This window comes from Alligator mississippiensis, chromosome 1, assembly GCF_030867095.1.
Source record: "Alligator mississippiensis isolate rAllMis1 chromosome 1, rAllMis1, whole genome shotgun sequence".
Classification (NCBI taxonomy): Eukaryota; Metazoa; Chordata; order Crocodylia; family Alligatoridae; genus Alligator; species Alligator mississippiensis.
In genome coordinates, this window is record NC_081824.1 from 257,786,439 (window position 1) to 257,858,527 (window position 72,089).

The 72,089-nt window shown below is 42.0% G+C and overlaps 1 long non-coding RNA gene across 1 annotated transcript; it reads left to right on the forward strand.

Moving 5' to 3' along the window:
• Window positions 1-29,911: 29,911 nt before the first annotated feature.
• LOC109280361 (uncharacterized) lies at window positions 29,912-56,670 on the forward strand. The gene is made up of 3 exons (XR_002086654.2): window positions 29,912-30,212; window positions 51,021-51,132; window positions 56,240-56,670. It is a non-coding gene; the product is annotated as an uncharacterized LOC109280361 (long non-coding RNA).
• The last annotated feature ends 15,419 nt before the right edge of the window (window positions 56,671-72,089 follow it).

Genomic DNA, 72,089 nt, shown 5'->3' on the forward strand with positions numbered 1-72,089 from the left:
CAGGTAGATAAAAAGAGTGAAATTTGCCTTAATGGTTCATAGCATGTCAATCAGTGTTCAGATGTTCAAACCATTTCGGAAATCTTAAATTGTAGTTGGATTAGTATCAGTTCCAACTTGCAGGTGGATCATGGAAAGTCAAGTGAGAAGCCCAAGGTATCTCAACTACTTAGTGGTAGGACTTGGTTTAAAATTCAGGAATTCCTTAGTCAAGGAACTGCATGGCATTTCAGACAATATGTATTTGTTCATTGAATTCTCTACCATAGAATGGTCATCCTAAAGTATTTTCAGTCTCGCTTCTTCCAGGTGATTTCTAAAATATTGAAGAACCTTCAACACACATACCCCACCACCCCACCCACCAAATTTTTGCAATAATGAAGTATCTTATAAGTGTCATACCCAGTACGTGTGGGTGCTGTCAGAGTTGGGTGTTAAAATGTGCAGGATAACCTGGGATGGAGCAGAACCTAGAGGTGTCTGTAAACTCTACATGAAAGTCCTGTTGTTTGCATTATTACAGAAAGTTAACTCTCCCCTACTAGCAAACTAATGTGACAATGCTGAATATGTTAATGGGATGCCAATCTTTATAGAACGTTGATGCATAACTTTTCATAGTTAAAAAGATATATGCCAGACCAAGGTCTATTAAACAACACTTCAACATGTGAAATTTGATAAATTTGTTAATTAACTTCATATAGTAGATATAGGAATTATTCTTTATTAGTCAGTGGAGCTGAGTGCCAAAAGAGGGGTCTTTTAATTTGGATCAATATAGGGGACTGAGGTTTAAAGGCTAGAAACTATTAAATGTTTTATATGGCAAGGCTCGTAAGCATTTGGTAGTACATTCTATAGCTTAACAAGTAAATGGAGATAATTTATACCACTGTCAGCAAAATATGATGTTATATTTTACCATTTCATTTTTAAAGGGTTTATAAAGCCTTTAATAGCATGATTAATGGTCATGTTACCTGAATTTACATTGTTACCTGCATTTCTTTGAGCCCTAAAGGTTTTGCTTTACTACCTTTTTAATGTACCTGTTATAAATATTTCAAAGTTTCATGTCATAACGTTAGATTACTAATCCTGCTCCCATTCAAGGCAGCCAAATTCAGCACTTGTGGCTTTTTAAATATGTGTTCTTTTTAATTGGCAATTATGATTCAAAGAGGGGATCAAAGACTAAAGCTGTAATTCTGTTTAGTGAGCCAAGATTCCTGCTATTTATGACTAAGATTTTTTTTTCCCTAATAACCGAAGCCTTCTGCCACGTGTTTGTGCATAGAAAAGCTGTAAATTCTTGTATTATCTGCTGTTCCAGTTTGCGTGTTGGTGTCTCTTGTCATACTGTGATTGCTGAGATTCCTTCAAGAGAACTGTGGTGCTGGCATTTATCAAGAGAAAACAAGAGCCCAGCTTTGCATAAATAATGGCAATGGGCCAGGTACAGGCAAGGTACCTACTGGCACAATGCCCTTGAAGTCAAAGAAATTAGCTTAAATTGTGTAAGACCTTTGCATAAGAATTTAATTATCATCTGTTTAGCTCATTACTACTTGGTTGTCACTTCTGGAGCAGAGACATTCCACATAAAGACCCTGAATCTGTGCTTCTTGAAGTGATTATTTTTTTGTCAGTGGACCCATTCTGCTCTCACTTGAACAGGGGTGAGTGCAGAATATCCCCCCATAATCTCATATTAATGGTATTACTTCAGTGGGGTCCTGTGGGCCCAATGGGTGCGGGATTATGTTTGACATTTAGTGTTAGAGCACTGGTGATATGCTTGATACATCCCGTTTGAAATACCGAGACAGAGGTTATTGCCTGTGAGACATAGCTTTCCCTAGTGCATTGTTTGCTTTATGCAAGCTTTCTTTAGTTAGTAGAGTCATTGGAAAACTGCTAACAGTATTGATTTAAACGATGGCTGTTTTGATTGCTCTTTGTGTGTGTAGTGATCAGTCAGTCTCCTAAACAAGGCACATGTAAAGAAGCAAATTGCATCTTGCAAGGACAGAAGAAAAACCCACTGCTAAGCATTTTAATGGCATGGCAGTTCAATCAGATTGTAATAGGATCTAACTGGCACTCTAAAAACCTTACAGGATTTTTCACTCACAGCCAAGTGAAATTCAGAAGTAAAACAGCTTTTCAGATGACAAGGAATTACTTGCCTGATCCAGATTATGAGCCCCAACTGCTCAGTGTGAATGTGAAAACATTTTAGCTTTGACAAAAGGTCTTAACCATTAGGAAAAAAATAGACTTTTAGGGAAGCATGGTTCAAGTCCACCTCTAAGCAGCAGTTGTTGATGCTTGTGATTCTTTGACTCTCAGTATTTGCTGTCATTTTTAAACCCTCAGTGCTGGGAGTCATATCAATAAGTGGGAATATTGGTTTATATCTTTTAAAAAGGAAAGTTGTGTTCCTCATGAGCATGCTGTCCACAGTGCTTCTTCAAGCTCAAAAACTCCTATTTTTGAGACCATTTGGTGAGGGTCTTTTTTTGCATGGGGAAGAGGGGAGATTTGTGTGTATTTGTGTGGGTGGGTGAGTGCGCACGTGCGCATGTGTGTAAAGCAAGCTTTCATCTATATAGCTCAAGCATTGAGTTATTTTGTATTTATAAAAGTGTTGAGTTTCATGACAATCTAAGTAAATGAAAGAAAATGCCATGCTCAATTCAGCTGATTCCTTATTCAATCAAACTTTTTAAATAGCTTCATCATATTCATCCAGAAATGAAACCTATATGCCCGCCTACATGAGGACGCAAGTGTTTCAATCAGCTATCAGATTTTCACTAGGTATCATGCAATTCTGTTTTATTTCTTGTTTTAATAATCCTGTGTCATTTTTAAAAAGGGCCTCTGTTTTATCCCATGTATCTGATTTTCCAGTCAAAGCAAAACTCTGCTGAACTGTACATATACAAATTTGAAGTAGGATGTGATGAAATATGAAATAACCGTTGTACTTGAATTTAGTTCACAATCAATGCCTCAAATATAGAAGGCAATTTTATTCTTAGAGAGGAGAATGTATTTCCCATAAAGTAATGGACAGAAGTGATTAAGTAGGGGCATGCACTCTTTGAAGGTTACACTACATTTTCTCAAATCTAAGGCAACTTCAAATTTAAGACTTTAGACTTATACATGGAAAATGATAAATTTATTATAATGTTACATACATAGAATTGGATTATTAAAGGTGTATCTTAAATGTATCCTCTCCTCACCCTGGTAACATGGAAAACAGGGAGGTAAACTGGGGGGAAAGCAGCAATGGTGGGGCAGGCAGTGGGGAGGCAAGAAAGGGTTAGGGAGGCAGGCAGCTTGACCTCTGACCCCCTTGCCACCCCCCACCACCCTGTGGCCACCACTTTCTGTGTGCAGCAGTTCTGGATCTGATCATGGCTTTAGCTTGGCCCATGGAGCACATGTTGACCCCAATCCCAGTCCCAGCCCCTGTCCAGAGCAAGCAGTAGCTCTGACCGCAGGCCCAAGTCAGGGTTGGATCTAGAGCCTGCCATATGCTGGTACTCAAATCCCAGATAGGGGTTGGGGGTCCCCCCACATGTTGAATGGGGGGAAAAACTCAATGTGGATTTGAGTAAATGTGGTATATAAGTAATTAGTTAAGGAGAAAATCCATGGGGAATCCTCCACCCTGTGTGTTCTCAACTCCATGGTTCATATATCTCTCGCATCTTGGCCTTACATGTTTAAAAAAGCTAGCAATTTGGTATCCTTTCAGATCTGAATATTCCACTCCTTCAAAACCTGTAGACTAATATTCATAGGACCCATGTGAAGCCATGTTTTACAGTAGTGGTGCCTGTGTGGAGACCTTGAATTTTGCCCACTGTACTACCATCTCCACAAGTTACCATGTCTATAGGGATGGAGATAATATTTCACTCAAGGAAGAAAGCTACATCCCATCACTACAAATGAAAACACAAAACCCCACAGTGTCTACTAATCTGACCACAGGATAGAATTCCTTCCTGACCCCAAATGTGGAAATCAGTCTGCGCATGAGTGGAGGAAGGGGTAAAACCCTCTAGCCAGGAAGCTCTGGGTTTAAGTCAGGAGCCTTGGCACACCATAGTCAAAATCCCCAGCCTTGGCTGTGGCTAATACGTAGGGGAAAGAAGGGGGGAGAAAAAAACCCAACCAAACCCTGACACACACAGCAGCAGGCAGGCAAAAGAATTCCTTCCCGGCCCCATGCACAGGAATTTATTTTCCAAGAGCCACGTGACATGAGGCAGGCAGCATCCTGAACATTTTGTGTCACCAGCCTTAAGAAACTTTGGAGTCCACTATGAATAGTGTGGATTATCAGTCACTGATAGTCAACCACTTAAACTGCATCAACCAATACCTTGCTGAAAATAATTAGAGATGGAGTTTGATTTGCTAAGAGAACTGCAGCATGAGCCACAAATACTCTTCTCATTATGTCCTTATCAAAGTTTTTGGGTGATAGAAATGTCCCCCTCCCCTCAGAAACCGTAGCAGCCATTGTAAACTAAGTGGTCAAATTATAACATAAAAGTAAACCAATACAACTTGTCTCTGATGCAAAATATAATAGGTGAGATTGCCAGATCATAAGACAGATTCTACCAAAAAACAGGTCATCTTTTTTAAATAAAGCTGGAATCTACATGCAAGTAAATTAAATCTACATGCACATTTCACAGCATGGAATTCAGTTTGTCTCGTGCCAAGCAATTGTTCAGGGTGCAGCCATATGCAATTGCTCTGGTTTCTGCCAAAATTGCCTCTGTCAGGCCTCACTCCAACACGTAGCCAACAAGAAAAACTGTTACTTGCAAATGTATTCCAGCACTGTCAGTGTCATTCCTGAATGACTAAATTAAGAGCACTTCTTCTTTGCCTTGTAATGTGCACATTCCATATTGCATATTTACAGGGAACATAGGCCATTGTCTTGGCAAAATGAATGCTTGGACAAGCTGCATAAGCCAATACTTTGCCTTCCTTTTGCCCCCCTTCCCCACCCACTACAATATACACCACATTCATGTCAAATGATTTGTTAAGGCAGCTCCTTTGAAATATTTCAGGGCAAGTTGGAAGGAAGATGCATTGCTTTCTTAGAGTTCCTTCCCTCTCTCTTTGTCAGTGCCTGCACCTGCCTGTTTGCCTTAGCCATCTCCTGGGACATTCAAGTATTACATTTGCAAATAGAATTGCCAACTCTTATAGGGATTTAAATGCAGTGATGTGCATTCCAATTCTCCTGTTACCCCTGGCTTTAAGCTGGATAATATTTAACTTTGCTTAGCTCAGTTCACAGGGAAAATCCATGCAGTGAGCAACACTAGATGTGGTCGCTATGAGTAATGAAATACTTTACTATGTTCAGTAGTCCATTACTAGATTTAAGATTCTTCTAAGTTACTTCGAAGGTTAAAACATACAATAGTAATGTGGCATATGTCAATATAATCAGATCTGTACTATAAATGCAAAACCTATGTTAAAGTGTTAGAGGCTGGAGCTTTAAACACAAAATCAGTATAAAAGAGAAGGCTTTTGCGACACTGTGAACTGTAAAATTGCAAATGTATACACAGCATATATTTAGCTGCACGAAATAATGTAAAGCATTACAGTCATGGTGTTCACGTCTGTGTTTCTAAGATTAGGTTCCTAGATAAAACCAGGAGCCATCTGTGTTTTTAAAAAAATGTGACAATGTATTAGTTTCCTCAAAAAAAATCTTTTTTTTTTTCATTTTCTCCCAAGTCTCATCCTGCATATATAGTGTCCAATGGTACTTCTTGATGGGAGAAAACTTAATATTTGCTTTTCCTTCTATTTGTAATTTTTAAATTTTCATCCTTGGTATAGAATCATAGAATTTATGGATTCTTCCTAATATGTAGCCTAAACAAATGTTTTCTGAGAGGAAGAATTGCCTTGTTTCTTCTTTCTTTTGGAGAGCAATTCCATTATGCCAGATTTAGGGCAATAGTTGTTTCTTTGGTGGTGGTGATAGCAAGTGAGTTCTGATCTACTGGTATTCCCTTTCAGAAGCCCAAGTATCCATCCATATGGCCATTGTGTACATTTTCTCAGTGTTTTCTTGATCCTGCCATGGCTTTCTGAGACTGGCTTTGTAAACTTTGAAGAAGGAAGTGGTTGCATTGTTAAAATTGCCATGTTGCAACTGGCTGCCACTTTAAGTATCTTCCTCCCAATTCCCTTTATGATTTTATTTTGCTTTTGCTATCTTATGCCTGAGGTGATGGCACTTCTGAAGATTAGACCATATATTGCTTTGCACTGATTAGTTTTTATTATGACTGGATGCCAGAATTCTGAATCTGAACAGCCTTATGTTTTGAGATGTTTAAAACTGAAGTTAGCTATAGCCAGCAAACTGACCATGCCTGGCAGTTGTGTCCTCAGACATTCAGTTTTGATCCTCGTATGCTACTTTCTTCCTGAATGGAAGCAGTGTAGTCACTGAGTGATGATCCTGATTAGCCTGAATAGCCTGCAGCTTGGCAGACTTGGCTATTCTGCTTTAAATCAGGACCCTGGATATCACATGCAGAGCAGTGCTGTATGTATGAGGGCAATGCTGCTGGCCAGGATAGGTTAGTAGCTTGAGGTATGGTTTCATGATCAGGAGTCCAATATTCCGACCCTGAATACAAAATAGTTTTGCTGTGTGAGACAGGCAACAATCTACTATAATTTTTTTTGTAAATGGAACTAGTAGAGACTAGAGAAGAAGTTAGAGAAAACACCCATAATTTGACTTTAACACCCCAAATGTAGCCCTATATTTTATAATTCATCCATTGAAGTTGCTTCATAATCATTTACCACTCTATATATATATACACACATAACTTGGTTCTCTCTCTCGCTATAGATATGTAGTTATAGATATATATCTATATCTATATTGTGAACATATATATGAGTAATATATATAAATAATCAGCATGTTCACGATATATCTACATCTATATCATGAACATGCTGATTAGCTTTTCTTCTTTTCTCTTCCAAAGTAGAGATCAACTCTGATGTTTATGGAAGGCATATGTACACATGTATATGAAAAATAGCAGCATTAATATGGGTACTTGGCATTACATTTTTCTCAGTAAATAATAATGAATAAAAAATGTCTAAATTTATCTTTTTTACTAGCATAACAAATGCATAACCAACAAGAAATGAAAACTTTATAAAGAAACATTAAAGGTTGCAATATATATAGATTATATCTGAGAGCTGTTCTGAGTGCAGATCAAATCCACCTCCTCTAGAGACTTGGGATGAATCCAGTATGCTGGTGTTATATTTCTTCTTCCTGGCAGGTGCTCAGAGCAGGATGCATGTCCCTCTGTGGCTGAGAGAGGTGTCATCAACATTCTCCTCAACCTCCTGCAGTCCCTGGGACACTGGACAGATTTGTTGCCCCTCTCCCAGCCAGGAGCCAAAATCCACCCAGCCCTGATCAGTCAGTATTTTCAATAGGACTGTCCATTTCTGTTAATCAGACTCTGCTCTTGTTCACAGAGTCCTCACAGAGCACTCCTTTCTAGGCACCAATTGCCACACTCACTTCAATTTGCTTGGTAGCATAATATTTTACTCCCTTGACATCAGTGACCACTATTTCTCCACTGAGAATGCTCAGAAGGGTCTTCCAGACCTTCCCCAGATGGATGTATTTTGAAAAGTTTCCTCCTGCAGTAAAAGGAGGGTTACATGAACAGAGATTAATCTTTTCCTCAATGAATGAGGCAATGACTTCCTAGGATGTTTGGTATATAGATATAAAGGAAAAGTGTCTAGGTTTCCTCTAATGTATATGTCCCAGGGACAACGGGGCTAGAGGGAAACCCTGGCCCAGAACCAGAGGAAACGCTCACTTATGCTTCGCAGGAGGTGAGAGCTGTAGCAGCATGCAGGCCGGGAACAACCCGCGCGGCTCGTTCGTCGCGCTTTCATACAGCTGGAGCGGAGTGACATCAGAGAGAGGTGCCGCTCGGCGGAAATAAAACGCGGCCCCGAAGGCAGAGGGGGCGCACTGCGGGAGGACGCGAGGCCCGGAGGGAATCCGGAGACCGGAACCGGGCACCCGCACGGGGTCTTTGCTGTGGACCGAATAGGCTGCAGCAGCGCCGGGAGTGGCGGAGGCTGGGAGAGCCACGGCGCGGAGGAAGAGCGGCGAAATTGACGAGAGAGTTGGTAGAGGCGCCGAGGAGGAACCTGGAGAGAGGGCCAGCTGGAACCACCGGTGAGATAACCGGGGAAGAGCCAGCAGGAACTCCGGTGAGGGAACCGGGATAGAGCTGGCAGGAACCACCGGTGAGGGAACCAGGGAAGAGCCAGCAGGAATTCCAGCGAGGGAACCGGGGAAGAGCCGGCAGGAACCACCGGTGAGGGAACCGGGGAAGTGCCGGCAGAGACGCTGGTGAGGGTATTGGGAAAGAAGCCCACAAGGGCAAGAGGGCCCAGGACGCGCCGTCCTCGGGCCAGGGACGAGCAGCAGAAGTTCCGCGACCAAAGGTGGCATTGGCCGGGGTGTAGGGGAGGTCAGAGCCCCGTGAGAACCCGCCCAGGGGCGTTTTGGCACTGGAGGCCGCAGAGAGGGGGACCCGCCCCCCCCCCCCCCCCCGCTGTGAGCCCAGCCGAGACCTCGGTCGGCGAGTTCTGGGGATCTGCCACAGGCTCCCAGGGCACCCTCCGGGGACCTTCCAGTGAGACCGGGGCAGATCCGGTTAGCCGCCCGCGCAAGACTTGCCCAAGAGCGCCTTCTGGAGCAGAGACGGGCACAGCATAATCTCAGTTTTTCATATTTTAAGCTGAGGGAAATGTTTCCACAAGCAAAATAGATCAAGTCCACCTTAATTTCATAAGGACTCTAATTTAGTCTGTGCTGTGGATATATTGGCAAAAAGACTCAAAAGGGGAGAAGAAAAGATATCAAGAGCTCAGATATCTAGCTTAACATGTACAGAAGGTGGAAACCATCTTTGTGCCAGTTCTATTCTCTTGACAATTGCAGCCTTCTGTGAACATCAGAGCTGCTCTGCACCTTGGAAGAGGAAAGGAAAAAAAACTAATCTGCATATTAATAGTGGTCCAAGAATTTTTGTTATTATGTTAGGAATAAGGCTCCTTGAGAATTACTGAGTTGATTAGAGAACACAAGGATAGAAACCAGCAAGATGTTTCTTGCTATTTGTCAGAGACAATGAAATCAGCCAGGCCACCAAAAACCTAATCTGAGACCTATGGAGGTCCTAAGATCTTGCCCACACTGGGAATGTAGTAGCTAACCCCATGCTGAAACACAGCTGTTGCTGGCAAAGTTTACCAGCTGTTCTGTTCAGCCTGCAGAGAGATTTTGTTGAAAAGCTGGTTTAGAATCCCATAATAAAAGGAGGGTGTTAATTTTAGCTTCATTATTGAGGTTCTTGTAAATCAAGAAAAACTTCTAAAAAACTAGCTTCCCATGTTGATGGCTAGAAAATGCTATTTAGAGGTTTGCTTTTAGAAATTTGCTTGTAAGTAAAGTAGATACTGTATTAGAATCATGAATAACACATGCCCCCAGAGGCTGGGGGGGCACAGTGACCACCTGCAGGCAGCAGTGGCAGAGGTGTGGCGGCAGCAAGCGGGGACCGCCCACAGGCTGCTGCAGCAGTGTCAGAGGTGAGAAGGGGGCCATGCAGCGGCAATCAGTGACTACCCGCAGACACCGCCAGTGGTGTCAGCAGTGGGGGGGCAAGCAGTGACCGCCCACAGATGCCGTTGACAGCATCGGTGGTGCTTCTCTCAGGGGCTGCACATGCACTCATGTGCACCCCCTATGCATTGCCAATGTTTAGAATTATGATCCAGGACAACAGCTAGGTTTACTTGATTTTAAAAGCCTGTTTCTCAAAGTTTACTCAAGGCTTACTGTGTCTGACAGGCAAGCAGACACACAGGCTGGGAAATTAAAGCCATGAACCACACTGTTCCATAACTTGAGATAAGGTAGCACCAGGTCACAGTGCCCAACTGCAGGGCCCTTGGGATTTCCAGTTTTGGTACACAAACCAAATTAAGAGAAGACCCAGAAACAACCAAATTAAGATGTGTGCATATGATGTCTTGTGAAACAAAGGGATATGCTATCAGGAAAGAATGTGGACAGTATGACAACCACAAGAGACACCAATCAGTGATGCCTAAGATGAAAAGTCATCAGAAGGAGAAAAAGGATACAAAAGGAGGGATTTTAGAGCAGCAAATAATCCCCAAGAGGGGAACCAGAGGCCATCATGGACAGAGGGCATACCACCAGTCCAGCCCATCGCATCCACCCCACAGGGGGGAGAGGCGGGGGGGAGCCTCAGCCTCTGACCCCCAGGCTGCTGACATCTCATATTCAAGAGACAACCTCAGAGTAAAGGTTGCATACTGGCCAGACGTACTTTCCCTCTGGTGACAGCTCTAGGACTGGTAGATACAGAATTGTTTGCATTATTCTTATCTGCTATCACTGTGTATCAATACAATTTACCTATTATTGAATGGAGAGGTCAAGGTCAGTCTGAGGGTTTGGGTCCTCCCAGAACAAGGTATCTGGGCCATAAATCCCGTGCCAATAGTGTCATCAAACGTTTTACTTTAGCTTTTTTCTATGTCTTATTTTTTTCTTTTGTGAACTATATAAGACTGGTTTACGGTTCTTCAAATACTAGAGTCTTGAGGCTGTGAAAAGTAGTACCCTGCTTCTGTGGTTTAACATGTTATCAGTGTATGTTACCAGACATGTAACTAGCAGTTTCAGTGCTTTGGTCCAAGTGCTGGAGAGCTGCAAGGGACATTTGCTGAGTGCCAGAAAGCAAGGGTATGGATTATGTAGAATGTTGCAGCTATCCCGTCTAAATCAGTGCCTGGTACTGATGCCCCACTCACCTTGCCCTAGTTATGCTAATGGATTTACACTTCCACATGTACATATGCCTGGATGCAAGTAAAAGTTCAACCCTCTATGTCTTTATGATGACATTTGACACCAGAAGTTAAAACCTGTGGCATAGCTTTTACTGAGACATTGTTTCTTAGTCATTTTGATACAGTATAAGCCCCCATATAACCTTCCTGTCCATTCTCAACCAACTGTTCCTCCCACGTGCCTGATTAAACCTACTGTGGCTAATGTTGCTGTTTGTCATTTGCAAAGTGCCCCTGCTGTTCTTCACGTGTAGTTTGGCTTAGCAGTGGATTCTCATTGCTAGCCTCATCAGCTTGAGGACTTCAAAGCCTGCTACTAAGGAAGGATATTCTAGGTTTACAGTGCACACTAATTAGTATGGGTATGCTGGCACTATCAGATTTTTCCTCTTTCATCCACCCTTTGCCCTCATATTCTGCTGGCCATCTGGGAGAAAAAGTGCCTGTGTGAGACAACATAATGAAGAGAATGCCCAGCTAGTCAAAATCTATTGTAAAAATATACTAGTCGGTTTCTTAGTTTTTAAATACATTTTTTTTCTGTCAGAAGCCTTAGGTTTTCCTAATGTAGCAGCTTGTTGCTCACAATGGGAAATCTGCTGGCTGCTCATTGAACTCCTTAAATATAAGGCAGAGGCAGCATTTTCATATATCCCAAAATAAAAGAAGCATGTGTTGGTATCATTTGTCTTCTGAATATAGCTTGCATAGTTGTGGAGCATTCTGTCAAATACACAAAAATACATTTTATCCCATTACACGAGAGCACTTGAAAGTACCTTACAGTTCAGAGTATCTTCTTACCTCTGTCTCACATGATAGATGCCATACCCATTTTATGAATGTGGATACTGAGGCATTTCCATTGTTAATTGCCTAATCAGAATTCAGGAATTTCCACAATGGAACTTTATTCTGTTTTCTTCTGAGGTTTTGACCTCTTTAGGTTATGATTCACTAACCTAGTAATTAGCATAAGACCATATGTATGCATGTGGACAGGCTGGAGGCAATGTGGTGAGCCCCGCTTATATGAATATTTTCCCTCATGCATGTTGAAAACTTATAGCTCTCTTTAGTTTCATCTTTCTGCCACCCCAATGGCAATATAGATAGATGTGAACAGAAGAGTGATTCACTGCTTTCTCATGAGCCATGTTTGTTCCACCATCCAGGTTTTTTGCTTAATACACTCAATCAAAATATTTTGTATCTGTTGCTTTTCTTTATCCGTCAACTTCGTATGTCTTTGGAGGAGGAAGTAATTAAAATAGTCTCTCTCAATTGCAGTATAAATTCCTCCTTATTTTTACGCAAGGCTCCTCCTTCTGTTCATCCTCTGTTTTTCATGACTATTCAGTTGTCATTCCCAAGGAACCTGCCCCTATATTATGCCCAATAAGTTGGCATTCCATTTGACTTCTCCATATTGTAGCTCTACCTGTCTTCTGCTACCAAACCCAAAGTGGTACTAGACAGCCCAACAGGCTATACAAGAAGACATTTAGTTTAATTAACATGTGCAAAAGGACAAATCAAAACCAGAAATTTGAAGCGATAGTTTTTTAGAACAAAGTGAGTCTCTGGTTGACACTTCCACATGGAACAGACTTCCCAGAGTTTTCAACCTACAAATCAGGAAAATTGCTCCTTTCTGACCACCTTAGCCAGGATGGTGGAGGCTGTGACAAATCCTTATAGCCAGTCTATGTCAGCCTTGCAACCAGGTTTAAGAAAAGGCATGAATGAAATACTTTAGCATGATTTCTGGTACAAGATTTATAGATGCAGTAGTTACAGGCTTGGCTTCCATATTCCAAAAGCTGGCAAGAAAGTAAGAAATCCGTGTGGGCATGGAATCAAGGAATTACATTTTTCACTTTCACCAACAAAGTTTTAAAATCATTGTAGAATGCTGTAAGCAAGAGCAGAGTGCCTTCTCTTATACCTTTTGTCACTGGCTTTGTGGAGTCTTTCTGAGGTTGATGCTTGGTGCAAGCAGTATAGAGGCTGAAGTTGGAACTAGAAAAGGAGCTAGAGCTTTTTTGAAGAGCTGCCTTCCACAGTAGGCAGAAATGGCAGCTGAGAGAATGTCCTAACTGAGAGTTGCTCATTTAATTCTTGGTCTTATATGGCAGCAATATCTGACTTCCTTACATATGATAATAAATTGAACTTTACACAAGCCCTGTGATATAGGGAAGTAGCAATAGGCTCTATGGTGGATGGGGCAAAACCACTCTTAAGCCATTCAAGTGGAACCTTGGCAGGATTTAGGCATGTAAGTTCCAAATAACTACCCTCAAAAGTCACTTCTGCTTATCCTCAAAGATTTCAACAAGTGTGTAAATGTCTGCTTTTGGGCAAGGGTATCTCAGTCTGAACACTGCTGAGCAACTCAACATCTGGTCCATACACAAATGCTGTTGGCATCCACAAAATTAGCATTTTTCTGCCTCTTCTTCTAAAGACTTTGATCCAAAAGGCATTCTCAGAGCACCTCCTCTAGATCAAGTTTGTCACAAAAGGTAACAATTGCTTTCTTTCAAATGACCTGGGCATACTACCCTCCGGCCACTTTTTCTGCAGTACTTTAGTAGCTCATTCACTTGGTCAAGGTGGCATCCACTTTGTTCAGGACTCCATTCCCTTCTCTATCTGAGGGCACTTGAAGCCACATCTCCCTCTCCCCCAGAGCACATTCTGCCATCAGGTCTTCCGCTATTCTGGGGGACAAGGATACACTGGTTGAAGCTGTCTTCCCTGAGGGTCTGTGCTTTAATCTTTGTCCAAAATTAAACAAGTAACTTGTTGCAGATAGGAGGTCTTAAAAAGCAACTTAACTTCAACATAAAACTGGGGAAGCAGATCTCTGAGAAAACCACCCACTTGTCAGAGGGCTGGGTTTATAGCATGAGCTATTTTTCCTTGTAAAACCAATCTTTTGACTGCTTTGCTGGTAGAAGAGTGGCAATATGGTAACTGTGATAGAAGAGAAAGGAAAGGGACAGCTGTCCCTCAAACATAACCTCTCAAGAACCTCAAGTAACTTTAAAGCAATGGTGGTACTTTTAATGTTAAATAAATCAATAGCATATATGTAATAGCTTTGGGAGATGAAATTGCTTGGAAAATGGTATTTTACTCTGAGATGGCAGAGGAATAAATCTGGCAGTAAAGTTATGAATATAGTAGAGAGTTAAATTGTTTGTGTGTGCGTGTGTGTGAATACAAACAAAATAAAAGGACCTAATGTTCCTCTTCCCCCATTTTTAAGTCAGAATCAGTAGGAGTTTTGCCAAACTTGGATAAATTCAAAACCTGTAAAAGGGGATTAATTAGGAAGCAATTCTTCACAAAAATCCTGGACTTCCACAATAATTAGTGTTCCTGTAGAGTTGAAGGCTCTCAGCTCCTTGCAATATTCCTAATGTCTTAAGGCTACATGGCTTTTCTCAGATCCCCAACAGGAAATCTTATCTGTTTTGCTTTATGCATTCCCAGGGCTCCCTGTGATGTCAACAACAGACGTTTTATCATATAGAGGGATAGAGCAACCACCTAGATGAAATTCACCCTATGTGTCTAAGAGGAAAAATTAGCTCTGCAAATTATCATGAGTCATCAGTTCAGAAGGGAGCAGCATTTTGACAGCAGCACTGAGTAGAAATATTTTCTCTTTTTCTTTTGCAATTCAAAATGGAGTGAAACCAAAAAAAAAAAAAAATGTGTGAATGAGGAGAATATAAGATGGGACATGAAAGAAAACAGGTTAGGGAGGCATATGAGGACACAAAAGAAGCACTGAGCATCTTCTGCAGACAAAATGCATGCATTTGTCCTAATAACGAGTATGCTAGAAGAGCCTTAAAAATAAAACAAAATAAACAAAAAGCGTATCAATCACAGTGTCTCACTGTGAGTGTCTGAGAGAAGGAGCATGTGCAATATAAAGCATGACATGATCTACAGGAGGCCCAAGGACTGGAAAAGTTGCTGTACATTCTTCATGCTTCTTTTCTGGTTTTTTTTTTCTGTTAGTGTTATGCTCTCAGAATTCAACTGCTTTCTGCTCCCTGTCCTCTTACCATCTGTTTGGTTAGGGCAGGGGTGTCAAAACCAGCTGGCCCCACAGCCACATAGCAGCAGAACAGCACACAGCTTCTCCAGGGCTGTGCTGCACGTGGTGGCCACTCTGGGATGTGAGCTGGAGCAGGCACTGTGGGCAGCACATGGGGACATCTGGTGTGCCCTGCTTGCTGCCTGTGGGTCAACTCCAACAGTCAGGGGCAGCACAGTGAGCTGGGGCTGGCCTCTAAAGGTCATATCCAGCCTGCAGGCCCTATCTTTTACAGCACTTCCTTAGGCAAATACTTCATTTTCTGATTCCAGTTCTCTTTAGTACAGCCCCAGTATCACTATACTGGTGGTGTCATCCATAGCTTTACGAATGCTACTTGATTTTTTTTGCAAAGGAGTGGCACTTGAGGCATGCATGAAGTGCTGTTGGTCTATGGTCAAACAGTGGGAATGTAGGAATTCCTGCGCTTTGTTTCCCGTTGTGGCCCTACCATCATTATGCATTGTGTGCTTAAGAGAATCATTGACCTTCTCTGTGGCTCATTTTCTCCAAATACGTCCCTCCAAGTTATGCTTTTTGTTTTGTTTGTTTGTTTTAGGGCAAAAGCATTTCAAATTCTTCAGGTATTGAGCACAAAGCAGTAAAACATGTATAGCAACTGAAAAGCGTGGACTGAAAAATTCCTTTTAACATTCTTTTGAAGTATCTGTTAATGCTTTTGCTGCTCCTACTAATTCTGGTATGTCCTAACAGTGCAGGTGTGTGTGTGTGCGCACGTGTGTATATGTGTGTATGCACGTGTGTATGTGTTATGTGCATTTCCCAGCAGCGGGTCCTGTCAGCTTATATAATGAGTTGGGTGCTGATTTATCTCCTGGAACACGCTTCATCATTTCACACTGAAGAAATGGGCCAGGTACTGCAAGGTGTATGTCGGGTGAATCGCATGAGTAACGTGAGGAAAATTTATCCCACGGTATTTCCAGGTAGTTTAGATGAGGTGCAAGACTCAGGATTAGGACACTTCTTTTCTTCCTTGGTTTTGGCAATGATTTTCACCAGGAAGCTAAGGTAGGGTTGATTGAAATCTGCTGAAAATACCTCTGGAAAAATTTCAAAAGATAGGGAGCATCAATGGAGGAGAGGGGAGTGCACTTCTGTACCCAGCCCAGCCTCTGGGAGCAGGAAGGGGGAACCGCCCCACAGCCCATCGCTAGTGCTGCCACTGTGACTGATCCAACCTAGTGCTGCCCAGTTAGATCAGTCAGGAGAAGCATTAAAGCTTCCCCCACACCTGGGGCAATGGGAAAAGCAGCAGCAGGCAGGAAAAGGAGGGAAAAGGTAGGGGGGAGGGGTTGTGCCTTTGAGCAGGGAGGGGAAGAGCGGAGATTCTTAGGTCTTCTGGGGACTTGAAAGAAGTCCTGAAAAGGTCCTGCAGCAAGGTCTGCTTGCACCAGTGGATGGGGGTGTAGAGGAGGAGGTGAAGGATGGGTTGGTTGTGCAGCCACCCCTATAGTGTGGGTGGCTGCTGTCACATCCACATCCTTGCCAAATCATGTATCCACCCCTGGGATTCCCCATTAACTATGAACAATTGCCCTGTGAGGCAACTGAACTTTCCACCTCTCATTGAGAGACATTGTTGTTTAATACCTAGTGTCGCAATAATGACTTAAAGAAAAAACAGATTGGAAAAGACTCAGCACCTGGTACCTGTAGTAGGTAACGATGAATAGAAAAGTGGAGGAACATTAGAAGTTTCATTTTGCTTCAAAATGTGTTGCCATTTAGAAATGCAAATGTAAACACTGCCTCTGTTTGTTTTACTTCAGTCCATTCCTGTTTCTCTGTTCCTCGTCTGCATTGGTTTGCCCCTGTCTTTTGTGTCCTACCACTGATATCTTCATTTGGCTACCCCTTTCCCATTCATCTTCGAACTGTTTTTGGTGATGCCCTTTCAGCTTGAAACACTCTTCTTGACCTACTAAACCCAGTGACCTTCTGGTTTTCATTACCATATTTGACTTGTGCCTCAAGACATACCAGAAATGAATTACCATACTTAAAAAAACCCCCAACTTTTGTTTCTGGTTTCCACTAGCCTTTCTGCCACTTTTGGATTTCATTGCTGTGTCCAGTGTCTCCTGGCTGTCCATTCATTCCCCACTTCATAGTGTCATCTCTCTCATTGGATTGTAGTTATTTCTGGCCATGAGCTACAGGTTTCCCTCAATTTATGCTGTATATGTGTTCCCAGAGAACAGCACATAAATCGAATTTGCATAAAGCGAACCCACTTCACAATATAACAAATATAGATAGCTTCCCATGGCAGTGAGGGAGGGAGTGAGGCTGGGACTAGGGAAGAGGCGGAGGGAGGGGTGCTACTCCCATGGCTGCACAAGGCAGCAAAGCAAAAGGAACAAAGCGGCATTCACCCCGGCCCCAGCTGCAGTGGCCCTGGGAGTGGCTGGCACCAGCTGCCTGTAGCTGCTGGGGTACACTGTGCTCTGCCTGTACCCACTCACCTCTGCTCCTGGGCTACGCCGTGCCCTGGTGCAGGCAGCTGGTGTTGGCTGCTCCTGGGGCTGCTGCAGCTGGGCCTGGGGTAAGTGGGGCCACAGCCCTTTCCCCTCCCCTCACAGACTTACCTGCTTGGACAGGGGGGCATCTATGCTGTTGGCATAAGAGCAAATTTATCTCCCATATAACAAATTATGGGTCTAAATATGCTCATCATATGAGTGAATTTGCATATAAAGAACCCACATAAACTGAGGAAAACCTGTATATCTTTCTGTATACTGTATGCTAAAGCTTTTGGCTTCTGTAAATAAAAGTGAGAGTAAGCATGCTGGTATATAGGTCAATGTTATGCAGTTTATACTTACTTTATTCATCTGTCTGAGATAAAATGGCAAAGTAAAATGACTGAAGCAGGGGGAAAAAGAGATTAGAACACAAGTAAGACACGAGAGGTGAAGGAAGCCGGGTGAAACCCACCAATTTGCACAGCACTAGGGACATAGGTCTGAAAGGGGCCTTCAGGGCCATTGAATCCAGTGCCCTGAATTCAGAGTTTATCATTAACCAAAGGAATAATCAGAACTATCACTTTGAACCCTCTCTCACAATAACAAAGAAATAGATCTGAAATGCCAAGAATGCCCTATAACAGGGAAAAGGACAGAAGGCAAGGCAACACCAGTGCTGTGCCAAAATACATGGAAGTAGATAGTTAACGTAAGCTCAGGAGATCCTGAGACAAGAGAAATGTCCCACACTTCAGAGGGCCTCCCCTTATTCCCATAGTCCATGGCATTCCAACCTCAGGAAAAATGACCTATGATCCACTTAAACCACCAAGAAAGGTGACTTATTGGAGAAGCACCAGTACAAGCAATACTTTATCCTGCAAAATGCTAACTGCCTTCTGCAGGGTGCTGCAGCTGTTTAATTCCTGTTGAGTTCAGTGAGCACAGAAGGCTTTATGCTGCACACTGCTGTGTTTCCCTCACAATGCTGTGGGCCTGAAGTGTGTCATAGCAAATGCTTGCAATAGCTAGTATTTTAACAGAACAGAGCTCAAAAATCCATATGAACATCTTAGCAAAAGAGTCTGTATAGACATCCTGTGGTGACCCCTGCTGAGTTAGTGAGACTCAGAGATGGTGTCATTTTTCATTTTAAACTAGCATTAGATTTCTTCCTACAATCATGTTTTGTCCTGCTGGGTAAACTGAGGCATACAATCAGGAAAACCTCTTACACAAGAGGCCATTTTCTCTCTTCTGGAAGAGATTAGCTGTAAATATGTCATGTCCTTCCAGCTTGTACAGCTGAGATGTGATATGCCTCCCATGAAGGTGCATACAAATATATTGTTAGACTGAAGTTACCAGAATGCTTGGCTTAGGGAAAGAAAAGAGGAACTAGCAAACCTGTTGTTTTAGCTATTGCACTGTGACTTGTTGGAAAGAGTTGCATAAAATAAATGCACACTGTGTGAGTTACTGGGTTAATGGCAATATCCTTAGTGCCTACCATGTGCTTGGGCTTTCTGCAGTACAGGAAAGCACAATCTATACCTGAAGTGTTTACATATGAAGATGCCAAAGTTGTTTGAATGTGCAGCTGAATATCCACGTGATGTTTTCTGTGGGGGAATAAAGGAATTCTGTGGTTTTCCCCTAGTTTCTGCTTTCAGACACCAGAATCCCCATTAAAATGAAGATTCACGCCACTGTTTCTGGGTGACTAGTGCCATGATATCGGGCCTATGTTTTACAAAGCAAGTTGAGATTTTGGGGTGCCTAACTAGAGATTTTCTTAAATGGGCTCAAGTTTTAGAGGGAAAGTACTTGGTACTTCTAAAAAATCAGACCTTTCCATTAAGACATTTCCATCCAGCCAAGCAAGATCACACTGTAGATATAGAATCATAGAAAAATAGGGTTGGAAGAGACATTCAGAGGTCATCCAGTCCAACCCTCCTGCCAGATGCAGGATCATCCCTGTCCAAACCATCCTATAAAAATCCATTATTTAACCTATCTATGAAACTACACAGTCATTCCTGACACAGCCACAAGATATAACACCCTAACCTGCCACAGATAAGACAGGGCAACCATGGCTGCCAATGCCCTGCTACTCTGAGCGTTTTGTTCAAATAAGCTTCAGAGATCCAAGCAAGAAGGCCACACCCATTGCTACAGAGCAAAGCAAAATCCCCCACAGTCTGTACCAGTCTGACCGTGGAATATAATTCCTTCCTGACTCCAGATGTGGTGATCAGTCTTATCCTGAGTGGAGGGGCAAGACCCTCTAGCCGGGAACCTCTGGGTTTAAGTCAGGACCATTGGCACATCCCAGGCAAAATCCCCAGCCTTGGCACACTGCTTTCTACTACCCGCCATATGTGTAGCAATATGATAAGTGTTTGGAAAGATCTGCCAAGGACAATGCAAAATATCCTTTCCAACTTGGGCTGAAATATGATTCTCTCACCATTTGTCCCTTCTCATCCTCCATCATCAGAAAGATCAAGCTTGTTTTCTGACTTAGTTTCTTGCATTGTAAGCTGCAACACTGCCATTTGCATCTGGGTCATCAGCCTGATAAATATTCTTTCACCAGCCTATATTTTATTGTGTATCCTGTACAGAATTCTTTTTATGTAGTTGGACCCCACTTGCAGAACAGGACGTGACTCTCAGATGTGGTAGAGGCCAAGTACAGACAGTGTTATACTTTTACCAGTATAAGTGATAAGAAACCGGTCTATGACCATAACAGAAGAGAAGTTCGGCACACGTAGACTGGTTTAAAAATGGTGGAAACTGGCCTAAGATTTCCCTGCCCCACCACCAAAGGGTGAATATGTGCTCTGTTCGCTACCTATCTACACTGCATTGCTTACAGAAAACCGCATAAATCAGATAGATTCTGCTTCAGGCTTTCTGTCTCTTACAGAACTAATGCTTAGCATGTAAAAAAATTAAAACCTAAGATTAAAAAAAAAAATTACTGGGACAACAGAAATAAATAGGTTGTGTCAGCAGTGAGAATGCATCCTGTCAATCACCTGAAGATAATGCCATTGCCACAAACACTAATGCTTCTATTTTCACTGTCCTTTTCTGCCTTCCATTAGTGACTGCTGTTTGTTCTGCAAATGAAATGTTCTCTGTAGTGCTTTATTTCTGTAATGAATACAGGAAATGTGCATGGCTAACGAGGACCGTAATATGGGTTTTTTGTGCTAATCCAATAACATATAGGAGTTTAGTTCAAGGCCATTCACTTTGGCCCTGAGTGGGTGTTTTGTAGATCTGGACTTGTGAAGCATGCAGACACCCACACACAGTCAAAAGCATGTGTCCCAGACACAGCTGACCCTTAACAAGAAACAAAAGGGTAAAAACAGGTATGCTTTATTAACTTAGGTTGTATCATTGAAACTGCAATGTTGATGTCTCCGTCTTAAAGAGTCTGGTGGCTCAAATATAACTGTACTTGCTTCATTTGTCCTATTAATTTTATTTCACACTGGGAGGTATTGAAATGATTACAGGGCTATGAGGCTATAAACAAGCATCATAAAAATTAAATGAAAAAATATTATTCTTTTCTTCTTTTTAATTGCTCTTTGCTAGCAAATGCCAACTAATATACTAGTCTGTGTGTCCATCTGTAATATAGTAGATGCTATTTTATGTAAATAGGGTGAGATTTTCAAAACACTTGGCATTAGTTTGACTATTGTCTTTAGTGAGGAGTACAATTAGGCCACTGCTCACTGCATAGGGAAAGAGTCACTTATCCCTTGGAAAGAAAATGCAATAACTATACCCATATGCCTTAGTATGTGCAAACTGTCTCTAAATGATTAATGCTTAGCACCTTTTCCATCCTCTCTCACCAGTGAGTTGGCCAATTCTGAGAAGTATACAGCTGGTTTACATGGTGAGCTCTCTGATTAGAATTGCCTTGAAACCACCAGTCTATTTTGTAGAGACTGAAAAAAAAGATATTTTGTCTAGCTCAGACAATTTTTGTCCATCACCCTTTTAGTGCAGGCTCTGAGTGCCTCCTGTACATTTCCTAGACCATCACAGCTTTAAAACTCTAACCTCACAGTACTTAATGCATCAACATCCAAAAAGACTATACACTGAAAAGCTTATACTGTAATCCATTGCATGGATGAAGTAAGTAGAAACAACAAAACAAGTGGTTATATGTTGTGTGCATTCAGGGGAGGGAGGGAGAGGGAGGGTGGAAGGTGAGAATACAAAATATGGCTAAGTGGTTCTTACAAGCACTGTCCCCAGGTTAAGAAGGAAGACTTATCAAGCAAATGTGTGAGGCAAGGGTACACTTCTGAGGAAAGCTTTCCATGCTGTACTGGGTCTACAGATATTTAGAGACTTCCTACAAGAGTTTAGAGGGAAATGCTTTTTCCCTCGTAGCAAAAGTTTTCAAGAGGTTTCAAGAGTTCAATAATTGTTTCATTCCTGAACAGCTTCCTGAACATTCCTGAACATCAGTCAAAATCTTGAAAATATTCGTGGACTGAAAGCTTGAAAAACAATGGTTTGAGTCAATCAAAACATTTTAATAGTACTAAATGTCTTCTTTCATTTTCAGTCATTTTAAATTTCTTTTTACACTTAATGACTTACATTTTTAATGAATTTAGAGTGGGTTGTTTTTAAAAAAGGTCTAAATAATACTTCAAGAAAACTTTGTGTTTTTTTTCAAATGTGTGCATTGACCCTTTCCATTCAAAAATTTTCAGTTTTGACAAAACGGTATTTTTCAGTTAAAATTTTTAATTGAAAAATTTTCAAGCAGCTCTGTTGCTACCGACAGTACATCTGGCACATCAAACTGATGCCAAACTCCTTTCTAAGACAGATGATGTGACATATTTTACGTAAACCATCCAACCAACCAAGGGGCAGGAGCCAGGAAATGGAATTTAAAAGTGGATGTATTTGCTCAGAGGTGACATCTGGCTCCGTGTGTGTGTGTGTGTGTGTGTGTGTGTGTGTGTGTGTGTGTGTGTGTGTGTGTGTGTTGATTTTTGGGGGTGGGGTTGTTTTGCTAACAGGAGTTCTTGTGAACGTGGATTTTTTTTTTGTTTTTGCCTAAACTTAGAAAAGTACCTACCCAAGTTCCAACCACTGTGCAAGCTCTAAAAATGCTGCCAGAATAGACAGCCTGAATGTACAGCACAAAAGAACAAAACCTGTGAGCCAAACCACAGTACTAAATTGCCCACATTTTGGTTGGAGTCCAGCCTTCCTCTCTTCCACCATAGACAACAGCAGTAGCCCCGGCAGGAGCCTTCACTTGACTGAAAATCTATCACATTATATAGAATCACTATTATATAATATGGCCATATTAAAAAAAGTCATTAAAATATTTTACTAGAGTGTTAATTTGTTTTCAAGACAGTAACAAGCATTACTAGTACTTAGATAAATACACTGGCTTTGGGCCTTTGGAAACAGAAAACATTTCAAGTATCTGTGACTTCTGAAACCCAAAATCAACTATGTTCCAATGGGCCCAAGAAAGTTTGTGTATGGTGGACTAAAGATGCCTGAGCTTTATGGGCTAAGAATAGGAATGTGAGCAAAACTTAAGTTTCTTGTGTCTTTGCCCTTGGAAAATAACCTCTGCTTTGAGTCCACTGTAAAGGGCGATCAAGGGGATGATGAAAAATGGTAAGCCTTAAAAAGCTGTATTCACTCAAAGTACAAGGCAGATGGGCTTCACTTATCAAAACACAGGGCAGGTTCCTGTCAGATGATGGCAGTGGGAGGGAGTCAGGTGTGAATCACAATTGCAAGGGGGTCTTGGCTTTTGAACAGATAAGGCAGCTTAGCCTTAATATGAACTGGCATTGTTGCAGGAGGATTTAGCTGCTGGAGCAGTAATCCATTTGTGGACATCTTTCATTGGGAGAAATGGAGAACAGCATGCAAGTAGTTCAGGTTTGCAGGGGTCTGTCATTATATGGGGTTGGCAGAAGCTGGCAAATGACATAAGGGCATTTCTTCTGTAAGGAACTTTGCCTTGAGTGTTCATCTTGATCCTGAAAGTTACACAACAGAGACAGCACACCAACTATTCATGCTGGGATTATGTACTCTGTTTAACTCTCCCTCCCCCCACCACTGCCCTTCCTCCCCCAAGAAATAGTGTTGCACCTTTTGGATTTGTGGGTTTACTACTTCTTTAGTTGATTATGTTAATGGAATTATCTTTAAATTAAACAGATGCTCCTACATCAGCAAATTCCCTTTTGGAATTCCCAGGGCTCGGTACTATTTGTGTTTCATGTGATACGCTGGTTTTTGACTTAAGATTTTAATTCCAGTAGTGAAAGTGTTTTTCTTACCTCATTCTATTTCCCCAGGTATGCTGTTTAAGCTTTACTTCAATTATTCAGGCTACCTTATTTATGAATTGAGCTGTTCCTCCATTTATATTCTCTTCCAAACATTTGGAGCTGACTTGTTCTCCCTTTCAGTAGATTAGACCAGAACCATTTTGTGTTATTGTGAATTATTGTATGACCCATCTGGAGGTGAATGACCAGGGAAGTGTCCAGAGAATTAATGCAATAGATGTCATTCTTCTTCCTAAAACCTGTTTGACATTAATGTTTTCACAGTTATTGTCTGCCATGGTGGAAGAATTTCAGGGAGCATTCAGTTGACCGGCAGTTTTGTGGCATGCATCTATGCCCATCTCTTTCTCTTAAAAAAAACATTATCACCATTGTATTGGTGATGGTATTAGTAGGATCATCATGTACATGAATGCTTTTGCCAGTCCTTGGACCAGGGCTGCGTTCAAACCATAGTAAAAATTTTGGTATTGGTTAAAAAAAAAAATTATTGGGTTGGTAATCCTGCTTGAGTGCAGCAATAATTTTACACAGTGCTGCCTCCACCCCAGGGGTCTCCCAACCTAATACCCCTGGCTGCACAGCACACCATCCTGCCCCCTTCATCCTACTCCACAGCCTTACCCATACCCAGCTACAGTCCCCCCATCTTGGTATGGTTCCCCAAGGAAGGACTAGTGCCTGCCTACCTGCCAGGTAGATGGGAGGCAGCACCAACACCAGCACATAGCTGATGAGAAGAGCTGAGAAGAGCTCCCTTTGGGGTGCTGCACTCTGTCTCAGATACCAAGTGGTGTTGCTGTGCTCTGTCTGCTCCTCAACAGTGTGTGTCCAGCTTGCTTTTTGACCATGGAGCTTCAATCAGCTCCATGCTCTTATGGAATTGATATTGTAGAGCTGTTTTAGTTGTGTGATTTATGGATGACACCATTTTCTTACGGAATTTACAGACAGGCATTTTTAACCTGGTTATTTATGGAGTGTCTGTAAATTTATGGACAGTTGGCAACCCTGAGAGTGACCAGGCTAGAAGGCTTCTCTTGGAGCTGGATAATGTGTCATCAGATTACCAGTGTATGCGACTGCCTGTAGCCACTGGTACTCTGTCAGAAGGTAAGGAAAAGCCATTTAGTATAATAGTAGTAATATAATAGCTGCATTACTACTATTAGCTATATTGATGATAGGGAAACATCTAATGTTCTAAAAGCCTCCAAAGAATTGAAAGAGAAATGGGTTTAATTCTTCCTGAGTCACATTGATCTTTCTGTCCTTATCCAGTATTGATTGATCTGTTTTGAATTACACTTTGGCACTGAAGTGTCAGAGAGAGCTACAATACATAAAGGACTGATAAACAGTCCTTTATAAACAGACTGATGGAATCTCAGTAACCTTTTTTATGGTGCTTATGTTTGTATATAATCTGTGGCTAGGATGGACCAGTGTGGTACATAAGAGCCCACTGGATAAGGAGAAAGTTCCACTGGAAGGCCTTTGCAGGGCAATAGGACATGCTCATGATTACTGCCCCAAATGCCACCAACCCCCTGTATACAATAAAGATTATTTGCCAGCTCATGAAAGATCATTTTCATACAAATGAATGGGTAATTACTGCATTTTCCCTTTTTTCCTTTAATAAATAAATAAAACCTAGAGTCCCTTACAGTTTTAATCTAAAATCCAACAGCAATGGGGCAATTTGGTCTTCTGCAGTAGAATAGTATAGTTTCATTTGACAGGTGTCCGTTTGACATCTGGATTAGCAGTTACTGCCAAACTGCTTAATCTAGCCAGCTATGTTGGCTCCCTGGATATAACTACATGGACTATTGGCATGAAGCATTTCTGCAAGTAAACAAGCATTTGTCTTTTAGTGCAAGGGCCAGCCTTGCCCCTCCCTTTTCCCCATCTACTTTTTATATTACATTTCTTTCAATGCTTGGATAAGCAGAGGTGATTGTTATTTTCTCTCTGAATTTTCAGATGTGTAATCAAATCTCCCTTTTGTGTGACACTATTTGCTGAGAGAAACTGCAGTCTTCACCTGAGCCACCTGAGAATAACTATCTTGGTATGCTAGACACTTTGGCTTGAAATGAGCCTCAAGTGAGAGGGACGGTGCACAGAAACAGCAATCCAGGAAGAGATGCTTAAAGTCATTATGCCATGTAACACAGGCAGGAATAGAAAGGCCACTTCTCAATTTTAGCATGTTGTCCAGCCCCTTATACCTGTACCCAGTAAGTGTAAGGTCCTGCAGGAATCAAGTCTCAGTCTCACTAGGACTACTACGAATGTGCACTGGGGGATATACTTGCAGTTAGCCCTTGCTATACCATCACAATAGACCCTGTGTTTTGTTAGAACCATGGGTGAATGCCCATCCAGTCCACATGGGCACAGGTGTCAGTAGACACAACAGGATGCCATACAGAGCAGCTGTTACATGTGTGTAGAGCAAGTTCTGTTTTTCTATTCTATAAGTATGCTGGGGCTGCCTGCAAAGACAAATAGTCATCATTCATTTGAAAGGTATGGCTTTTGACTGTAGTATAAGTTGAGGTTAGTGCCTAGTTCAGGTTACCATTTTGTTACCTTCATAAAATTCTTACATATACAAGATATTTCTGCCATAAAAAGAATGACACTAGGAGCTGGCATTTTTCTGAAACAGCAGCCCTTCAGGAAGTATTACTGAGCTATCTTGGGAAATAAGAGTACCGTGGCAAGCATATTGAGATACGCATGTTCTATCCTTTTTGGAAATATTGCCATCACCCATCAGACTCTACTGGTTATATTTAATCATTTGGCTTTGCAGTTATTTTCCCCAGAAAGTATTGCCAAAGTGGGATTAATGTGGTAAACTGATGAAGATTTAGGGGAACAGATTTCATTTCAGAGGCTGTCAAGATCCCACAGTCTCTTTTCTTTGCCAAGGCCATAGATAAGGTTCCTAGGTTGTTTTTTATTATTATTATCAGTGCTGCAGCTGTTGAAAATCAAAAGAGGGGTTAAGAAAAAATGACCCTGAAAGGGGATGAGGGACTAGTTCTCCAATATATACATCTTTGTCTTAGTACTGTACTCTGCTTGTCAAAACAATAGAATTTATTTATAAAACCAAACTTTTTTAAAGGAAAACCCTTCCCAGGAATAGCAATGTTGATTTCATGTCTATTTATTGAGATATATTATTTTCATTTAGCTTCTAGAGATGGAAAAACCTTCAGAACCTGAGTCAATATCTTTCTGCAGATCATAATGATAATGTAAGAAGGCAATGGTGTAAGTGCTCCCTCTAGTGAGCTATATGTGGGTGCACATATTTTGTTTTTAACCACTTGCCTTAGGTAGCTCACATTGCTGCACACACAGCTTATTCCCCTTGAAGTAAAAAATGCATCCTTCCAATATTGTTCATTCTATCATGTTTTGGACACAATATTCTTCTGTAATAATCCAGGAACATTTTTCAGAGGTAACCGAGCTGTTAGAGCAGGGGATTGAGAGTCAAATTGGACCATCTTCTCAATTCTGCCATTGGTTTGCTGGTGAGCCTCGGGCAAGTCCATAATGGCCTGATTTCCAGACTCATGCTCAGCACTTCTGAAGATTGGGCCATTGATGTTTCTGTGTGTTCCAGGTTGCCTATATTTAAAAGGGGAGTAACAAATATGTACTGACCTCCTGGGGTGGCTGGCTTGCTGTAAGATGCTTTGAAATCCCCAGTTCATGAAAAGGATACATACAGTACAAAGCATTTCTTCTTACTGAATTAAAATATATGGCTCAACACCCAACCACATATTTCTATGTTAGTGATCCAGCTGGGAGCAGCTCACTGATATTTTTGTCTGTAAGCTGCTCTGTTCAGCCACATTGGCTGTTTCCTCAGACCTCACTTCAAACCAGTACAATTCATTTAAAATGTTGATGTACTTGGGAAATGTGAAGTAGATAGTAAAGTAGTTTGGGCATAAGTTTGTGTTTGGGGGTTGGGGGAGGGACTTAGTGCAACTATGTATGCTATGTATAAATTCAAGCAAAAAATAATATAGCACTTGCATGTGATGTTCTTTCCTCATGTCAAGTAAAAACCATGGAGCAGGGAATGCCTGTTAGTATTATCCCAATCTATCATTAACCTCAAAAATGTTCAGAGTAAATACAGCAAGTCACGTCATTTAAAACGGTTGTATACAAATGTTCCTAGAAGACCGGGCAATGACATGCTATGGGAAGGCAGGGATTCTAAATATGCATTCCTATTTATTTCTTGCAAAAGCATTTCTTTACTTAGCTCAGGCAACAACCTGAAAAAAGAAGTTAGCTCCTAGAAGTCCTCATAACGTGTCTGTTTGCAATAGAATAATGTGAGAAATGTGGGCATTAAAAGCACAGGGAAAGAGATGTTTGTTAGAATGTCTTGCGAGAGCCTTTGGGAAATTGGGATTTGGCTAATCAAATTAAGAGATGAGTCAGGGAAGCAGAACATGACTTTCAGAACATTTCAGTGACAAGGAAGTTCTGTCACACACACAAATCATTCTAATTTCATATTAAATCTCCCCCTGAGCCTTGAGCTGGAAGAAAAACCAATAGGCAATAGTAGTTTCCCTTTAGACTTGTGGAAAGGGCCAAAAAACCATGTAACCTGTGAGGAAAGCAATAGTCATGGCAGTTCTGTATGAGCATATGGAGCTTTTATTCCAACTGCAATGAATGATTGACATTCTGTTTTTTGGGCACAAATTTACTGTTGTTCATGAGGTAACAGAAATATCTAAAAATAAAGATATGTGAATTTACAGCACTCAGTAACTTAATAGAAAACCAGATGCAATTTAGTAGACAGGGATATTTTTTATTAGAGGTGTTTTAAGGCAAGTTATAGAATTGCTTAACAAGAGTATAATTGTCAAAAGTACTATATATGTAACATTATTAAATTACATAGAATATTATCGCAAGAATAGGCAAAGTTTCCAATGCCCTTGCTAGAGACCAGATGGAACTATTCCTGGATATTAGATTACATGAAATTAGCATTTTTCCAAGATCTGTTAAAGCAAAACTGTTTGCCAGGTTCCATTCCCAGACTAACTGACAACTATTGGTTTACTACAGAAACTCGATCGTTCTGTCATATGGTTTTGCATGGTAACAGTAGCAATTACAAGCCAAATCTTCAAGTCTTGTGCACCAGCTTTTCTCAAGCAAAAGTCCTGTGGATTTCAACAGGAATTTTGCTCAAGTAAAATGAGAGAATTTGACCCTCCCTGGAGGAGGACTTCAGGATTTGGGCGGCTGACAGGTTTGTGGTAGTACAGACCCGACCATCCATGGAAACCAAATATTCTCCAGAAGAACTTTTTTCTTCTTTTGTCTCTACAAGGGCTAATTGTGGTGTCAGCTGCTGCTGGTATGCATGGCATGCCTCTGGTGTATCAAAAGAATAGTAACTGCTGTCGGCAGCATTCTGCACGAACCAGCCACAAATGATGGCAGTTATTTACACAATCTTTATTATGTTTATAGTTACACAGAAACAGTGTAACTTTTCCTTACAAGAAAATCTTTCATTTCAAAACTAAATTGGTGTTCACATATGGAATGAACTTCTATCTACCTGTTACATTTTGTAGGAACCACAAAGCATTGCATTAAAAATGAACTTACACCCTTTTTATCAGTTTAAGAAGGACTCTGTTTTGAATGGGGTGTAAAACTAATGTCCTGGCCTTCTAGAATTAAAGAAACTGTAAGCAGTGGTATTTGAAGTATGCATAATCTTTCTGCTGTTCCTCCTGAATTATTGTCTATGCAATTGTAGTTAATCAAAATTCCTTCATTGATTTCACCTGGACTCTGGTATCAGGACTTGCATTCAGCTCTGAAGAAGTTCCATATCTGGAAGCCTATCAAAAGCATGAGAATTCATTCCTGCAGAGGAAAACAGTAGAGCTAGATATAGTTTTTCCTCTAGATTTGTTGCTCTTTTTAGAGTTCCTGATAAATAAAATAGAGAGCTTTCTGTTTTTGAATGCAGAGCTCCTGCTATCTGCCTCTTTTATTTCTCCCAGCATGGTGACTGAGCTTGAGTGGGATGGAAATAGGAGCCCTGCAGGAGACCAAGTGAGCCAGAGCAAAAGAGTGAGTAGCCATTATTCTGTACAGCTCATTCTGATATGCTATTGTTGTTGTTGTTTTTAATAAAACTCATAACTCTGTTCTTTTATAAGGCTCATGGAGCTATGATTTGGTGCTGACTGCTGTTCTGCCTGGCTTTATGCAAATGACTAAACCTTAAGGATCTTGTAAGAAATGTAACTGCCTAACATTAGTCAAAAAGAGTGAAAAAACTATTCATTATAGTACCTAGAAGAAACATTTGTAAAAATGCCAAATCCTAGTAACTGTATTCAAATGAGCATTCCTTAGAGAGTGAACAGGAAAACTTTCTGCCTAAAAAGACTAGGCCATGTCCTACAGTTATATATAATCAAATGTTGTCTTAATCTTTGGTGGTCCTTGTCTTGGCAGGGAGCTAGTATAAACCTGAGCAAAGTGGTAAAGGCTTCTGGGCTCTTTTTTTCTGCTAATGACTTACTTTGTGCCTTTGTTGCCAAAATGTGCATTATAATACTCATCATGCAGGTGGAATTTGAGGATTAATACTTGTGAAGCACTGATATCCTTTCACGTGAAAGTTGTAAAAATGTGAATTGTTAGAATTTTTCAACAGCCTCTCTAATTCCATCAAGCATGCTTTTTTGAATGTAGGTCTTGGGTTTCTCACAAGAATATTTAAGAATAGACTGTACTACTTTAGTTAAGCCAGAGCAATTTGTGTTATGCCACCTTGGTTTTAGTAGTTATTCTGGATCCACATTAGTGTAATTGAGGCTAGAGTCTTTCCTTTTCCTTAAAATCAGACAGCAAGTTGCTATCTGAGCTGAAGACACATTTTTTATAAAAACACTTACACAGAACCAGCTGCCTAACAATAATAAAAGCAGAAAACATGCTGCAGTAAAAAACTTCTGGTAAGATTGTTGCTTAGATGACAGGTCCAGGTTACTTTTCTGGAAATCAAGAAATGTAAGTTGAGAAATGCATGTTTTGTGGCTATATTTGTTTGATATAGTGTTTTCTCTGTGAGTTACTACCTAACACAATTTAAAATGATTTATCTTGGAACATGATATTAATTTAACAAGAAGATATATCAGAAGATTATAATTTTAGTCACAGAACTTTAAAAGGGATCATCGATAGGAGATAATTAGAGAGGCCAAAACTAAGCTAAGTTTAATTGGATCAAAAATATTTTGCCTTCACTAACAATACTTCATTGTGATACAGATTTAAGGAACAGTCTTCAATATGTACACATTTTAGTCCAAAAAAGTGTGTTGAAGGTTTTAATCCTATTTTTTATCAAAAATGTTTTAGTCGTTGTTGTGTTAAATATTTGATCCAGGCTTAGCAATACAAAGGGCTTTTCATTTATCTCATTCAAGCTATGTTGCTTCAAAAAGGAGAATGGTGAAAGTTTTTTCTTAATTACCATATTTACTTGATTAAAAAATGAGGTTTTCCCCCCATTTAACGTGGGAGGAAAGCCCTTCTTCTTACAATCAAGCACAAGGGCAGGCAGCTAGGAGCAGAGGGCAGGCAGTGGGTGTGACTCTGGTCCCAGCCCAGGTTTGGAGCTAGGGCTGGGGCTGGAGCTGGAGCCAGAGCCAGAGCTGCTACCTTCCCTCCATAATCCCTGCACACCCAGTCACTTCTCCCCCGCAGCTCCCAATCATCCCCCCACCTCCCCACCTCCACTTCCCCAGCAGTGCCAGCTCTCTATAGCTGTGGGGTCAGGGTGGAACAGCAGTGCCTGCTACACACCACTGCTAATGGACTGGGCTGGAGCCATGCTCCATGCCCCAAGTTTCAGCGGAGATGGAGCCTGTCAGCATAGAGTGAAAGTGGGGAGTGTGGGGGAGAGACTTCAGGGGTGGGAGAGATGGAAGGAAGTGGGGTGGGGACCTGAGGCTGCAAGGGGCAGAAGTGACTTGGAGAGGGGAGGAGGGGGCAACAGGCAAAGGGGGAATCAGGGTAACCTGAGGCTATGGAGAGGCAGGCACAGTGGGGGGGGCGGGGGGCAGGCAGCAGGGAGTAAGATGCCTGCCTCTCTCACTGACAGCCCTACCACTTCCACACTGCCTGCCCCATTACTCCTCCCCTGCCTGCTCTGCTCCTTGTCTCCTACTGCCTCCCCAGCTATCTGTCCCCTACTGCCTGTCCCATTACCATCTTCCTCATCACCTGCAGTAGTGTGTGGAGAGTGGGGGGTGAATTTAAGATGATCTTTCAATAATTAGATTCCATCCATGGAAAATTATAATACATTTATAATTTTTCTGTGTGTGGAATGTGATTATTGGTGGGTCATCTTGCATTCAGGGTTGTCTTGTATTTGAGTTAAAAAGAGGTTATCCTGTGGTTTTTGTACATCAGAAAATCCTAAAATGTTAGTTTGAATTAATTTTTTTAAAGTACTCATTAATTTAAAAAAGAACTGGCAACTGAATTTGCGTGTCTGGTTGCATGGATTTTTCATAGATCTTGAGTTGAGAGTGACATGACATAATGGAGAAGAGCAAAAATAATCCTAACATTTAAGAAGGGTAAGAAGTGATTTGGTCAACTACAGGTGCATTGGTTGTCTTTAGTCCTAAGCCAGGTTGCAGAATACATTTTGACAAAGAATGATTAGACATGGGAGTAGATGGAAAATAGGATAAGATGGTACAGGGGTTTACCAAAGGCAGATTGTGCTAAACTAACTAACCTGATAGCTTTCTTTGATAAGAGAACTGATTTTTCTAGGCAAAGGAAGCACAATAGGAAGCATGATAGATACCACCTATCTGAATTTTACTAAAACAAGTGATATGGTACTTCACTCTCATGCCCCAGTGAGCCCCTCCAGCATCTACATGTATGCTGCTGCAAAGTTTTTTACTTAATAGTGCTTAAATAGTGCTTAAATTTTACAAGTACAGTCCTGCTGCAGAGTAGATTAATTTACTCCAGCCTAAAAGGGGTGTACATGTAGGTGCCGGGCATGTCTACACATTCATTAATGCACCATAATTACAGTACATTAAGTTTAGTACATGTAATTACGGGTAATACCTTAATGCACCATAATCAGGGCTACTGTGCATTAGGTCCAGCACATGTTTTTTTCAGTTATGCTAATGCACATTAGCACAGGTTTTGCCCGCCACACTAATGCACAGTAGAATTAGTCTACTGTGCTCGAACCATCTCGTGTAGATGCATCTGCTGAGACATTTACTGTACAATTAATTAGTCAATTGTGCAGTAAATGTCTTATGTAGACATGCCCAAAGAGTACTTGCCTATTACATTACTGTCACAACATCTACCTCTTGAGTACATCAGGGCATTATCACAAAGTTAGAGAAAGTTTCTCAGATAATATGATCTGCAGCCATGTAGCAAGTCCTATGGCAGGTAGCCTTTTACTTTAAAGGCTCAGCCAAGGAATCAGATTCAAAAGGCCTTAACTTCTACTGACTTAGGTTTGTTGAACATTATTCCTTAATTCTGTAGTGTAAATTACTGTTTGAATCTGCAAGATGATATAAATATTTTTTTCAAAAAACCCCAAACCACATTATTTGCTGCTGCAGTTTCTAACTTCTCAGGTATGATTATTAGGAATTGTGACCGGACATGAAGTGATCAATGATATCTGAGACAATCATTTATGTTTGTTTATTTAAATGACTTCTGAATTTGTTTAGCTGTGGAATGTCTTTGACTACAAAATATTGTCCTATTATGTACTTACTGGATATTAAAAAAGCAGCTGTGTTCTACCCATTTCTAATTAGAAATGACACTTGGAAAGAACATTATCACTTGTAATGTACATGCTTTCTCCCATGATATGCCAGGGTTGACTCCTTCATAAAGGATTGTCTAGATGGACTTTTTTCAAAGCTGTTTAAGATGCGGTGTGCATTTTCCCTTTGGTTTTTGTAATCAAATTTTAATAAATCCCGAAGTGTGCAGTGAATGGTAACTTTGCATTCCAGTTTCTTTAGAGGTTAAAAAATAATCATTCACTTTGTCATGGGAGGGAGTTAATCAGCGAGATGCTTTTCCTAACTACAGGAGGAATAAAATGTTCAGAAAAATCTTCGCTTCGAAGCCTGTTCAATATGGAAAAAGCTCAGGAATGGAAGCTGAAGGGTTGAGTGTCTAACCTTGTGCTCCAGGACTACAGCTGAGAAGCAGGAAGTACTGTGTCATAATTCCAGTTCCCATGCTGACTCGGTCTCTAGCCTTATACAAGTTATTTAACCTCTCTGTGACTCCTGTTACCCCTTTGTTTTAAATGGTCAAGTTAAACAAGACACATTAGGACTAATTGTGCTCAATGGGAAATGAAAATATTTAACTACCACCTCTCAGGGATGTTGTGAGGATTAATTAGTTACAGTTTGCAAAAAGCTTTGAAGATTAAAAGAACTAAGCATTATTATTAGAAGAGATTAACACAGCTCCTGCTGGTTGTACAAGGGGGAAAGCGCAATCTTAGTTCACAAGGTGGGAGTGCTTCATGGAACCATGAGAGGCTTCCCAGCCTCCAGTTCTGGGTTTCGCAGTGGGAACAGGCAGGTTGCTTCCTCACGGTCCATGGACAGAGGGCCCCAGTCACTGCTTATGCCTGTTGTACCTTTTGGCCATCAGACACAAAGCAGCCTAAGCATATTTAAAAATTAAATCCGGTTTTATCCCAGCTAATCCTACCCATAATTGTATTCAGTTGTCACTTAACATTAAAGTGTAATATTAAAAGGTAGATTGTTCTTAAGACTCAATTCGAGACATGTGCACGGACACGCACACAAACTGAAGAAACCCACTGATGTAAATGTTAGAGGAAAGGTGAATACTGTTGGTCTTATTTCTTTGAATTAAGACATTTAGGACCAAGCCTGCTGTGAACCCATCTTTCTAGTCCCAGAGGAAAAGTGGGTGGGTAGAGCTGAATAGTAGGGCCTTCGGTTGACTTTCCTCCCATGACATGTGGCTGAATTGACAAACCTGAGTTGTTTTACTATTTGTGTCACTATCCCATTCACTGTTAAGAATTTTAGCAGCAGTGTTAGTACACAGAATATATAACAAACAGCCTTGTTCCCTGAAGAATGTACCTTCCACACACAAGAATGTGCAAGGCATGACAGCTGAAGAAAAAGAAAGTGGACTGAAATCATTGATTAGATCATTGTGGGAGAGAGAAAACTGAACATGGTTTTTAAGAATATTTGAATGGAGGAGAAAGCAATAAGAGGGAGGCTAGATACAGACTGTAACCTCCCATGTCTCTCCACGGGACATCATGTGTGTAGCTTCCGCTCAAGCCTTGCTGTGACTTTTTCGGAACGGATGGGCAGGTTGATGAGCGACCTGGGAGCGGTGCAACAGGATCCTTGCCTGCCACATCTTTAATGATTGGTTGCATTTTAATCGGGAGGACTATGTTCTAGTCCTGCTTCCCCTGCTGCTTCTCCTTGGTCACTCCCTCCACACCTCTCTTGTGGGCCTCTGCCTCCCCTACACCCCACCTACTGTCAACCATGATGGAACCATTCGTCATCGGAGATGGTATTCTGGTTTTTCGCAGTGCTTGAGCCCACCTGTCTGACAGCCATGGATAAGCTATGCTGTCTTTTCTCGCGAGCATCTCCAGCGGCCCTCTCTTGTCATCTACATAGAGTCTGTGCTTGACACTGCTCTGTTTGCCGGTGCCCTGCCTCTCTTCTGAATTTGGATTCATTGGTCCATCAGCTGTGACTAACCTTTGGCATCACTGGGCCTCACCAAGGGCCAATCTCCATCAGAGGTCACAGCTGTCCACCCTGGCTCTGTAGATGGTGCCTCCAGTCCTGGCTGCCAGTGAAGTCCCAGGACGAGCCCTTCCTGGGGTGCCCACCAGAGCTCCTACCCCAGACTGCTTGTGGGCTCCCGCCCTTTCTGCTCTGCTGGAGACCCTACTTCCGGTCCCCCCAGTTGGTGTTTCATAGATTTCATAGACATTAGGGCTGGAAGGGACCTCGGAAGATCATCGAGTCCAGCCCCCTGCCCAAAGGGCAGGAGGTCAGCTGGGGTCATAGGATTTGTTCCGCCAAGACTTTTGGCCCCAGTCCAGGAATCCGGCCAGCCAATCAGCCCCGGCACACCTCTATCTAGTGCGTCCAAGACGACTCAGGAGCCATTCCCAGCTCCCTCTGGCCTGTCCGCTTTTTTTCCCCTTGATCTGTATCTGCAGCGGGCAGAGCTACCACAGTTTCACTTTTGCCGGCTCTGCTTTGCCATGTGGCATCCCACTGCCTCTTGGCTCCCTGAGGTAAGTCCTTTTCACACAGACATTCAAAAATCCCAAGATAGATTGAAACTAATTTAAACAGGTTTCTCTAATTGGACTAGGTTAGTTCGGGAGAGAACAGAACACAAGTTCACCCTTTGGTGGGAGTATACGCAAGGTGCATGCAGTGAGCAAACACGTTGTGGGTGCTCCTGCACATGTCCCAGCAGGCTGCTGGAGAATGCCAAGTGGAGCCAGCAATGAGTCACCCCTGATTGTCCAGTTCACCCCCTTGTCTCAGCCCTGTCTTCTGCCCACCAGCTGTGCCCAGCAGGCAATGTTGGGGGTGGGGAGTGGAGCGGCCCCTCTGACCTGTGCTGACATGGGCTGTGCTACCTGTCAGTGGCAGCCAGATTGGGGGTGTGGGTTGCAGGGGCCTGCAGGATGCTAGCAGACACCAACCTAACTTGATTCAGCAGGGGATATGGTACAGAAATTTGATAGACCAGTCTAACCTAAATCAAGTAAATCTGATACTACATCCATCCAGGTCTTAGACCAGGTTCCACCATTTTTAAACTAGTCTATGTGCCCTGAACTTCTGTTCTGTTCTAGGTGTAGATCAGTTTCCAATCACTTATGCCAGTCTATGTATAATGTCTGTACCTGGCTGGAATGAAAAGAAAAATTTTGGAATCCAGGAAAGAAGAGTGGAATGAAATGGGAACCAGTGTATAGGCAGTTGTGATTCTCCAGATGGCTTTGAAAGTGAGGATGAATTGTTTGCACTTTCTCCAGGAAGATCAAATGAAAACATCTGTTGGAATGGGGTTAAGGGTGTTATTGTCATGGCAATGGAAAGGAATAACTTTTGTCTAAGACTGCATGTGATGATTTAATAATATAAAGAAAACAGAAGGATGATTAAAATAAGGAAGACAGAGGGATTTAGTTGGTTTAATATAAAACAAAATTTGATGTTGATGTAGCCACTATTTTTATCAATAATCTTACTGTAATTTTATAAAATCCTAGAGAAGTGAAGTTAACAATTTTGTACAGGCTTCTGACAGAAAAGCAATGGGTTTATAAATAATAATTGTCTTTAAATACAAATATGTTTGTAAGGGGAGAGGGAATATTTTCCCTCTTAGAAGTTTTGGTAATACAGAACCTTTCACTTTCCAAGTCCTTCATTTGATTAAAATAAGCCCTCATATTTTCTGACTGAAAAATATTTAACCTTGGATATCTGATCATGGCTTGTGTGAATTGACTCAGTCATCTTAATTCTGTTCTCACTGTATAAGTATCTATTGCAAGCTGTCAAATGCAAGCCATGCTATGACCATGAACAGGTACACATTTCTAGTGGTAAAAATTTCTGAGAAATTTCCACTGCTAGAAATGTCTTTGGGAGCAGCATAGGCATTCAGTCTGAAGTTCCCCTATCCCCTTTTTCTTTCCCCTTCCCCAGAACAGGGTCATCCCCATCTTCTGGGGAGGGCATGGGGAACAGTGGCTCTTCCGCTCCCCTTGTTTAAAGACATCTAGGTCTGGAGAAGGGGCAGGGAGTCTTGCCCTGCTGCTGCACTCCCCTCCCATGATTGTGTGTGGGAAGGGAGCGAAGAAGCAGGGCAAGGCCTTCAATCCATTCCTCAGACCAAGCATTCCTTGCAGGCTTTTAAAATACCACGTGTCACTCAGCTGAATTATATGTTATAGCCATGTTGGTCTAAGAATTATAGACAAACAAAACTCTTGGGTTAGAGGTCATATCTTTTATTAGACCAAATAAATAGTAGCAAAAAAATTATTTCTTTTGCAAGCATTTGTCTATAATTCTTAGATCAACACAGCTACAACATATATCCCTGAAATACGGAAGGTATCATATTTTAGCCATTTGGAAATATAAACTTCATTACCAGCCAAGAAGCCTCTCCATCCCCTGTGCAAAATAAAGTTCCTTTTTCACCTGGGAGGCCTTTTACAATCTTTGGATTCTCCTCAGCCCGAAGAAGGGTGCTTGGACCCGAAAGCTAGCAAAGAAATAACTTTTTTTGCTACTATTTAGTTGGTCTAATATAAAAGATATTGCCTGTAACCCAAGAGTTTTGTTTGTCTATTCAACTGACTGGTACACATAGCATTTACAGCCTGCAGGACCAGGAAACTTGGGGTAGGAAGCTTCTCCAAGCCTGCTTCCCACCCCCACTGCTCCGATACCGAGCTAGGTGGCAGAGTCAAAGATTTCAAACTCAGTGGGCCCATGAACTGACCTCAAGGAGGCTCCCCTAAAATCTGTTTCCTGGCCGTGCTGCTTTGAAATTGCTGCTCCTTCTGCCTAATTGGGTGGCTGGGGCAGTAAGAGGAAGCAGGTGGAGCTGGACCCAGGTTTGGGGTGAGCCTCCCTGAGCCCAGTTCCGATCTCTACCATCACTGCTCAACTTGCAGTCCCTAGCTGTGGGGAAAGGGCTGTTTCCCTCTTGGACTGGCTTGGGAAGGGAGGGGACCAGTGGAACAAAACCACTAGGCTACTCCTTGAACTGGGCAGTCCTTGGTCTAAAGAAGAGGCAGGGAGTATCACCACAGTGCTTCCCCCTCTTCCCCCCCAATTCCTTTCCCAATCCAGATGAAACTAGGGAGATCTTCCAGGTGTCCCAGAGGGGGCATGTTTCCCCTTAGATAAATTTAATGAACGCTTGTACACTCAAGTTTCTATCAGGAGAGTGGTGATTCTACTGGTAGAATTATGATGCTTGTACAAGGCCAATATTGTTGGCTGTGCAAGCAAAAGTGACAGAAATTTGACTACAGAACAGGGCTGTGCAAAATTTCACCAGCTGTTTTGTTTCAATGCTGTTTTGACTTGTTTCGAGCTTGAAACAGCAAAATTTAAATGAAATGAAGGGCTTTGAAACAGCCTCAAAACGAAACGAAGGCAGTCAAAATGTTTTGAAAATTTTGAAATGTTTCAAATTTCAAAGCTGAAGCTGGGCTTTCCTGCAGGGAAACAGAAAGTAAGGAGAGGGAGGGGGGAAAGAGAGGAAGGATGGCTATAATATTGACTATGACAGTTTGGCTGCTGGTGCTACTGCGCTGCTTACTAAGTAATTACCTGTTGTCATTTAAAGTGGTGGACCAGCAGAGTCTGTAGGGGAGGAGGAGGCCTCATTGGAGCACAGTACCATGTCGTGTAGAGGCCCCAGTGCCAGTGAGGGCATGCCTTAACACACATAGCACACACGTCACAAGTTTTCCTTGTCAGCAGCTTGAGGTGCAGTTTCCCATAAAAACTTGCACCTATCTCCTTGAAACCTGGCAGGCTTCATAGCCTCAGCTGGGGCTACCATACTTGTAGTTTTCACCCTGCTGTGCCTTAACACACACACATGGCATGAGTTTTGCTTGTCAGCAGCTTGAAGCAAAGTTTTTCAGAAGCCCCTGCACCTATATCCTTGAAAATTAGCAAAAATCAGGGCCTCAGAGGGGGCTACCAACCCTGCTTTTTTAATCCAAATTTGCCAAAAATTGACAAAGTTATAGGCAGTTTCATGCTTTGCTTTCTCATTATAGCCTATGGGCGAAACATCAAACCAGAATTGAAACAGCGACACAGTTTCGACAAAACAAAATGGAACAGTGCTTCAGAATGAAATGAAACTCAAAATGAAACACTGTCCCATCGAAACAGTGAAATGAAAGTCAAAACAAAAAGGTGCTGTTTCACACGGCCCTACTACAGACAGGGAGAGTGGATTTACCAGGTTATCAGAGTAACGTGAGTGAGTGTGAATTCCTTTTCGGTGTACCTGTGGCACCCCCAGTTGGTGCTGCATCTCCCTGCTCCCTGGGCCAGGCACCTGACTCTCCTTCCATGACTTGATTGAACTGTAATTGAAAGGAGGGGTTCAGGGGTGTTCCTGCCCTGACTTGGAGATGGTAATATTCACTGGATCAATGCAGCTGATCCTGGGACTCCGCTTCCCCTATACCCCAGTCCACTTGCCAACTGTGAGGGCTGTCATGTCACTGCTCCAACTCCCGGCTCCAGTCTCTTATGGCCTCCCATCAGGCCTCAGCCCCGTCGGCCTCAGTATGAAGTACAGGCTTGTAGTTGCAGCCTGCCACTTGCCCCTAATCCTTGGCCCTGCTTCATCCCTGCGCTGGGCCTGTATCTACAGTACCCTCTGCAGGTTTGAGGATGGCTGTGCCAATCCACGGCCGTAGGGGCAGTGACCAACCCCAAACCCCTTCCTGGGGAGCTCAGCATTGGGGAGTCCAATCTGGCTCCCTTGCACTTCACCCACTCGCCCCTGGTGGGACAGCGTTGTAGGGGAATCTACTCTGCTGGGTTGCACCCTGGCAAGCTCTGCATCTTGCCTCCTAGCTCCCCCACTGCACCCGACTTCTGCCAGGGCTTTTAAGTCTCCTGCGGCAGCAGTCACAGCTGATGTCATCAGCTGGCCGCCACTCAGTCTGATTGACAGCCGTTTGAAAAGCCAGTGCAGTGCCAGCTAGAGCAGCTTCAGCCCTGTCTCCATCTCCTTCCCGCATAAGTTTCCTGCGACACCAGGGTCCTTGGGCCTTCCTTTGGGAGTGTTGGGTTCTGTTGTGGGGGTTCCAACCCCTGAGAGCAGCCCCAGCCACCATAGTACCTTTTAAAAGATGTGCAACCTTCAGGAAGATGAACTTAATGCAAGGAGTGCATGTTGTAATTCAGGAGTGGGCAAAATGTGGCCCGGGGGCCAGGTACGGCCCACCAGGCCATTCTATCTGACCTGTGGGGCCCCTAAAAAAATTTAGAAAATTAATATTTATCTGCCCTGGGCTGCCTGTCATGTGCCCCTCGATGGCTTGCCAAAACTCAGTAAGCGGCCCTCTGCCCACAATAATTGCCCACCCCTGTTGTAACTTATAGGTCAGACCATTCATCAACATATTGTAAGGTTTGTTTGTTTTTTAAAAGCTATTAAAAGCCAGGAAATCCACAACTGAGTGACAAATGAAAATAGATCGTATCTCTCTTCTTATGAAAAATATATTTAGGATGCATGAAAATGAATTAATCGTTGGAATAGAATTTTGTGGTTGTCCAGGGACTCTAGTAATCATAATTTGTAGGGGTCTACTAAATTCAAAGAGGCAGCCGAATGATTTCATAGGCAGATCCCAGGGTCAGTCTCCATTTTCACAGCCTGAGGGGGCAGCTGCCCCCATGCCTCTGATTGGTTGAGGGGCCACAGCAATCCTTCCCCTCAACACAGATTGCCACATGGTCCAAAACTACATCTTAATTACCCTGATTAAGTTGGGGGAAGTCATTAATCCACACTTAACATGTGTATTAATGTCTTCCCCCAGCTCAATCAGGATAACTAAGCCATGTTTTTTGGCCACACCCAAGCAGCAGCCTCTGCGATTTTGACAGACTCCCTGCAAAAGAAAAAAAAAAACAACTTACCAGGAAAAAGAGAGTCTTGGAGTATAGGGGCAGGGGGAGAGGGAAGCAGAAGGGGAAAAGGGACAGAAAGGATGTCAGGAAGGGGACAGGGAGGATGTGCTGTGAGGCAGGGCTGTTCATAGCAGGAGGCATGGAGGCTGCAGGTAGCTACTGCCTGAAGCCTTTGCACCTCCTGCTGCAAGCAGCCCTGCTCCCCTCTCTCCACCCCCACCCCTCCATGCACCAAGACTCTCTGCATGCCAATAAGTGGAAGGTTTTTTTGCATTTGTTTGGGGTTTTTTGCAGGGAGACTACAAAATTGGGGAGCTTGCTGTTTTTCACGGAGCCTGCCATTTTTCGCAGTGCCTGCCTGAAATTGCAGTTTCTGCGAAAATCGCTCAAACACAAATTCAGTAGGTCCCTAATGATTTGATTACATTCAGTATGAGCAAAAAGTGGACTCTCCCAACCATTAAAATATCTATAGCTTTCTTTCAGTGGCTCAAAAGGGCTTATTTCCCAAATCAAAACTACAATGCTAAAAGAGAAATGAATTGAGATAAAAAGTTTAGACAGTGAAGAAATTAGTTAAAATTGGGATGTGTTCAACAGATAGCTAAAGTTCTATCAGGAATTAGGAATACACACACACACACACACACACACACACACACAAGAAGTAGGAGGAAATGGAGACTTATGTATTTAAATGATGAAGGTAGAAAATTGTACTAGCATTATGCGGTATCAATAAAACATACCTCAAACAGATTGAAAACTGACAAGATTTCCAGAAGTGATTGGGGAATTTGACTTGTATAGGGTGTACTATTAGGTTAATTTTGCAGCAGTTGACATTAGTCCTCATGCTATGTAACCTGTTTGTTAGTGATCTGGAAGCACACAAAATCACTGCTGGTGAAACCTGCAAATGATACAACTAGAGGCATGATAAATAATGATGAGAGGGCATACAAAGCTATCTAGATCACTTGGTAATTGAGCTCATTTTAGCAAAATATATATTCATTTACACAGGTAAATGAATATATACATATAGAAACAAACATATATATATACATATAGAAACAAAGCATACAGACCATACAGAGAGAAAGTGCAACTGAAAGTGAAAACACTCACAGATTTCATGTTCCCTTTGAGAAGTAACTTGCAAGGAGCTGTTAGTGCTGTGAAGTCATGTAAATACTATACTAAAAATAAAAGGGAAAAAAAATTGTCTACACCAGTGCTATCCAAAAAAGTGCTAATGCGATGCTTTGGGCATAAACAAGCGAGTAATGAGTAGAAATAGGGAGATGATTTGACTTACGTTAAGTGTATTGGTGAGTCCACTGTTGAAATGTTACTTCCATTTTTGATATACAAATTTTAAATAGAACATTGAAAAATTGCAGAGGGCCCCAAAAAAGAGCCACAAATTATTTTATGGCTGGAGAAAATGTCTTAGAATAACAGTCTTACAGGGCTCCAAAAAGGAGATAGAGCAGTACCACGAATGAAATATTGAAGTACCTTCATAGGCAGAAAGTGCCACATTCTAAAGGACTTTTTAATCTTTCAGAAAAGAACACAGAACAACAAGCCATCACTGGAAGCAAAAGGCAGACAAATTCAATTTGGAAATTAGCCTCAGTTTTAACTGTGAGAGTGCTTAACCACTGGAGAAGCAAAGGGAGAAGTTATCTCTTGATGTCTTCAAATCAAGACTGAACAATGTTCTTGAAGTATGCTTTAGCCAAACATAAAAGTGTGCTTTACACAGGGACAATATGGTAACATTGTAATGTCTTCTGATACACAAGAGGTCAGGCTAAATAATATAGTTAGCTCTTATGGCCTTAACATCTGAGCTAGGGGGAGAAGAATAACTTTTAATATAAAAAATGGAAAGCATGGAAAAACGAAGCAAGGGATCTGGGTTATTTGAAATCCATTCCTGTAGCAGAGTGCTGAAACAAATCTGCTGTCATCTTTCCTTGGCAGACATCCATGTCTTCTAATTCAAGTGCTTTATTCCTAATGATTACACAAGCATAAGCCTCACTATAGTCTTGCTTCGCCCATTTGAAGAACTTTAGTCTGCTCTCTTCCCCATTTAGCAAGTATACCTTATTAAGAAGAATCATCCCTTGATTCCTATTTTAAGCTGCATTATGTAAGATGCTATACAGGGTTGTGGAATACTGCAGTAACTATTGAGAGAGAGTTTGGTAACTCCTATGTAGACTCATGGTGGTGTGTTAATAAACGATAGAGATTATATTGTGCTTTGCTGATGACGCAGTAATTGCACATGGAAGAAGGAAGCAGAAAGGGGTTTTTTGTGGGGTTGAAGAGAGTTTAGACTAGATGGAACTGCTTGAGGTGAATGGAAAAACCACGTTGTCTTTCAGTTTGAAAGGCTATCATTAATTTTAGTTAGCCACATAAAACTTTAAGGGATTTAAAGTCAGTTGTAATGGGAATACAACTGTCCAACTCTTTCCCCACCTATAGGCAAAATTAGATGAAAATGCGTAGAGATAGCTGAGATATGATAGAGAGCTTAGGTCAAATTTAAAGCCTGATAAAACAGAGTAAAGTGAACTGAAACGTCATATTGGTAGCCATTTTTTTTAAGCACTACAGTCTGCAGTGAGTGAATTCTTCTTTTGCCTATGTTCATATGTTAACAGCCCAGTTTTTCCACTCTGTCCATTGCTTTGGTTTGACTAGTCTATCTGTGCTTCTCTGCTTGCTTCAGTTCTAGCTTCAGTTTTAATTGTCAGGGATTTTGAGACAGCCCTGGATCTTTGGTAGTCCTGTGTCCTATGGCTTGTTTTTAGCTTTCATAGATTCATACAAGTTAGGGGCTGGAAGGTCCAGCCCCCCCGCTCTAAGGCAGGAAAGACTGCTGAGGTCAGATGACTCCAATGAGGTGTGCGTACAGTCATCTTTTGAAGATCCTGGGAAGGTGATTATACCACCTCTGGGGGGAGTCTGTTCCAGACTCCAGACACACAAACTGTAAAGAAGTTTTCTCTTATGTCTAATCTGAAGTGACCTTCTATCAGTTTATGACCGTTATTCCTAGTCTTCACCTGGGGTGCCTTGGTGACCAGATGTTCTCCTAGTCCCTGATGTTCACCCCTTATATACCTAAAGGCTGCCACCAGTTTCCTCCATGGCTTATGTTCATTTTGTGATCGGTCATGATCTCCAGATCTCTTTCAGTTGTGGTGCTGGCTAGTGTAGCACCACTGAGCCTGTAAATATGTTGTGGATTATTTCTCTGCAGATGAAGCACTTTATATTTCTTATTGTTAAACATCATCAGGTTTAGATCTTCCTACTTTAGAAGCCTGTCCAGGTCAGCCTTTATCCTCAGCCTGTCTTCCAGCATGATGGTACTCCCCCATAACTTAGTGTCACCCACAAACTTTGCCAGTACACCTTCCACACCCATATCCAAATTGTTGATGAAAATGTTGAAAAGCACTGGTCTGAGTACTGAGCCTTGAGGTATACCACTGGTCACCATGTGCCATGTCAACTTGGTTCTGTTTATTAACACTCTCTGGGTCTGACCTCAGAGCCAGTTTCCCAGCCACTGGACCATTAAGTGTTGAGCTTGCAATTTATCAAGTTAACCACGAGGACATTGTGGAAGACCAAGTCAAAGGCCTCTTTGAAATCCAAGTATATGATATCATCTTTACAAATGTCTAGCCCCTCTAAGACACAGAGTCCATGTGCTACTTAGCTGGTTTGTTATTTAAGTGCAGCTTAACACTGTGCCAGATGAGAGCCCGCTGGAGAAATGCTTTGCTTCCATTCCCCCATCTGTGCATTGCTCTTCACTTTTAAATTTTCCATCTGCAGCAACTTACTTCCTCAGATAGAAAGAACTGATTCATGTGTCACTGAGGAAGTTGTGATTCATCAGTCACATTTGTCCACTTTGTGCTGTTTGAGTGCCACCCTAGACAGTGCACACACCCTCAGCACTAAAAAACATTTGTGAGGATAAGTAAGTAATAGTAACACATTTATGGAACTGGCTTGGAGCAATCTGTTATCTCCTTCTCCCTTTAAGCATTTCGTGAAGCACCTTGAAGCTTTTTGATATCTTTATAGGAGATGCATCAAATAGCTGCAAGGTGCATTTTGTAAGGCACATTTCTGTTAGCTTTAAAATATTTGGAAAATACCAGCTGAAAGGAGCTAGCTTTAAAGAAGAATTTTGACAAAAGTGGTCAAACCTTTTAATAAGCTTAAACAGATTGAGCTCTTTCCCTCTCTCACTGAAAGCCTTTTCCTCCAAGTAGCAAATCACCTTCTGGCTTTTTTCTGCACTCACTCTCCAATGATAACCTGAGATCTGACTTTGTGCCTTGATCTGTATAAAGAAAAGCAATTCATCTTGTCTCCCTGGAGCTTTAAGTATAGACCCTTTCACTTTCTGGATTCAATCCAGCCCTTCTCTGGAATGAATGAGCGATCCTTAGCATTTGCTAGAGCTGCTCAGTGGTCTGTGAAATAACTTACTGGCCTCAACCCCATAGGTCTCCATGTCTTAAATACCATCACTACTTACAACCTTGCCAACTGTGTAAGTAAAAAGGTCAGAAGTTAAATGTTTTTAGAGTCTGGACTACCTATTGTTGTATACCAAGAGCTGGTAGTTACAGAGTGTGAAAGCAGATAATTCTCAGAATGGTATGTAGGAAGCTAGAGCTGCCAGCTCCCCATGCCAAATTTGATATTTTTAGAAAAAGAAAAAAATGGATTTTGATACTCAGGTAAAAAATGATGGGCCATTCGTGAACATCACAATCCAATTATTTTTTTTAAATTACTTCTCAAAGAAACCTTCACAGAAACTTGTTAATCTCAGCTGACAATGAAATACAGAGAGACCACAAATGTTGGTCTTCATGTTAGATTGTAAAGCTTTTGCAATGCCATACTGTGTGTGAAAGTAATTTCATTAATCCATTCAGTAGATGATTCTATTATATACAGCTGTTATATCTGTACCTAATTTGGTAGACTGTGAAGTCAAGTAGTAAATTGGTAAAATAATATTGTTTAAATTAAAAAAAAAAGAAAAAGAAAACTTAGTTTCAGTGGCTGGAAAGAAATCAACTTAGTGTGTACAACAGACTATAGCTTTTCTTGTAAGCTACCTCATTTTTCTAACGTGAGAAGTTGATTGTATTTTGCTTTTATGGAAACTTGACAGAAAAAAAAAAGTGAATTTTGTTACTTATAGTGCGTTGCTGGCAGGAAGCAAAATCTCAAAATGTGGCAAAAAATCAGGAATTGAAATACTGGTAACTGTGGCGTGCGTAGTTTATGTGACTTATTTCCTGTGTACTGTATCCTCAGTCCCCAGGTTGCTACTGCAGTCAGCCATTGAGACTCTGGGTCAAGTGCACATTTTGACAGGAAAGAATGGAAACATGCACTTTATAATGGACATTTGACTTTTGTTCTTGTTCTTTTGGTGTCTTCAATTAAAATGAAATATATTGTATGAGAAAGTTCACTGGTGGCACCTAATAAGTTCTTGCTTTTTCAAGGAAGTCTGAGTTAGATTCCATAGGACTCTGTAGCCCAAATAATACTCTGTTTAATTTGAAACTATCATACTGCGTATGCCCAAGAGAGATGGGAGAAAACTCAGTTTTTATAGACAGCCTTAATTCCGACACTTCTTAATTTCAGGTCCCTGATTTGCAGTCTTAATATGGTTGTATTGTCAGTTTCTTTTAATATAATAGACATACAGAGTATGGCTAATGCCACTCTGGAAGACAGAAGGGAATGGCAAATACATTGAGGAAAAAAAAATACTGAAAAGAACTATAATGTTTCTAAGGCTTCAGTAGGTTTTTAATTGACATTTTTGTTGTCTTTCTTGGTAGTTCCTTTTATGTATAGAGGTCCTGGTTTCTGTAGACAGGTGCTAGGATGTGAAATAGAAGCATAGTCTCATTCTCCAAGTAACACATGAGTGTAAACAATACTGTTATGGAACATATGGAAAAGCAAAATTCCAACATTTCTTTTTTAATCAGCCTAAGACAATGATGGCCAACCTGTTGGCTTTGCAGACTGAATGAGTGGTATAGGGTGGGTCCACAGGCCGGATTGGTCCCTGATTAGTCCTTTGCCATCCCACACTGCCCCAGTCGACCCCGATCCACCCAGTGCCTCTCTGATCAACCACACACCACCATAATCAGCCTTGTGCCACCCTGTCAGCCCTGTACCACACCTGTTGGCCAAATGGGCCCCACATGTCCAATCTAGCATGCAGAGCCATGTTCTTTGCCTCATGGGGCTCCCCATGAGTCAAAAAACTTGGCAGCAAGGGAGTGGCAGTTAGGTGCTGTTGTTTCCCTGCCCTCAAATTTTCAGATAGTGGGAAGTCCTGTGGGCCAGACAGCATGGCTTAATGGGCTGGATCTGGCCCACAACCTGGGGGTTGGGCATACCTGGCATAAGGTGGCTATTTTCTGTGCTGTTAAGATGAATAAGAGATTTTATAAAGTTGAATGAAGTCTTGCCTCAGTGCATGTGACTTTTCCCCATGAAATCAGTGTTCCCCATTGGGAACATTATAACAATGCAAACGTTTGCCAGAGGCCATTTAAAAGAAGCTATAGAATCTAGTTTCCATTAGTGAGGAACAATCTGGGAATGGCAGCCATGGTTTTTGCTTCACTGTGTGCATATATAGTAGTGTCACAATGGGCGGGTAAGCTGGGCACAAGCTCAGGTGGGAGTGTAGCTAGGGAGAGTGTCTTGTTCTCCCTAACCCCGTCCACCCCGAACCTTCCCTGCAGCAACTGTGGCAGATGCAGTGCTCACTGTGAGGTGGGTGGGGAAGGCAGAGCTGCAGCCTTGGGGTTGGTGTTGGCTGGAGGTTCATTTTCAGAGTAAGCTACTGCTGTGGTGGGAGGTGTTGATTAATCCTCTGGCCACTAAATTTTGACTGATACATAATTCAGCTGCCAGCTTAACCCCCAGAATTTGCTCTAATGCTTCTCAACAGCATACTATAAAAAGGAATGTGGTTTCTTGTCATTATTTCTATGACTCAGTCCTTCAGTTCCAAGCCCAGTTTCCTTTTTTTGCTAATTAGTTTGCCCTCTTACTTTGTTCTTCATCCAGTGGCCTGGTTAACAGGATCAAATTAGAATTCATTTGTTTGGTTTTCCTTGTTTTCAAAATTAGGATGGGAATTTTATATCTCTTTCACCATTGCTCCCCTGAAAGTAAAGAATGTTACATCTTGTATAAGTGTAATTTGGAGAAAATAACAGACTCTTCTGCCGTGCCTGACAACTTGCTCTGTCCCTTCAAATTGGCTATTTTGCTTCTATGCACATCTGTCTTATTTTTCCTTCTGTTTTTGGATAAGCTCATTGTGATCATTGTCTACAACGATTAAAATGGGGATTGCCCAGTAACCTTCAGAATAATCTTCCACTGAATTTAACAAATGGAACAAGAAGGAAAACAGTTTTACTCTGGGCATTTACATTATGCAAATCTTCAAAGCTGTGACTGGGACAATAGACTAATAAAGTTAAGTGCTTACAAATACTTGTTAAGGAAGGAGAACGTCAATTCTTAACCTACAAGAAAAGCATATGTTGTATTTACTGCAGCTAAAAAAATTTCGGCTGAAAATTAGAAGGCAAAAAAGATTAAGAATATAGTGAAATCAAGTCTAGGAAACTTCTATAATCACTTTCCCAGAATGAATTCTGAAATAGATTTGATTCCCAACCACAGGGAAGATGAATAATCCCCTCTTGCCACATATGGGACTGAACTAAATAACTCAGAAGAAGACAAAATCCTCTCTTTACCTGCTCTAGTGAAAAGGTTAGCTTAGCAGTAGAGCTGTAATTTGATTCCAATCAAGTAGGCATTACACAAACACTTAAGAGACCATTCTCTTTCTGAATAGATTAAAACACATAGGCTACATCCACACATGCAGGCATGTGCACTTGCAGCAGCTTAAATAGCAGCAGTACAAATTTGTGCCTCAGCACATGTGCCTGAACATGCAGTTTGCTGTGGGGCAAATTGTGCAACTTCCTCCTGGATCTGCATCTAGGTGGAGCTGGAAGCTGGGACTGCCCAGGAGAGCAGCTCAGGGCTACACGCCCTCAGGAGCTTCTGAGAGCTGGCCAGTTGATATGTGGGTATACTAGCCCCCTCTGCCAGCTGGACTGCTGCAGCAGCCCTGACTTAAGAGTGGCCCCTGAACCTTCTGCCCACTGGGATCTGCAGTCTACCCACTGCTGCGGTCTGACCACTCTGGGTCAGGGCTGCTGCAGCAGTCCAGCTGGCAGAGGGGGCTACTGTACCCACATATCAATTGGCCAGGCCTCAGAAGCTCCTGAGGTCAAGTAGCCCTGAGCTACTCACCAGGGTAGCTTTTTATACTGCAATGGGGGCTGCTGCCTGGCTCTGACCTGCTGCTACCTGTGACACCAACCGTCCCCTTGGACCTGCATCCCCATGACCTTGCCAGACCTGAGTGGGGATCACATGGCCACCTGGGCTGTGGTATAGACACTGCAGCAGAGACATCTGCACCTCTGGGCCAGTCGCCAGTGGGCCGTGGCTGCACAGTTGGCCTTTGTGAGGCACTGCTGCCAAGTGTGCCCCTGTCCTGCCATCAGGGCAGTTGTCACTTGGAAGATGTGCTCATTCTGGTGGCACGCTTTGAACTGTCGAAGTGTGTTCTTCTGGCCCCAAAGGGCCAGGAGGTCAGCCACCCCATCTGCCCTCCAGCTGGGTCCCCGGTGCCAGTGCTGGGCAGGCTTCTATGCCTGGGTCCCGCCACTTGCCTCACTAGCAGGAATCCTGGTGTTCCTTGTTTAAAAATTGCAAATTCTCTGATAAAAAATCTGTGTTCTTCCATGATGAAAATGAACCACCACTATATAGAGAGAGAAAGAGAGAGAGATCAATCAAGCAATGTTTTATTGATATATTTACAGTTTTAAAGCAATTTGGAAGCCTACCAGTGCTTCTGTCATCAGAATGGTGTTTGCTTTTGGTTTATTTATCATAGAAAAATCACAGCTCCCCTTGCCCCCTTTGCTAACCAGGATGTGGGGACAGCTGAACCTGCAGCCACAGCTCCTGCCAGCAAGTCCCATCCTGTCTGGTGGCTGGGCATACAGGTGAGATGTGGGGGGATGTGGGTTTGCGGGAGGAGGGTGGGATGGTGTGGGGGGGGTGGATGTAGGGTTCTTGAGTAGGTGTGTGGAGGGGCTCATGGGTAGATGTGTGGTGGGTGTGGGGTTTGTGGGTGTGGAGCTTGAGGGGGGATGCAACACATCTGCCCTCCCTACCTCCTCTACAGTGCAGAGCCCCTGGCATTGGCAGCAGCAGCCAGCCGAGCCATCAGGGCACTCATGGCCCACTGAGGGCAAAGCCCTGTGGCAGTGTGGCAGTGCCTGAGACCCAGGGGCTGCACACAGTGAATGGAGCTGGCTTCACCTGCTGGCATGTGCCTCCTTACAAGACTGGGTCAACTCCTGCGACCATCCAGGGTTCCCAGTACTGCATGCAATAGCTATGTGCCATCGGTCTGGACACGTGGAAACCCAGCCCGGCCCAATGGTGAGTAGATCATACATGCAGTGTGGGGCAGGGCCATCCCTAAAGTACAGCAAATCAGGGTGACCACCCAGGGTTCCATGCTTTGGGGGATCCTGCACTTCAACATCTGAGGGCTGCAGCAGAGGTTCTGTCTGGTACCCATCCCATAGCACAGCCTGGCCCTCCGAGGCTGCCGGACACTGGGCACCATGGCTCAACTCAGCTCAGGGCCCCCTGCTGCAAGGGCATCTCTGACCCAGCCCAGCCTGCCCAGCACAGCCCTCACCTCAGCTGCAGATGGCCCCCCAGGGCATTCTGCTCTGCAGCTCATGTCACTCAGCTCTCTTAAGGGGGCCCTGCACCTCCCTAGGGTCAGACCTGCTGCCGGGAGCCCCAGGTGGTGGCAGGAACCGAACTGGTCTTGTCCAAAGACGCACACCAGTGGGCTGGGCTGGCTCTAGTTGCCATGTGCACTCCCCGGGTTTCAGGTGGTGCCACACCACCATGGGGCTCTGGCTGCAGTGGGCCATGAGTGCCCCAACAGTCTGACTGGCTGCTGCTCCCAGTGCCAGGGTCTGTGTGCCACAGGAGAGTGTGTGGTGGGGGGGGAGGTGCAGGTGTATGGTGCCCCCCCCACAAACTCCACACCTACAACCCCCCTGAGAAACCTCACAGTCCCCCCCACTCCCACAGCCCCTCTATCCCCATATCCCTGATTACCAGAGACAGAGTCTGGGTCCAAGCCACTGCTGCCAGCGTTGCCCCACTTCTGTTTCTTCCAGCACGCTGAGGCAGTATGCTAGAGCAGCAGGGGCAGGCATAGAGATGCTCTGGCCAGGTGCTAGAGTATCTCCTTGGAGGACCTAGGCTGGTTGCCTCTAGGCATGCATCAGGAGCATGCCCTGCACCACTTTTTTCCAGGGTGTTTTCTTTTAAAACTGGGATTTTCCAGTATCAAATTTAGAGTCCATGCTACAAATATGCAGCACAAGGAACAGCTTCCGACCCTACTTCTATGATTCTATGATATGATTTTCATTCATGGCATGCCTTCTGTAGCATCTCTAACTGCTTTGAGATGCTGCAACAAACATGTGCTTGCATAGTCTCCATCTTGCAGTCAGATCCATGTTCTTCTCCCATTTTAGCTGCCATCAAAACTTAATGTTAACCTACATTTATTCCATAAGCTGAACTGTGACCCATATAACAGCAAACAGTGCCCATATAACGAACTTCCAGTTTCTTACTCATTTTGGGGTATTTCAAGGTTATTGAGGATTTTGATGGTGGGGGGGTGAACTATGATTAAAATAGTTCTAGGCTTCGCACACAAGAGGGGAAATGGAACTTAATAGAATATATCTAGATAATATCACTGCCCCTGTTAACTTTAATATTATATCTTTCACAGTGGGGAAATATACCAAATCCAAGTGTTCTTCTTTTTCATTATAAAGACTCTACAGTTTCTCTCAATTTTCTATAAGCCTTTGCTGGAAGCACATGCTCTTGGGATAGTAAATAGCTTTTTGAAAGCAAATGCCTATCAAAATTATTAAGAAAGATGTCATTTAGTCTGCCTTTCTCAGACAAGTGATTGATAAATATTTTCAGCTTCACTCCCCACTGCATAGCTGAATGAGCTGACCTGCACTTTGCTGCTCTATGTTAAGTGTTGCTGCAGTTTTGAATCTGACGAAGTGCTTGTATTCAGGCTACTTAATAGGTGTTTTAAACTGAGTGCCTTACAGAGGGCAGCGCTTGACCATTTATTTTCATTTGCAACATTTCAGAATGAACCAACTTCTGCTCTCATTCATCATGTGACAAGTAAAAAAAAAAAAAAGGACTTCTTTCTGACACTGACTAATGTACTTTAGAATAAGCAAAGTAATATCAACCCCAAAAGTACTTTCCCCCTTTCACTTCAATAGAGGTCCTCCACTTACAGGATTCCTTGTCTCACTCCTATTTTAAATTTAAAGGAACCAAACACAGTTCTGCATTTGACTGGGGAAAAGAAGATATAGAGATTCTTATGAAGTTGTGGGAAAAGGGTTGCAGGGCAAGTTGTGGTGGGCCAGTAGGGGGTGCTCTTTTGTTGAGCCACCCACCTCACTGCATCCAACCACCTTCCAGGCTCCGAGTGCCTCCCTGGGGGCGCCTCAAGTCCAGCCGACCCTCTTCCTGGAGCACACCCACTAGCCTGGGGGTTCCACTGCCACCACCCAGGGCTGGGCTTGATTCTGTCTCTGCGCACCCTGGGAAACACAAGCCTAGTAGCCCTCGAGGGTACTTGATTCACTTCAAGAACTAGGGATGCTTCCCTCAGTCAGAAGCACAAGTAGCGGTCTCCCTTAGTCAGCCGAACCAAGGGGACCCCCAGGAGTAATTTAGACCCACTCCCAATAAGTCTCCCACACTAGGTACAAAGGAGAACGTTATTGGTTACAAAGGGTAGGGTTAGAATAGGGTACAGGGTAGAGCAATATCAGAGAAAACCCATAGAGCAAACTCCCCTTGCTGGGTAGCCTTTGATCACACATCTGAGTTACTGCAAGCTATATATCTCATTAGATCTCAGGTAGCTTACTCATGAGTATCATCCAGAGGCAGGTGGAGATTCCCTCTGGAGGCAGGCAGTTCCTTGATCATGAGTTTTGAGAGAGAGAGCAAGTTTCAGAAGGTACAGCTCTTCTCCCTCTCTAAGTCTTCCTCATGGCTGCTGCCTCCTCCTCCTGGGCAGTCCTTAACTTATATAGCCCTTGTGACCTCATTTACCTGGTCCAATGGAGGCCAGTACCTGTTGGCTGTCAGCCAACCAATTTGAAATGCATCACTAGTTGCTGGGCAGACTGGCAGTTCCTAGCTCCTCAGGGAGCAAGCCTCTCACCCAGGTATGTGATACTAATCACATAGGCAGAGGGAGAGGGTTTCCCCCCTCCATCAGGAATGTATCCAGCTCAGGTTACCTAAAGAGATAGGGTAAGGTGTGTATCCTCTGCTGGGCCCATCCTAACCAAATTGTCACAGAGCAGAGTTTTTGGGTTGCAACAGAGGTGGCCTTCTGCCACACAAGTCAGACAGATACTTGCATAGAAGTTAAGCAAAAACCCTTTAGAGCACTATTTCATACACTTCACTGTTCTTGCTGCTACTGATCTGGCCAGGTTGGGCTCTCTAGGGTAAGCTCTGGAGGCAAAATAAAAATGCCTATATTTGTGAAGGCAGCAGGGATTGGAAGCACACTGCTAGGACATAACATCTCAGGTGTACAAATCCTGGAAGTGGGTGTTTGGATGAGAACTGAAGGGTGAACCTAACAGGCTTTCTCTCTTGCCTTCTGCTGCATGGGGTTTGGGCCAGAAGCAGTATAGAGGCCTAGCTAAGTGATGATTTAATACCAGAATAGTAGTAGCATACTGCAATTTAAAAACTGGTCATTTAAAAAAGTTGCTCACTTTTTTTTCCTACTGTATTGTATCATTCTGTGAAGGGATTCTCTACTGATACATCAGCAGCTACCCTTTTACAAGCCTCCTCCATTTAATGAACAGGTTCTACTACATGCAAAGACTAATATTAAAGGCACAATTCTTATTTTCAATTTTAGAGCCTTTTTGGAAGGAAATATAACTTGTCATAAACATTAGATCCAGCTGAAATGCAGTATTCAGGGTCTCAGCTGTAGAACTATTATTTTAATTAACTTTCAAATTTTCCACTCATTCTGAAAGGTACAGCAGGAGTCTGCAAACATTAATTTTGAACAGCGTGGGCCAAATCCTGAAGACCTAATGTTCTTTTACTCTCAGTGACAATAATAAGCGTTTGCCTGTGTAATGACTGTATGTTTGACCTTTAAATTCAGCAGTACTTAAACCCAGTGAAGACAGTCAAGGATGTGAAATTCAACAAATGTAAAGTCTTGGGACAGAATGATTTCATCCACAAATACAGACTGGGGAATGATTGGCTAGGCTCCAGGACTACAGAGAAAGACCCTAGGGGATTATAGCCAGCCATTCACTGAATATGACCCAACAGTGTACTCTGGCTGCAGAAAAGCAAAGCAAAGCCAGCAGCATACTGGATTGTATTAATAGGAGTGCCTCTTGCAAATTAAGGAAAATGGTAATTGTGCTCTATTCAACACTGATGAGGCCTCACCTGGAGTAGTGTCCAATTTTGGGCCCCACACTTAAAGAAACATATGGGCAGTTTGAAAAGAGTCCAGCACAGGTCAACAAAATGATTAGAGGCTTGGAAAACATGACATATGAGGAAAGGCTAAAAGAACTAAGGTTATTTATGCTGGAGAATAGAAGACTGAGGGGGGATTGGATAATAGTTTTGAAATATATGGAGGGTGATTCCAGGTAAGTTGGAGATGTGCTTTTCTCTGTGGCCATAGGGGAAAGGACTAGGAGCAAAAGCCTCAAACTGCACCAGAGGAAATTTAGGTTGGAGATTAGGAGGAACTTTCTGACCGTGAGGTTGGTGAAGCATTGGGCAGACTACCTAGAGAAACTGTGGAATCTCCATCCTTGGAAGTTTTCAAGGGCAGGTTAGACACTTGACTAAAATATTTGAATCAGGGATAATCCTGCTTCAAGCAGGGGGCTAGTCTAGATGTCTTTCTGAAGTCCTTTCTATCCCTACTTTTCTATGATTTTTTTGTAGAAGGCTACAAAAGGCATCCATCTAGTTGAATTCCTGCATAAAGGCCTGTAGAACTTTCCCCCCAAGCTGCAGTCAAGTATGTATTCCAGAACAAGACTTATTCTCATCTAAAGGACTTCAAGCAATGGTGAGTCCCTCGTTTTGTCTCATTTAGTCTGCCTTGCAGCTTCTTCCACTGGATTTTGTTGCGTTTTCATTTCCTAAATTAAAAAGCTGCTTACTAGCAAATCCATTTTTCAGATGTAAGTACCTTTAAATGGTGATCAACTCACCTGTCCATCTCTTCTTTGAAGAGGAGCTTTATTAAGCTTCATATCACATGGCACATGGATCATTTCCGTGACTTACTTTTGCTTCTTTCCTATATTTCCACTATCTTCTTGGAGAGTGGACACCTAAACAAAGTTCACCATTCTAGTAGCAGTCTTTCCAATACTGTGTAAAAAGTCACAGTAACTTTCATTTTTAGACATCCAGAACTCCATAACTGTCAGATCACTCACACTGAGACAGATTTCTATACTACCCTTCACGTCCTTCCCGTTGTTGCTGATTTCCAAGACACGCATTCATCTACAAAGTATAATCTGTGTTCTTGGTTTCCAGGTGTATTAGTTGACATGCAGATATATTAAAACATATTTTGAGTGGTAAACATGCAACCAAGTTATATAAATTGCTCTGAAACAGTAACCTATCCTCCTCCAATTTATTATTTAATTTTATTATATCATCTGCAAGATTCAGCTGCATTGATTTTTATATCATCTAGATCACTGATATAAATATTAAATAGTGCTGGATGAAGAACAAGAGGGTGAACCAGCTAGAAAAGACCCCAGACATTGACAGTTACAATTGGAGATCTGTCAGTGAGCTAGTTTTTAATCCATCTAGTTTGTGCCCTGTTTATTCCACGTAAGGCAAAATTTTAATTACTATATAACATGTGGCACTAAGTCAAATACCTTGGGAAACTCTAATTATATTTATATCAGTAGAGTTACCTTCATCAACAAGACAATCTGCAGTTTTTTCGGGAAAAAAGTGTTTCACAAAACATACTTTTCCTGAAACCAAGAATATCAGCATTAATTACATTTTTTGGCCTCTAATTCTGGTAGCGTCCCAAATTAGTCATTTCCTTATTTTGCCTGCTATTGATGTCGGGTTGGCTGTTCTGTAACTTCCTGAGTCATCTCTTGTTTAAAACACTGCAAGTACATGGGCATTCCTCCAGGTCTGTTAAAAATTAGCATCAGCAGGTCAGAGAGATCCTCATCTAGTTCACTTAGGCAGATCTATCCACTGCTAGCTACAGTGTAACATAGAGATGTCTGAGCTTCGTTGGGTACCAGTAGCAATCTAATGTTGGCAGCCCAGAGCTCTGTGAAATATACCTGCTGGTTTTTAGGCATCTTGATTTGAAAATGTTTCATTTTAGAACACACGTCCCTCATCTGTTTGAGATGAATGACTTTCATCTGCATCCCCAACTGCGGACGGGGGAGATGCTTTCTTCCAAATATGTAATAACAATACACGTTCCATATTCTGCCTCTTCTGTATCACTGTTTATACTTTTATCATCCAAACTGAACGATAGACTTATGATTGACCTGGGGTTCCTTTTATTTCTTATATGTCCTTTTAAAAATGCCTATTTATGATCTTTGTGTTGGGGTGCTGTTATAGCCATTATGGTCCAGAAATAATGAAAGGCAACAATTTGTGTGAGTGACAAGCTTCCAGCTATCATATATCCTTCTCCCTAGGAGACACGAGGAAGGGTATGTAGTACCAGAAAGCTTGTCCCAGATATACAGCTGGTCAAATAACAGAAATCATCCACAAAAATCCTTGCCTTCTTTTTTAATTCTAATGGCTATTTCATTGATTCCTCTAGCTTTATCTGTCATCTGTCTATATTTTTTAACTTACAATTTTTGCTCATTGTCATTAACTTTCCCTTTACTCTACTCTATTCTTTACATTGTTTTTCCTCTTTTCACATTTTCTTTAATTTTTTAATCAGTACAGGTTTTGGTTTTGATTTTGTGGAAGTGAGGCTTCTAGGGCATTGAGTAAAATGTTCAAACAATTCCTAGTTTTCATTGCCTAACTCTTCTGCAAAAATGTTATGTTCTTAGGCAGTCAAGCAAACAGTTGCTTAAAGCTTTGAAAAGTTGATTCTTTTTTGAAGCTTAAAGTACAGACATTCCTGGAACGCTTTTGTGTTATACAAAATAAAGGTGATCATTGCTTGCTAAAAGTTAATGGTTCCTTAACCACCAATCTTATTTATATGTCAGAATATGTTCCCATATTTAATTACACTGTACTGCATTTAGACCTTGGCAACTCTTTTGCAAAATAGCTATAGAACAGGGGTGGGTAGAATACAGCACATGGGCCAGATCCGAATCCAGCCCACCAAGGGATTTTATCTGGCCCATGTCGGATCCCTTGGCCCCACCCAGCCTAGATGTGAGGGGCAGCCCAGGTCATAGCACGTGTCTCTATTTCTGATGCCCCCAGGCATGCTGCAGAGCTGACACAGTACAGCAGCTGGACTCCCATGCCGGCAGCCCTGGCAGTGGCAGGTCCTTCCAGATGCTGGTGCCAATGTTGCCACTGTCACCAGACCCGTCCCTACTGCCCAGGCACCCTGGCCCATCTGCCCCACACCTACCACCAGGGACACTGGATGGAGTAGGTGAATGGGATCTCCATGGAGATTGGCCCAGAACCCACATGGGATGGGCATGCTTGGCAAGGGAGACAGGATGGGGCCACAGGTGGACAAGGAGTGGTCAGGAACAGGATGGGAAGGCAGAGCCAGGGCTGGGGCCAGGATAGTGAGGTGGTGACAGTGCAGGGCTGGGCATGGGGCACAGCCATGATCGTTGCCCACACATCCTTGCAGCAGGCACCTGTTCCATGGGTAGGGGTTTTCCAGGAGGAGTGGATCATGGCTCTGCCCTGGGCCCTGGCCCCACACTGTCACTGCCCTACAATCCTGGCCCTGGCCCTGCTCACCCATCCTGCTCCCAAATGCTGCTTCCCGTCCACTCACAGCCCCATCCTATTTGCCCTGCTGAGCACAGGGGTCCTGGACCATTCTCAATGGACATCCCTGTGGTCAGGGCTGGGATCAGCGGGCAGTCACAGTGCAGGGCCAGGCCCTGGGGCCACTTAGGAAGTTTTGGTGAGCTGCTGCTGGTGGGAGAGGGGGCAGAGTGTTGATCCAGCCCAGCCCAGCAGTAGGGGGTTGTGCTGATCCATCCCACAACAATTCACCAAAACTCCCTAAGTGGCCCTCCAGCCCAAATAATTGCCTACGCCTGCTATAGAAATGTGTAATTTTTGTTCTTTGGTGAGAAGGTCACCAACCAGTATCCCTTAGGTAAGGCATCTCTATGCTTCTTTCAGGCTGAGCCCACACTCCTGCCCACTTCCTCCCTCTTCATGTCCACCAAATCTCCAGAACAGGACAGTGGTTCTGCTTAGAGTTCCCTTGACATCTTGCCAATAAGCACATCCAATGCAAGACAGCCTGAGAATGGTTCTGGATGTGGTATCAACACTAGGGCTGTGTGAAGCTTCGGTCCCTGATTTGATTTGGCAGAGATTCAGCCCAATTCAATGGCTGAATCTCTGAATCCAAATTGAATCAGGAGACTCTTTAATCTCTCCGAATGGAATCAGAACCCTCTGAATCGATTCAAAGAGATTTGGAAAGGTCCAGAGATTTGGACACGGACACAGCTTTCAATGTTTTTTCTACATACCTCAAGGTACTGGGCACCTCATGAATGTTGCGATGCTGGGGCGGATGGAGAATCCCACAGGAGCGCAAATGGCTCCCTGGCATGCTTAGCAGCAGAGCTGGAAGTAGACTAGAAGCACTTCCAGTCCGCTTCTGGGTCCACCAGGGAGCGTGCACACCACCCCACCCCACCCCCGGCTCAGCAACTGGTGCCTCCTAGGTCTTGGGGGGCACATGGGATCCACCAATTGCTGAGCCAAGAGAATGCAGGGGGGGGGGGGGGGGCCCAGCACGCTCCCCAGTGGGCCCAGAAGTGGACCAGAAGTACTTTCAGTCCACTTCAGGGTTCGCCATCAAGCACATGGGAGGGATCCCCCTTCACTCCTGTGGGATGCTTCATTCGCCCCAGCATCACAGCATTCACAAGCTATGCCTGGTACCTCAAGGTATATAGAAAAAACCTTTTTAGCTGTGTCTGTGGGCAAACAGCTGATTCTCTGATTCAGCATCAAACCTCATATTCGGATTCAGCCAAATCAAATCAGGGACAGTGATCTGAATCAATTAATCAAATCACTGTCCCTGATTCAGGCTGAATCCAAATCCAAATTGAATACGGCCCATTTCACATACCCCTAATCAACACCCCTCTAGAGTTAGTTGGAGAATGGAGTTGGAGAGAAAGGTGGGTTAAGTTGCTGGGGAATCGAACAGAATAAAGCAAGAGGGAGCAGCAAAGCAGACTGGGGTCAGCTAGAGCCCTGTACCCAGACAAATTATGTTGCCTGCTCAGAAGTTTATACGAAGGAAGTGAAGAGTCATGTGATCATTCCAGTGACAGGAGTGGGCAGAGGGCTAGACCTTGATGGAGGATTCAAACCACCCTTGCCCAGTTTGGTTGGTCAGCTAGAGAGTGGCAGACCAGGGTGAGTGGTTGTGCTGGACAGGCTGAGATCTCATGTCAGGTGACAAGTGGCAACATTCCTCACTTCCCATTTTGAACTTACAAAACAAATGTTAAACCTCAGTTTTGATGCTCTGAGTACATAACTTATCCCACCAACTTTTATTAGGTACATAATATTTCTTTGTGTCTATGAGCAACTCCAACTTCTCTTGTTTATTGCCTAGGGTCTCAGGGTATACCATTAAATTGTGTCCTCTTGTTTTTGGACCCCCTAAATACATTACATTTTAGAATCTGTTAATGTATTTGTGTGTTTGCACCATGATTGTCTGTTCTTACACTTTCCCATTAGGATGGAAATCCTCCTGGATATTCTAGCCATTTAAGCACCCAGGGGATTGGTACCCATGGCATGAGAGCTGTCAAAGCCATATACATACTCTTCTCTCTAGTAAGCACCCAGCGCTGCTTCTACCCACTGACTTAATCCAGAGCACCAAACATGCATGTTGAATGTGCAGTGCAGAAGTACCATGGCAAAGGAAGGTGTGAAACACAAGGTTGTTTGATAGATTGCTTTCAGGGCTTTGTGATAGTTTGATATTCTGTGAAGTGTAATACAAAATAGAGGAGGTCATTTGCAGCTGGAATTGCATAGACAATGATACTGCCAGCCTAAGATTCTTAGACTGCTGAGAAAAGGCAAAGATGAAGCAATACTATATTGAATATGAATAACTTGGGTGATTTCATGATCCTAGAAAATGTATTGGAATGAGGTAAAAAAACTTCTAAAGCAAGTGCTAGGATGTCTGTCTTTCAGATAATCTAATCATAATGATCAATACATATTGGATGCATGGAAACCGCATTCTCACCCTTAAAGTTCTGTCAACCAGAGAGTGCTTCTAGTTCATTCTGGATGCAAAGCATGCAGGGTTCAGAGGGGTAGAAATGTACAAGTGAAAAACTTGCATAGTTCACTGATCCAGTGAAAAATAACCCTTGCCATTCTTTATCACCACTCTTTTGTTCTGCTTTTCTCACTTTTTCACTGAACACATTAGCTCCCCTTGATTCTGTGTAGATCAAAGCTTTCCATCTCTCTTGACCTCAGTATGTGTGTTCAGCTTGAAGCTTCAGTCTTAGTTTTAATGTGTAGTTCACTCCCTGGGAAGACCAGGAATTAGTTCTTGTAGAGAATGGGAAGAAGATGCTAAGTAGGTGAATTCTCAGTTAATAGATCAGAATGCATGGTAAAGGTAATATTTTTTATTAGACCAACTAACTATTTGCAAAAAAAAGTATTTATTTGCAAGCTTTTGGGCACACACACCCTTCTTCAGACATAGGAGAATGCAAAGAGTGTAAAATGTCTCCTAGGTGGACATGAAAATTCATATTTAATAGGAGGTGGTGTAAGTTCTCCTGGTTGGAAAAGTTCATTTTGTGCAAATTGTGTTCAGATAAAAATTAGAGCAGTGTGTGTACCTCAAAGTTGTCTGATGGCTAGCAGGATGCTGAAGTATGTTTCCTTCTGGTTATGATGTTTCATATTTCACTGGAGGGTGGGTAGATGCTCTCCTGGGCAAAGAAGTTCCTTTGTATTGAGGCAGCCTTGTGCTCTGTGATAATGCAAATTTAGCTGGCAGGAGCAAGGGTGTCAGTTTTCAGGTTTCTAGGTGTTGATTTTTGCTTCCTTCTTGTAAAATTATGAAGTATCTGTTAACCTGTATCCCAGTTAATAGATCAGTGGTTGCTAACTGTAAATAGTCTTATCTAGGCTTAGCTGAAAAGAAGTTGTATAGAACTAGGGGTATCTTTAAGCTAAGGGTGTCACTGACAGACAGTTTAGTAGCACTGTTTACAGGGTCGCCAATTGTCCATAAATTTACAGATACTGGGTGAATAACCAGTATAAAAATGCCTGTCCATAAATTCTGTTAAAAAAAAATGTGCTGTCAGTCAGAAAAGAAACTGCAGGCAGCGTTGAAGCACAGACAGAGCACAGCAGTGCATGTGGTGTCCCAGTGAAAGCACAGCACCCTAAAGAGAGCTCTTCTTAGGGCTTTGTGGCTCCTTTCCGAATTCTCAGCTATGAGCTGCTGCTCCTGGTGCCTCCTGGCTGCCTGTAACACTGGTGTGTGCCAGGTAGGCAGTCATCTTTCTTTCGCAGGGTGGGGCTACCTGGACAGTGAGCTAAGGGGGTGCAGCATGGTGCAGAGGTCAGATTGGGTACCAGCATGCAGGGGTAAGGGAGCAGGTGGGTGCAAAACCATTGATGCAGACAAGTAGAGTTGCCAGTCCAAGTAGGTTTTTTTCACTGATAATCTTCAAATGTTAACTGACAACCAAACTGTTTCACTGTGGTTTACCCAGCCGTTGTCCATGGTCTGACAGAGGAGCTACAGTTGCATTATGTAAAACATATATCAGTAAAAAGCTTTCTTGTCAGCAAAAGGCTTGCAGATGGTAAGTAAAAAAAATTTTTCTTGGGTTGGTAACCCTCACTGTGTATGACAAGAGGAAAAAGGAGGGACAGAGAGAACATGAATAAAAAAATAAGATTTAGATGCTCTTACAAGTATGAAACAGAGGTTCTATGTCTGTGCCCTTGGCAAAAAAAATTGATAATTGTTTTTACAAGAGATCAATTTTGATTTTAATTCCTGCTAAGTTGTTTTAAAGATGGCTGAAACCTGAAAATAGCTTCCATAGTTATGTGCATGTGAATACTTTTCCATGGTGTAGGAACGGACTCTAGAGGTTCTGGGCAGTGCTTTGCAGGGACGGTTTCTTTCCTCTTCACTGTATGTTCTAAGGAAAGCATCCCAGGACACAAACTTCTCTTTGGTTTCTCACAAGACAAAGGAAGTGCCCTTCTCCCCCAAAATATAATGAAAGATGTGATGATACAAAATAGCAGTGACCGGTTTCAACTAAAACTGGTCCGTCCTCATTATTTGTCATGAAATTGCTATCAACAACAAAACTTTTCTAGTCAGTGCTTTTTGACAGAGCTATGCAAAATCTCTCTGTTTAGGTGAGCATCAACCTATTTTTCCCTTATTCGCGTTTCCTGAGATTTTGTGCCTTTCATATTTTCCATTAAGCTTCAGATCCATTTGAAGCCATGCTGGGGAAGAACCAAACAAATCAACAATTAACCCCATTAGTGTTGGGTTAATAGTTTTAGGGTTTGTTTAGTACAGAAGACTACCAAGGAGGCAAGGTGCTCAATGAAATCACAAAACTGAGTGTTGAAGTAACTGGCTCTTGTGAAGCGACAAAAAAAGGGAAGGTACTTCACAACTGGTGTTTTTTTCCAATGTCACTCAGCATTCTCTTGTGCTTCAAAATTGAATAAGTCAAAATGTAGAGCCAGAGGAGCTCCTCCTCCTGCTGTATGACTTTCTCTCTTATTTGCTTGATTTGGTTTGCTTTACTACTTCCAAGCTGTTTCTAATGTATTGCTTATAAAATGAAATCAATTTATAGAGGACTGAAAATCCCCAGAGCTGGTAAGTTTATGGGTCTTATTGATTTACTCTGTGCTACACTGGGTTAACTTTACTGATGTCATCTGAATTTTTTTTTTTTTCAACAGTGTGGGAAGAAAATCAGACCAATTATGTCCATTGTGCTTATATTACTAATGGAGAGATAAAAAGATCATTTTTTCAGCCAACATCTAGCATACCAAATTACAGTTAAGATGAAGAAGATGATTCATTAGATTCTGTTTCCTTCGTGTGTTTTATCAGACATCATTAAGCATACTTGAATGTGAGTCTGTGTAATGAGTAAAAAGTAACAGGACTTATGAAGTAAAATGAGTTATTGGTAATGAATAAGCTACAACTTTTTTCAAGTATTATTTCTTGACATTGCAAATTAAGCTGTTCTGGCTAGCAAGTTAAAGATAGGTTTTCCCTTTTTCTCTGATGTTACTTTTATGTTTAAATAGGTTGAGTTCACATTGAAATGATAGTGCATAGTGCTGCTGGTTCTTTATTGTGTTGTTAATGATGACAGGGCACATAGAGCTTTGGATAGATGTCTTCTGAATTATTTTTAAATCTAAATATTTTTTGTCAGCTAGTATTATTTTCTTATGAATTCTGAATCTTTAGTAGTTAAACACCTCCCCTCCATTGCTCCTATTTATTTATTTGGAGCTTACCCCAGAATAAGGATTAACTCAACATTTATAATAGGAACTGAATCTTCCTTTATTGTACTGAATATAGCTCTGGTAAAATGTAATAGATTTCATGTCTCTGCTGAAAAAGAGAATTAAGTTTTCAGTCTTGCTGGTGGTGAGTGGAAGCTTTCAAATGGATACCTGTCCAATGGGAACTGGATGGAGACCTCTACCTCCTTTCATGCAGACTACATAATAGTTGGACCATCCCAGTGGAGTAGTCAATACTGGAATGTGTGTGTATACTAAACTTCACTTTTATCCCACTATTTTGGGTAAGTCCCACTTTAGCTACAGTGGTAATGCGGGTTAAGGTATGTTTCTATAAAACCCAAAGCATGAGATCCAAGCCTCACACTGGATTCATGATGAAGGTTGCCCTGTGGTAGCTCCAGTTGTGAAGATCATTTGGATTGTTGAGTAAAAGGCAGCAGGACACAATAATAGTCACATCAGTCACTTGTATGCTGTGACTGTCATTGGTGTATCTTAACCATACTATCTCAATGAGCCATCTCAGCTCAAGAAGACAATTTACCCTTTTTAATTTTATTTGTAAAGGGAGGTCTTTTGGATTATTGAAGAGATCTAAGACTCCTGTTGTTCTGCCACCTTTCCCATTTATGCTTGCTCTGGCTTCCAGAGGTATTGATCCCTGAAGTTGCTCAGTAATGGCATGATCAGCATTCCCTTCTAGTAGTCTGTACATGGCCTCTTTTCTTTAAGAGGTATGGAAAAAACATTAATAGTAATATCAAGGGGCAAAATAAATCAGCCTCATATCCAGTATTTATCATCTTCTAACATGAAAAAACATGTTATACATGTTATACATATGTATATACATATGTATATATACGTATGTATGTATGTACATAACTTCTAGCTGCAGGATGTAATTTTTTACTTGGCTTTATGAATTCCAACAAAACAATCTTAAAAAAAGAAAAAAAACCCATTAAATGGTGTGCATCAAAAGTCTTTGTGTTAAAAATAAATACCAGTATGCTAGCAAAACACAACGCTAAAGATTTGTAAGTGTCCAATTTGTCCATGACTGCCAGGTAATATTAAAGTAGGCTCCCTGTATTCATAAGATTTAATTTCACACAGCCATTACTTCTGGTGTTCACTTTGTGTGAATAACTCCTGAAGGGTAGAAAATAATGACCCAGCAAAAATAATTTTAAAGCAAAGGAGGTGAGAAGTAATTTGCAGAAAGCATCTAACAATTTTTAAAAGGGAACATCTCCCACAAGCAGCTCTAAAGCTTTGAATTTGGGGAAAGAATAGTTGCTCAGCATGTCACTGTCTCAAAACTTACTTAATATAGTCTTATAACAGATAATGAGATATTAATGTTGTCTACTGTATGTTTAAATGGTGCTATCCCCTTAAGATGAAGATAATTTATTAGGAAGCAATATGCCTTATGGAATGGCACAATACAAATGGTATGAAGTTTAATAATAGGAAGTGCAAAGTCACGCAATTAAGGTTTAATAATAAGATTTTTTTGCTGTAAAATAACAATTCATAACATAGACACAGCAGAGGAAGAGAGGGACCTGCCTATAGTGGGATGACCATGAGCTACCAGCAGTATACAGCTCTGAAATAAGTTAATGAAATTCTAGGTTGTGTCAGGTGGGTTATATTCAGGTATACACTAATACCTTGTGTAGTACTACTGCACAACGTATTAGTATATTCTGTACAGTTTTAATCACCTATGTTTATAAAATACTTAATTTAAACTGAAACAGGGAAAAAGGAGGGCTATTAGGATGTTTAAAAGAATGGAGCATTTATGAAGGGAGATTTAAAAAGTTTAGCTTAAAAATGAAGAGAAGGAGATAATACAAATACGTTAAAAAAAAATACATTTATCAAGTTTATTTTCCAGAGGGAGAAGAGTTACAAGTTCCTTACAAATTAAGGAACAATGTGGTTACAAGATCTATTGGCTACAAGCACCTTATGAAGCAATTTTGACTGGAAACAAAAAGATTCCTAAATATTAGAGAAATGAAGGTGGGTTGAATTGGTTTCTGAGCAAAGTAGGGGAGAAAAAGAACCTGAATCATTCCAAGATGGATGTTGAAAAGCTTATGGAAGAAATATTAAGATAGGACATAGGTGCTCTTGAATCAGTAATCAAGATGCCCCTACTGGTACTTAGTACGCTCTCAGGGACCTGGCTGGAGGGTTTTGCACTTACACTCGGGATTTAACCAATCACCATAGTGGGGTCACAAATTTAATTTGTTTCTCCAGGTCCAAATGGCAAAGAATGTGATGGGTTTTGCCTTCCGCTGTTAAGTGGTACATAGTCCTCTTCCAAATTTATCAGAGCATATATTGACCTATTCTTTGCCATTGAAGTGGAAGGGCGTTGTTCATCTCCCCAAGTTTGGCACATTGTTGGCTTTTTTGGTTTTTGATTTCAGAAGAAGCTTAATGGCGGTGGCAGGTACATAGTAGATTAAATTATACAGTTTTGGGGACTCTTTGTATAAAAAGTTATCTGTGAACAAAAAAGCTGGATTTGATGGCTCAGAAGACCCCTTCCTGTCCTATAATGTTTAAGCAAAGATAATAGCATTTTATCTTGCAATATCATTCGTGAGACCTTTTCAATTTCTGCGATTCTATTTTTTGTCAGTACTCACCCAATTGGATGGGCAAAAAAGTGATTGAACTGCACAGGTATTATTATTTTTATAACTTAATTCACAAACTGTATATGTAGCTACTCATAACTCATGAAAACTCATACTACATGTGTTTAATTGCATAGAATTATATCTATTTCGTCATTGGTTGGCCAATATTCAACAAGATCCATTTTTCAAAACTTCCAAGTTTTACGACTATTATCATGACCAGAGGCTTTCTTGTGCATGGTTGTATATAATGAGTATCACCGTCCAGCGTACCAGAAATTTAAATTTTCATTTTTTATTGAGTACCTTATCTATTTTGTCATATTATTTTTTTAATATGGTGAATAGCAAAGAAATTTTTTATTTGAAGGAGTTAGATAAGTAGGAACAGCTATATGTAATATCCCCAGGTAGAGCCTGTATAAAATGAATTGGCATACTCTGTCCAGTTTCTCATAAATAGTGTGCCTCATCCCAGAAAACAACTTCCTACTTAACTCTAACAGGCTAAGCATAAGATCAGACTCAACAAAAAGACTAGTAAACCAGCACAGACACCAAATAACCCTCTGGCTCCAAACAGCGGTCCTACGGCATTGTGATTTAGGCACCATGGAAAGCACGTACTGCCATGCCCTGCTTTACTCAGAAAGGCAGGAGTCAGTGTTCTTAGCATGGTCACCCTGCACCTTTTTGACAATATAGAATTGTCTGAATTTCACTTGTGAGGAAGGTACCGTTTATATTCACCTTTTTATTTATGGTTTCCCTGTCAGCTGTTGATCCATTTCGCCATTTAAACCAATTAAATCTAATAAGACAGTATCACATTGCATGCTTTTATTCCAGGTATTACACAAACTGGGTTTCCTTAGCATATGCTTTTCATAAATGTAGTAAGAGGCATATGTTTTGTCTGGTGCAGTGTATCATGGATCCAAATCTAAGTAAGATTTCAATCTCTCTGAAGCTGGCATGCTAAATTCTATACAGGATGATTAGTATCAGTCCCAAGGGTTTCGTAGAGTTCATACCCTACCATGAAAGTTCTGTCTATTCCACACAGCTTTAAAGATGTGGAAGGAAGCAGGACTTCAGGAGCAGCAAATATGCTTCCATATCCCTGCACATGTAGATGCATGCCCAGGTTGGAGTAAACTGACCCCAGAGTATTTTCACGCGTAGATGTGCCCACTGAGAAATACATTGCTACCCAGCTATGAGCTGGTGTAAATGAGCAGATGCCAGCAAATGTAGACAAAAAAAAAAAATAAAAAATAGACCTAGAAGGGACCTCAGGAGGCCCAGCCTTGCTCAAGGCAGGATCACTGCTGTCCAAACTATCCCAGACAAGTGCTTGTCTAACCTGATCATAAACACTCCCAAGGAGGGGGATTCCGATGCTTAACCACCCTCATAGCCAAGAAGTTCTTCCTAGCATCCAACCTAACTTTCCCTTTCTGGAATTTATGGAATTATTCCTTATTCTGACCCATATGGCCACAGAGAGGAGTCTATTTCCATTGTTTTTACAGCTCCTTTCCAGGTATTTCAAGACTGTTATCAAATCCAGCCCCCCATCTAGTCTCCTCTACTTCAATCCAAATAATCTAAATTCTTCCAACATTTCCTCATAAGTCATTTTTTCTAGACTTTTAATTATTTTTGTTACTCTCAACCAGACTCTGATTTTCCTCACATCTTTCTCGAAGTGTGATGCCCAAAACTGAACACAGTACTTCAGGTGAAACCTGACTGGTGCTGATTTGAGTTAAAAGTCATTTCTCTTGCTTTGCAGCAGTCCTATTAATACAGATCAGTATGCTGTTGCCCTTTCCTTTTTTTTAATCCACAACAAGAGCAAACTGTAGACTCATATTCGGTTTACAGTCTACTGTAACCCCACGGTTGTTTTTTTCTGCACTATTAACCTAGTTAGGTCTAAGACAGAGCCTAAGAGCAGCACTGGGATATGTGCTCTGTGTGGTGGCAGTATTGCATTATTTCCAGAACTTTTTGTGTGTTGGTAGGACAAGCTGCTCAGCAGTAGTTTCAGGCATAGCACATAGTCAGTATAGACAAGCCCCAAGTCACTTAGGGTAATTCTTTTGCAGTTATTAAAATGAATAAGATACAATTAGGCATGACATATTATCCCCTCTTTGCTGTAGAACCCCTGTGAGTTTGTGCTAGGGAACAAATTAGTCCCAAATGGATCTAGCTTAATTAAACTATTTTAATAGGGACTCTCTTTTCAGTGTCCTGATGCATTTGTTTGGCTTTCTGAGTTCATTTGTAATTACCAAAAATTTATGACTGAGCCAGTCTGTTTCCATGCAGTGCACAAGCATGTGTGCATGCTCTTTATGTGAGTGTGTGTGTTTGATAAAATGTTTCTAACCCTGATAAATTTCTCACCCTAATTTATGAGTTGACCATAAGTGAGCTTCTTAGAGTACTTCAAAACACAATTTGAAAAAATAAAAATAAAAAAGAATTAAAATTCTATAATCCCAAATTTAAAGAATCTGAAATTATGATAATGTCACTCATGGGGACAATTGTGTAGTTGAGGTAGAGTTAGACAAGCTTTCAAATGTAAAACCACTTTCTTGCATTTGGTAACTTGCCTAACTCTATCCCAGGTGTGCTGTTGGTCCAATAAAAAATATCACCCCAAGAAATCCTTGCCTCTCTCATAATCCCTGGACCATCACAGCTACAACATCGTTCCAACACTACCAATCATAGGTAGGGATCAATCTAAATCACACCACAAGCATGTTGCGCAGCGGCTCCCTTAATGTTGCTCTATTCACCACAGATCCCTCCCCACCACTGATTGGCTCAGGGACTCCAGCGGCTCTGCCTCTCGCCCCTCGCTCCTGATCAGTCAGGAGGCAAAAACCATGGTTTTAAATATGCAGCAGTTTTTGCCTCCTAGCCGATCAGTGGCAAGTGGCGGGGCTGCTGGAGCCCTTTGGCCAATCAGCAGCAAGAGGCCAAAACCTGGGTATATTTAAAACCACGGTTTTTGCCTCCTGGTCAATCAGGAGCAAGCAGTGAGTGGTGGGGCCACCAGGGTCCCTCAACCAATCAGCAGCAGGGGCGGGGGGGATGCAGTAAAAAGAGAAAAATTAAAGGAGTCACTGTGCAGCACACGTTGGGTGCGATTTAGGTAGATCCCTGATCATAGGACATCATTTTTGTCTATTGTTTCTTGGGAGTGGGCTTTGTATATGTAAGTAAAGGTGTGTAAAGACCATTTTACATTGCCACAAAACTGTTGTAATTTGTGAGCTAGAAAGACAGCTAAAATTCCTTCCCTCCGTTGCTGTGGTGATTTTTTTTCATGAAATTTTCTATGCATAGCAATCTTAGTAATGAGCTAATAAAACTGACATGCTTAGAAAGAAAATGAACAGTGTATTAGATTTTCCTTCCTCAGTAATACAAGTGGTTTCCCTTAGGTAGCTAGAAATAAAGGTTTCCTCTAGCCACATTATTACCTTTTGTATTTATTAATACCTTTTTGGCTCAGGATATCACTAATGGATGTTGCCTTTTATAGCACTCATCTGAGGATAGAAGGGTACTAGTGTTCCCATGTACAGATGAAAAATTTAGGTACAGAGAAAGTAAGCTGCCTTGCCTCAGGTTCCTCAGGTATTGTCTATTGAACCCAGATTTCCCGAGCCTAACCAGGTGTTGACCTGACCTACTGGTTAATCTTTGGCTTGAGCTATTTTTGATAGACTATAAACATGTTGATGAGGATTACAATACATTTCAGAATTTAAACAAATGTGCCTAAAACAGCACATTACACTATAGATTTCAGTGTAGAATGGTCCAAATAATGGATTTTTCAGTTTGTTGGCCAATCCAAAAAAAAAAAAGGGTCTAATTTATATGAAAAGATTTTGCTTCGCACACTTTGTTTTAGTTTCATTTGGTTGTTTTATTCAGTTTTCAATCTTTTTCTTTTGTTTAAGTTGATTTTCCAAATGAAAATGTCATTTCAACAGGGAAGTGCCAAAGTAAAATGTTTTATTCTGAAATGAAATATTTTGACATTTTTTCCTCATGTGTTTGGTTGATGCTTAACCATGTTTGCAAATAGTTTTTCTTCCTTCCAAACTGCGTGATTTAGGTGCATGTACTACTTGTTGGGACAAAAAATTGCCCAGTTATAATTCCTGGTGTCTTCAGAATTGCTTGAGATGGCTCTGTGACCTTGTCCTGGACCACCCCAGCAAGGACTGTTGTTGCTGCTGGGCCTATGGTAAAGGATTAAGTGGTTC